The sequence below is a fragment of the Cnephaeus nilssonii genome (genome assembly GCF_951640355.1).
Source record: "Cnephaeus nilssonii genome assembly, chromosome: 19".
Lineage (NCBI taxonomy): Eukaryota > Metazoa > Chordata > Mammalia > Chiroptera > Vespertilionidae > Cnephaeus > Cnephaeus nilssonii.
In genome coordinates, this window is record NC_137090.1 from 23,812,465 (window position 1) to 23,868,513 (window position 56,049).

Consider the following 56,049-nt stretch of genomic DNA (forward strand, 5'->3'; position numbering starts at 1 on the left):
AAATTTTATAAACAACTAAAACAACGTTCATCTGCATCTAAGGTTCAAAGCTGCTTTCAGAATGCAAATCTTCAGTGTTAACTCTCTAAATAACTTATACATTAATGTGGATTTCTCATATCTTTAGACCTTTCTTAAAGGTGTATTTCAATTTTTAATTATGTAGTACCACAAGTCCTCAAATTCAACATCATCTACACTTATAAAAGAGAAAAATGCTAATTGACCGTACCTTCGCTATGCCCACAGCCAATCAGAGCGAGCATGCAAATTAACCCAACAAAGATGGCGGTTAATTTGCATATGCTGAGGGAGGGAGGAGTGAAGACTGAAGACAACATAGAAGGAAGAGGGAGGGAAATCAGAAAGCAAGGCGGCTGCCAGAGGGAAAGCGCAGGTGGGGCGGGCAGTGGCGGCGGCGGTGAGCGGGGCGGGGCGGGCAGCCGCGGCCGCCATGGTGGCCACTTGCAGGAATCTTCCTGCAATGGGTCCCTAGATTTTTTATAATGTCCACAGGAAGTTAACTCTTGTCTTATTAACCTATGTGGTAAAATTGGTTTTGTTTTACATCATTTCCCTTAAAAGTTGCAGAACATAGTGTCTATGAATGTATTTATAAAATTCCAATAATACAAATAAAGTCAAACCATTATTCTTTATTGAGTTATTGGTGCATCTTCCTCTATCACTAGTTTTAATCTCTTCAAGTGCGAGAAGGAACCATATCTTATTTTATCATCCCCAGAACCAAACACGGTTCTTGGCATATGATAGGAAGTTGATGGTCTGTTGATTGAGTGAATGAATGAAATGAGCAAATATGAAAATGAAATTACTTTTTCCAACTGAAGCTGCCTGCTAACAAGGAACACTGAAGACAAATTTTTACACGCTGACTGCTGCAGGGAAGGCTAGCCTGTACAGTGAATCCGTGAAGCAGTTCTGGACAACAAGGAAGATTCAGAAGCTCTCTGGCCCCTGGGGAGTAGAGACAGGTGTCACCTTGGATAACCTGGCCACACTTGTTGCTCGCAACCATTATCCTTCATGCTACTGGAAAAAAAAAAAACAAAAAACAAAAACACTCTCGCTGATGGCTTAGGCCTTTCCTTGATTGTAAAACATTATTTTCTGAATTTATAAAAGACATGAATCGTGTGTACTTGCCAAAATATAAAGGTACACATAATCACTAACTATTAAGGCCCTGAATTAAATAAATCTAATACGAATGCCCTCTTTTCTCAACTATATATTAACTTGTGGAACATTTCCTTCATTACTCTGGCAGTGATGGCCTTTATGCTGTGAACATCTCAAAACCTAAAATGTATAAAATGGTCTTAATGTTCAATTGAGAGGGGACGAAACATATTACTCACATTGTATGCCAAGTAATTGTTTCCTAATCTTTCCAGTATCTATAATATCTGAGTGGCTGTGTGATATGGTTGCAGGTTAGAACGAGGTAGATCAGAGTCTGCAAATTAATGTCTGCCGATCATCTTTTCAATGACAGGATTGAAGAAGGTGTTGAGCAGGGTACACAAGTGAAGGTGGTCTACCTGAGTCACATCTGAGGAGAGTTCTCAGATTCAGTAGAGGTTAAGTCAGTGATGAAGGAATATGGGTAAGAATAGGTAGCAAGGTCAGCAAAAAGCCAGATCATGAAGTCAATCAGAGAGGCTTATGGAGACGTAATTATAAAGTGAAACCTTTATAATTAAATGTCACCCGGAAATCTAAGCCTCCCTCACTCATTCAGAGGCATTAAAATGGTCCATGAGAGGTTGGGTGAGTGGGAAGAGATCAACCAAAGAACTTGCATGCATACATGCATAACCCATGGACAGAGACAATAGGGTGGTGAAGTCCTGGGATGGGGGAAGGGGGCTGCTAGAAGAGGTCCATGTAGGGAAAGGAGGATATATGTAATGCTTTCAACAATAAAGATTTTAAAAAATAATCATGGTTAATAACAGTAACAATAAAAAATGGTCCATGAAAAAAGAATGAAGTTTAAATCGAGGCACATACCTGGTAGTTAACTATTCTTCTGGGGCTCTGAGAAAGTAACACGCGACAGCATTTTAGATGGCATAAGGTTTCTACAATGCATTAAAGAATGTTTAAACATTTTTCTGAGAACTGAAGGGGGTTCTGAATAGGCAGTTTGAGAGTGATGATGATGATAAAGCATCCTTTAGGTTATAACTCATGAAAGATATTCTCAAGCACACATATATATATTTTTAATATATCTTGATTTTTCACAGAGAGGAAGGGATAGAGATAGAGAGTTAGAAATATCATTGAGAGAGAAACATCCATCAGTTGCCTCCTCTACACCCCATTCTGGGGATGTGCCCGCAACAAAGGTACATGCCCTTGACCAGAATCAAAACTGGGACCCCTGAGTCCTCAGGCTGATTGATGCTCTATACACTGAGCAAAACAGGTTAGGGCAAGCACAGATATTTTAAAACCACATAATAGTAAATGCAAGCAAGATTGTTCCTGAGAACATTTCTTAAATTAACATGCACTTTAACATCATTAAATTTGGGTTTGACCTCGAGCTTCCACAGGTATTGTCATGAAGCTTAAATAAGTCCCATCACCCTCCTGAGTTTAAATTTCTTTATCTAAAACACAAATGATAAAAATTAAAAAATGGGAACCAGCAGATGGGTGTAGTGGCCCATCGGTATGCATTCTGTGAGCCAGAGTGCCTGCAAATGCCAGCCTGTTCTTCCTGACTCAGTGCTTCATCTGGTGGAGCTGGGAGTGGTACACCTGCGCCCAGCTTCCCTGCAGATTCCGGGAAAAGCTGCTCTGGTTTCAGGCCTTTTGGGCTCCGTGGGCATCCCTGGCTGACAGGGTAACCCTCGATGATGGCACAGGAGTGGGCGCCCTGCAGCCTTGGGAAGGCCAGGCTGGGAGAACCTGAGGACGCTGAGGGCGGTCCCCTGACCTTTAAGTGAAATGTCACCCGGAAAACAAAACCGCCCATCCCTTCTATTCCCCAAGGCAACTGCGGAGGGGGTTCATTTCCCGAACGAGTTTCTCTGAAATCCTAACATTTGAGAAGCAGGAGGAGCACCCTGTGCTGGCTGAGGGGAGTTCTCTCCAAAAGCAGTTGGGCTGGCTGAGTGCCCAGGTCCCCTGTGAGCACAGGCCCCGCTCACAGGAGACAGGGCGGCTGAGGTGCTGAGGCTGGACTCCGGGCCTCCCCGCCTCCAGGAAGCCGTGTCTCCATCGCTCCCTCCACCCTGGCCAGGCCCGGCCCTGCGTCAGGGCTCAGCTCCCACCCCCGCAGGGTTTGTTACTGTCGGTGGGATGCGCCAAGGGCACCAGCTCCTCCATCCTACCGTCAACGTTAACGGCTCCCGCTAAAGGCACCAGCTCCTCCATTCTACCGTTAACGGTTACTGCGCGGACCTGGAGACGCGTGCGGCACTGCGCCTGCGCACTGCTGGCGCGAGGGGCGGGGCCAGCTCGGCACCTGAGCTCTCCTTGGCCCCGCCCACTCCGGGATTCTTAGCCTCCAGATTCATTTCTGCAGCCCGCAGTCCCAAAGGGGACTACGGAGTTGTAGGTAGTTAGCACTAACTACTGAATTTTTAGAAAGTTTTAGATTTCCTGACTCTGAGAAAGGACCACTAAAGATGTAATCCTTTGGCCGGCAGTGCTGTCAGGCTTTGTCCATGCGGGGTCATCCTGGCTCGCGTCCCCTCCTCAGTGCCCCCTCCAACCGCCGACTCCCCCCTACACTCACTCCCAACCCCCAATGCAGAGCAGAGCCCTTACAGAAATCGGGTAATACACAGGGACAAGGTAACCCTGGATTATAAGTTCGGTGAAGACAGGGCAAACAGAGTGAGGTGAGGCGGGCGGGTGGTGACTGCAGTGGCTGGAGGGCTGTCCTGGGTGTGCGGTAGGGAAGGGTCTCCAAGAAGATGCCATCTGAGAAGGCACCAGCCATGGAAAGCACGACAGGCCTAGTGCCCAGCAAGTGCCAAGGTGCTGGGGTGGGACAGCGCCCGGGGCAGTAGAGGGGCAGAAGGCGCTTCTTTAGCTGGAGAACTGAAATGTTCAGTGGGGTGAGGTGGAGAGGGGAGCGGACCAGGTAGAAGAGGAAGCCAGCAGCCAGATCAGGAAAGGCTCATAGACACTTGGGTAAATTCTACAGTGAGATGCATTGAAAGGTGTTAAGAAGGTGACCTGATGCATTGTGATTGATGTTATAGCAAGAGCACTGGGTAAAGGTGGAATATCTATCAGCCTTGACTTATGTGGGAGGTAAAACTGTCAGAAGCAATTGTGGGAAGCCTTGGTTTCTGTTCCAAACCTCTCTCCCTCCGGCGCTGGGGATGTTTGGAGCAAAGGAAGCAAAGGAGTTTCTAACTCAGAAAACCAGCAGCCGCAGGGCTCCAGGGCAAAGCCAGGCATTCCCGGGTTGCCTGGGCCTTAAGTCACTGGCAGTGCAGCAGGCAGCGCACAGGGATGTGTCCAGGCCAATGGTGTGCCAAGGCGTGGGCAGCAGGCAGGCAAGGACAACGCTGCACTGGACCCTCCCTGCAGGCCCCTTGGGGTCCCCAGCTGTTACCCTATAGGGGTGTGGTGTGGGGGAGACACACACACCCTTTTTTCCTTCTAGACTCCATCCTCACCCCCAAGTAAAATGATCCTTTGGAGGCTCAAGGGCTGCCTAGGGGCTTTGAAAGGATGTTGGAGAAAAAAATACAACTCATTCCTATTGATTTGTATTTTATTTTTTGGATTTTTAATTTATTGTTTTTTCAAATAAGCAGCATATTCATATGCTTTAAAAAGTAAAGATACAAGCATCTCGAAGAGATATTTGTACCCCCATATTCATGGCAACATTCTTCACAATAGCAAAAAGGTGGAAGCAAAGGTAATAAGAGAGGACAGAATAAACACAATATGGAATATCATTCAGTGCCCCCACTTGCTTCAATATGAACTTTGAGGACACTATCCTATGTGAAAAAAGTCAGACAAAAAGGCAAATACCGTATGATCCCATTTGTATAAGGTGTCAGAGTGGTCACATTCACAGGACTAGAAAGTAGAGTGGTGGTTGCCAGGGGCTGGAGAGCAGGAATGGGTAGAGACTCAGTTTTGCAAGATGAAAATGTTCTGGAGATGGATGGTGGTGATCATTGCACAACACTGTGAATGTACTTAATGTCACAGATGTGTACACTAAAAAATTGTTAAGATGGGCCCAGACAGTGTGGCTCAGTGGTTGAACGTCAATCTATGAATCAGGAGGTCACAGTTCAATGCCCAGTCAGGGCACATGCCTGGGTTGTGGGCTCAATCCCCAGTAAGGGATGTGCAGGAGGCAGCTGATCACTGATTCTCTCTTCATTGATGTTTCTACTCACCCTCTCCATTGCTCTCTGAAATCAATGAAAATATATTTTTTAAAAGTGTTGAGATGGTCAGTTTTATCATTTGGGCATTTTACCACAATTTTTAAAAAAAGAAAAATGCAAAAAGTACAGAAGTCACTCTTCCACTTCTATCCAACAGCCATCCAATTTCTTCACCCAAAACACCTAACGTCACCAGTCTTTGTGTATCTTTCCAGAGTCTATGTATATACAAGCAAATCCATATAAACCTGTAGACAGGTTCATATGGGGAGGAACTGAGGCCTAATTCACTGTGATACAGGGCTTCAGTGAGACAGACCTGAGGCCCTTTGAGCTCGTATATTAACCAATGATGCCCTTATAATGGTTGGGGACTTGACTCCAGGCTCCAGGTCTTCCTCTGTACAATATCAGCCACGCTAAGAACCTATAGATTTTTGTGGGCACAAAATTCATAGAACTCAGCATTTAAAGAGGACAAATGTATCAATAATAGTGTTTGGGGGGAAACTTCCAATCAGAATGACAGAGCCCTGGTCAGAGCGGCTCTGTGGCTTGTATGTTCTCCCGTACAACCAAAGGTTGTCAGATTGATTCCTGGTCAGGGCACATGGCTGGGTTACAGGCTCGATCCTCGGTAGGCAATTGATGTTTTGCTCTCAGATCGATGTTGGCACCATTCTGCATCTCATATTACTAAGCAACCAGCATTTATCTGTGGTCATTTAGGTCAATTATTAAATCTTGTTCACTCAGAATTTCTTTTACTCAGGCATTTTCTACTAAGTCTCACTGACTTAATGTAATTTAGTAATGAGTCTCCTCTCTTTGCAGGAGTGGAGGAAGCATTATCACTTGGCATCATGCAGCCAAGGATCTGTGTTGGACACAGAAGGAAGTAGATAGGTTTGGTGCTGGGCTGAGCTGCAGGGAGCCGAGGAGCGCACACATGACCCTCAGTGGGGGCCACAGAGCCTGAGGCAGGACAAGTGAATGGAGAAGTGGCCCCACCAGTACATTTCCTGAAATACAGTCCTGAGGAGGGAAGTCTTGGGCAGTTACTGCTCACACATTTTTCTTTACCCTATATCTCCAGCAACTCCCTGGTAGTTATCCAACAGTTTAGAGGGGTTTCTGTTGTTGCTTTTAAAAAGACTCAATTCTTTATTATTTTTCTTGATTTCAGAGAGAGGAAGGGAAAGAGAGAGAAAGACTGTTCAGATGCTCCCCTGTTAGAGCAAACCCCCCAAGTCAGGAGTTCTGGTAGAATACAAAACATACTTGGGATCCAGGCAGCAGGGCAAACATATTTACTTCTACATAGAAGGGTGCACACACATGGTCTGAAAGCATGTGCACACCAAGCAGGCAGTCTGGACCTGTCCTTTGCTCTTGATTGGAGCTCAGGCGCATTAGCCTTTCGCAATTGGCTAATTCAAAGGGAGGAGTTGGCCTTTGCTGTTTCAAGATGGCAGCCCCCAGGTGTCCAACACAGCGGCCAACATGGCGGCTACCAAGTCACGTGGTCCAAAATGGCAGCTGTCTAAACTGTTCTTTGACAGAAAAGATTACTTGCTTATTCTCACATCCCCTACTACCCAGACATGTGCCCTGACCAGTAATCCAACCATGGACCTCCTGGTACATGAGATGACATCTAACCAACTGAGACACAGCAGCCGGACTGGGAGATTTTTAATTAAAAAAATACCAAAAAACCTACTGTGAATTTTACACTAGCTTTTAAGGGTGAAGAACCTGCTACTCCAGGACAGGGCACACATTTGTGCATGATCTTAAAAGCTTGGGAGCACAAGTAGGCTCAGGAAGCCAAACATTCTGACAACCCCAAGACCTGTTGAGAGGGGTGGAAGTGAATGATCTTCTATGGATAGGAGGTCAAATATGTTATAAATAACTGGTGATCCAGGGGGACAGAGCACCAGCATAACCTATACCCCTGGAAGAGGGTGTGTCTTCCAGTTCTCAGGGACTGAGTGAGTGTATTGGGGAAACAAGGGAGAGAAGACCTCTTCACCCTGGTTGAACCACACTGCTGCTTGAGGAAGTATTGGCTTCCCCAGGGGTTCCAGCTTCAGCCCTGCTTTTCTTGCCAAGGCCCTTGTTATTTGCATATAAATACTTGGCTATTTAGACTTTAATTCCTTACCTCATGGCTAGAATTGGTTATAAATTGACACATTTGAAATATATGTTTAATTAAACATGCTTTAATAAGGCTGAGGATGTGGTTCAATCAGTGGAGGTTTTATCCCTCACTCTCCTCTGCTGCCTCTTCACCAGCATATTCTGATGCGTCCATCTTGTCTCCGCTGGCTTCTTCAGCCTGTTCCCTGGGGTAAGAAGAAGGCCAAGGCTATTAATCTTGAAAAACAACAACACACTATGCATTATTTCCTCATTTTAGATAAGAATTCTTAATTGTTCCCAATCATTTACATTTTTAGGAAAGCTTCATTCTCATCTGTATCCTGAGTCTTTACATCACTTTTCCTCTGACATATGGACAGGAGAGGTGCAAACAGATTCTTCAGGAAAAGCAACAGCCTTCTCCAGAAACCACCCTCCTACAAAACAGAGAGGGAATTCTGAACTCTGCGTTTCCCCTGCTTTGTCCCATCAAAGCACTTTATCCTCCCCAAATTTACCTCCAGCTGGTATTCTGCTGATTTGTTCTGCTGGACACTTGCAAAAGAGCCCCTTGGAAAAAAATGCATGCTGACAATTAGTGATTCCATGTCTCTTACACGTATAGCTCTTATTGGGACTTAATGGTTACCTGGGTCCATACTCCTGAGCAAAATTACCCTAGACCTGGGACTTTGCAAACAATTCCTTGCATATTGTGCTTCCAGAAGTCCTCTGTGTGTGTTTAAAATGCCCCTGCAATGCCTCTGGGAGACCTATGTATGTGGCTTGTGTTAGGGTCACTGAGAGAGGAACGCATGAGGCCAAAGTGGTAAGGGGTTATAGGGTTAGGGTTATTACAGCTGGAAAGCCAGATGGGCTGAGCCCTTTCAAAATGGCACCAGCTCCCAGGGACAGGGAGTCAGAGATTTTAAAGGACTCTAGGTGGGCTTTTTCTGGGCAGAGAATTCTCTGGTCAGGTCCTGAAGGGAAAGATATGGGTCTTAGCAAGTGGAATGTGGTCTAAGCAAAAGGGAATATTGGCTGTGAAGTGGTGCAAGGATCAGTTCCCAAAAGGGTTTATCCAATTATTTGATCAGATCTAATATTCCATTCTTTTTGTTTTATGGAATAGGGACGAAGGTCATATCTTTCATAGCTACTTCCTGCTGAAGGGGGGATATCAAGATCATAAGGGGATGAACTTTGATTATAGTAATCTGGAACACTGTATATATTCCTCATGATTGGAGCAAGGGGTTGCAGCAGCATGATTTCTCCAAGAAACTGGTTGGTGAAGGCTCGGAAGCTGTCTTTTGAGTGACTTGGGATGTAAAAGCTGGTCGTGAGGATACCTTTCTCTGTCTCCCAGTCAACTGGACTGGGACCTGCACCCTAATCTATCTCACCTCTGAAATAGACATTGCCTCTACTAATCAGTCCTTCAAGGTTCCTCTTACTGCTTACACTCGGATCAAGAGAGGTATTGTCCTCCATCCCTTCCTTGCCAGCCTAGGAATAGCTACAGGCCTAGGCACTGGTATAGGGGGACTGGCAACGTCCCTTTGCTACTATCAGAGCCTATCCAAAGACCTTGCAGATAGCTTAGAGGAAATTGCCCAAAGTATTGACTCAGTACAGAATGAGATAAATTCTCTGGCAGCAAAATCAGAGAGGACCTGACCTTATAGCTGAGAAAGGGGGGCTATGCCTAGAACTAGAGAAAAAATGCTGTTTTTACACCAATCAGTCTGGCATTATAAGAAATGGGGCTAAAACACTAGTTGATAGGGCCTCAAAAGTCCGACAACAACTTTCAGAATCTTGGGGTTCCTGGCTACAGAATCTTAACTGGACCTCCTGGCTTTTACTTCTAGGCGGACCCCTCTTAATGTTCTTCTTGGCACTCATCTTAGGCCTGGGCATCCTAAGAGCCCTTCCCTCCTTCCTCCAAAATCATATTCAGGCAATCAGATCCGTAGGGGAAATGATGCTATTCCAGACCTACACTAGATATTATCTCCTCCCTCTATCACCGACTAAATAGGGGCATCTATACACCCCACCTGATAATGAAGCAGCTACAGAAGAATGAGATCAGCATCCCTCATCAACCCCATCTTGCAGGAACCCCAGCATATAGGAATTCCAGCTTACAGGGGGGAAAAAAAAAGAGGCTGGACTGTTAGACACATTCTTGCACTCCATTATGCCCTGCTTGGGGCTCTTGCCCCTCCCAGCCATTTTCCTGTTCACCAACCAGTTTCTCAATGTAGGTCTCATGATTAACAGCCTTTGGTTTCCAATAAACTGCCTTACCCAGTTCCCAGTGGACCACCTACACCTGATCCAACAGATTACTCTGACTGACCTTTACAAGAGACATGAATAGCCTGCATCCTCTACTCTGCCCTGTTAATGCCATTTTGGTCTCAGCCCTTCTGCTAGCAGATGTAACAATTCTATATATTAAAGGCTAATATGCAAATCGACTGATGGGTGGAAGGACTGGTTGGTATGATGTGCACTGACCACCTGGGGGCAGATGCTCCATGCAGGAGCTGCCCCCTTGTGGTCAGTGCACTCCCACAGGGGAAGCGCTGCTCAGCCAGAAGCCCTGAGCAGGCTCAGAGCTGGCGAGTGCAGCGGCAGTGGAGGGAGCCTCTTTCCACCCTGCGGCAGTGCTAAGGATGTCCAACTGCTGGGGAGTGGGCCTACGCCGTCAGTAGGACATCCCCTGAGGGCTCCCAGACTGCAAGAAGGTGCAGGCCAGGCTGAGGGAACCCCAGAGTACACGAATTTTGTGCACCAGGCCTCTAGTACATTTATAATTATCCTTTTTGGCCTCATGTGTTCCTCCTTCAGTGACCCTTGCTGGTTGGCATGGGATATAGGCATGATTTCAGCTCCACTCACCTTCTTGGCCCTTGCACAAGTGCCCTCATGCAGTGAAAAAATAAAAATAAAAAAGCACAACCACACTGGGCAGAAGCAGTTTACACTCTCCAGAAGCATTTTACATCTGTTTTAGACGTAGTCTCACATGCATCATGTGTTGGGGCAGGGTGAGGAGGTGTTTTTATTTTCCTAGTTGCTTTATCCTCTAAGTTAAATCCCACGAACTAAAGATCTGACCCCAACTAGGCAAAGTTATATAGCTTGCTGACTGCCACTGATGAGGGAGTGGTGAAATCAGTTTAAAGGTCATAACGGACACTGAAATACAAAGTTTTAGTTTTTTTAATACAAACAGAATAGGAAAAAATCAGAGTGCATAATAATTTTGTTTTAGAAACTACTTATGTCTGGCATGTGTGTACTGAGGTGACATAAAATGTAGTTCACAGCCCAAGCACAATATAATCAATGGAAAAGTCCCCAACAATGGGCAAGGTATTTTCCTTTTCCCCCTCTCCATTTCCTTTTTATTAAAGAAAAAGACAAACTACTGTAAAAGGTCTCTCCCAGTTAAAATTCTATGAGTTTAGATAAAGGGAATAGAGAGAGTAAGGGGACTGAAAACTAGTACAGTAAGTCCTCGATTTGGGGGACCTATATTTGGACTTTGGATTTAACAGACAAAATTTCTGGTCCATATGTCATATGTGAAAAATAATAACCTGTTAATTTAAAAATGCTTCTAAGCAAAGTTTGCTTATAATTAAATTAGGGTATTTTTTGTTATTAATTCACTATTATTTTAAACAACTTTTAGCAATTAGGTCATATGTTAGAAAAAACACTATTTCAATATTTATGTAAGTAAATATTATATATCTACAACTATAGTCTACATATTTAAATCCAAGAGTCACTCCTTATAAAAAAATGATTGGGAAATGATTAGGAAGTAATTACACTGCACGACTTTCTGCAGCAGTTCTAACGTGTGCGGGCACGGTTGGTTCTGAGGTGTGCTAAGCCCCAGCCATGTGCATTTGTTGACTCTCGGTGACTAGTGAACGCATGCATTTACTAGGCCTGTTCAGTATAAATTTAACATTACAGAAATACATACAGAAAATTTTTCTGTGAAATTAAACTTTTCATATATAATTTTAATTACACAAATGGGACTACATAAGTAAAAATGGGTAATCTAAAACGTCATTCTGAAATTTGTTTAAAACAACAGTGAATTAATAACAAAATGTCATTTTAACATATGCATTTGGAAAACCTACTTTACTATTTAATTCACTTTTGGCTTTAAAGGACACACCCTTGCTCAAATTAGTCTGTTAAATTGAGGTGTTCCTGCTAATTTGCAGGAAGGACTCATATATTCTACCTTTCATCAGCCTTAAAGGAGACTAGTGCCCTTACCCTAAGACCATGTGGCCTTCCCTACTCTTTCCCCAGAGCCTTCATCACCAGCAGAAACACAACCAAGACCTCTCCCTCTACACCATCTCCTTAAAGGAGTAGTGACAGCAGACACATCTGTGCCAGTCCCATTCTATTTCAGCTTTGGCTAAGGAACCATTTTTGCAAAATCTAGTCAAAGCATCAGGATACATATTCTTTCCAAATTTGATGATTTCCTCACTGTAAAATGAGGAGATTGAAATAGATGAGTTACAAATTCTCCTGTAGGTTTTTTTTTTTAAATAATGAATTTACTCCCAGACCGTAAGTTTTTGTTTTTTTCAGTTCCTGTGAGATATATTTTTCTTCTGTGCAACCTCCTCTACTATTTTCTGAAAAATCTCCTCTTTTCCAATCAGGATCATCTCACTGACAGGGAGAGCTCATGTATGGGTTGATCCGCCCATGAGCTCTGGAAGTTCTGCAATGCATCTTGTGAGGTTTGTTCACCTGGATGTACTCAATGACCAGAGAATCTACGTCTAAACCCTTAAGCTTGGTGTTGATTTCTGCATTTTTAAGCACGTGCAGCAAAATTCAGCACTCATTTTGGGCCACTGACAGTGCGCCCAGCCCTACTCTTTGGCCTGGGCGTACCTACCAAGTCCACTATTGTAACGATAGGATGGCACACATAACTTGTGTAAAGTGACATCCTTCACCTGGTTGGTGGTTTTTTGAATATGCATACCCTTGATGGCTTAGGCAGTTTCACAAGTGTGCTTAAAGTGAAAAAAAAAGAAAAAAAGGTTTAAACCTCTGGACTTCCATGATTTTGTTGGTTTTTCTGACTCAAGTGAATAATGAACCATTTTCAGAGGTCACCTCTGGCTCCTTATAGAAAGAGGAAGTTCCTCTAGTTCTAAAATTCTACTTTAAAAATCACCAGACTCATATTTACCTGGAGCTTACATTTGTAGACTCCTTACTGCGACATATCTGTTTGGGAGAAAACAACATCATGATTATTCATCACAATGACCGCTGTCTCTAAAGCAGCGGTTCTTAACCTGTGGGTCGCGACCCCTTTGGGGGCGAATGACCCTTTCACAGGGGTCGCCTAAGACCATCGGAAAACACAGATATTTACATTACCATTCATAACAGTCGCAACATTACAGTTATGAAGTAGCAAAGAAAATAATTTTATGGTTGGGGTCACCACTACATTAGGAACTGTATTACAGGGTCGTGGCATTAGGAAGGTTGAGAACCACAGCTCTAAAGCTTTGATTCCTTCCCTTTTAAGTGAGATAACTTTTTTGAGGACAGGAACTCAGTTGAATAGTCCTTGGACTCTTTCATAGTCCCTAATTTAGGACCTTGCAATGTACTTTATTGGCTGTTTTAGATAACATTCAGCAGATAATTCCCAATAAAAACTCTTAGAAATAGAAAATGGAAGTATCTACCAGAAACCTACACAGCAGCTTTGTTTTAGGTCAAGAACAAGAGTAGGATGCCCGTTATTACTGTTACTATTCATCATTGTCGAGGAGGTCCTAATCAATTTAATTAGAAAAATGAAGTACTGGAAAGAAAGAGACAAAACATATTTGCATATGAGATGATGCAAAACCTAAAAAGCCCAAGAGCCATAGATTAAACTTTTAAAAAATATATTTTTATTGATTTCAGATAGGAAGGGAGAGGGAGAGTGATAGAAACATCCATGATGAAAATCATGGATCTGCTGCCTCTTGCACACCCCCTACTGGGGATCAAGCTCACAACCTGGCATGTGCCCTTGACTGGAATTGAACCCGGGACCCTTCATTCTGCAGGCCCTATTCGCTCAGCCAAACTGGTTAGGGATAGATTAAACTTTTATTGGCAGTAATACAATTCAGTAAGATGGCTAAATCCAAAATCAAGAGATCAACATGCAGCTATAGCTGGTTTACTTAGTGGATAGAGTGTTGGCCTGCAGACTGAAGGGTCCCAGGTTCAATGCCTGGGTTACAGACTCCATACCCAGTGGGGAGCGTTCAGGAGGAAGCCGATCAATGATTCTCATTATTGATGCTTCTATCTCTCTCTCTCCCTCTCCCTTCCTTTCTAAAATCAATAAAAATATATTTTAAAAAAGAGATCAACATGCAAACCTCAATATATTTCCTACATACCACAAATTACAAATTAAAAAATGGAATAGCCCATTTACAATAAATATATAAAGTATTTAGAATAAACTTAACAAAATGTGTTAAGACCCATGTAATAAAAACATTAAAACTCTTCTAAAGGCCAGTAAGAGAATACACATGAGGTATCCTGTCCCTAGAATTTTGTAAAGATGTCAATTCTTCTCAAATTAAACCTACAGATGCAAGGCAATCCTATTCAAATTCCAAGATAGTTTTTTTTTAATTGATTTTAGTGAGAGGAAAAAGAGGTAAAGAAACATCAATGTAAGAAAGAAACATCTGTGTGAGTGAGAAACATCAATGGGTTGCCTACAAACCACATCTGACCAGGAATCAAACCCAAAATATGGGTATGTGCCCTGACCAGGAAGTGAACACACTACCCTTTGGTGCATAGAACAACGTGCCCACCAACTGAGTCACATCAGGCAGGGCCCCAAATAGTTTTTAAACAAAAACAGGATTAGTAGGGTAGTGTCCAGATCGACAGCTTATTAAATCACTCTTTTAATGTCAGCAATCTGCCTGTAGGGAAAGTACACCACTATGTAATTGAACAAAAGGGACACAGACAAGCTCTAGGAACAGGTGACTCTAACAGGGCATGCTTTAGAGAAGCCTGATGCAGGATTTAGGCTACAGTGTTTTAACTGAACCTACTTACACCAAGCCTTACACACTGGAGAAGAAAGCTGCTAAGTAAACCAGAATTGACAAGATCACACTTTTATCGTTTTGCCATGTCCTGTCTGCTAGGGTGACATAGCTCCATGAGGGTGGTGATTCTACATCTCTTCTCATTCAGCCAACAAGGAAAGAAATCCATGCTAGAAAGAGAGTAATGAGTGCATTACTCGGCATCATTCATTTTGAGTTGAAGAGATTTTGCTATGAAGTCAAATCTGGCCTATCAAACATAAGTTTCAAAATAGTCTAGTAACTTATCTTGATTTCAATTCCAGAGAGATCTCTGGGAATGGGATTCATTTTTAAATCCATAGAATATAAATGTGTAATAAAAGAACAAATCATATCTCAGAGCTTGTGAATAAAGAGGAGCATCTAGTAGTAGTAGGTGGGACAGTGGCTTTGATTTTCAGGTTGTGGGTTCTGAACCTTCTCTAAAGACAGAATATATATTGGCAATCTGAATTAACTGTTGTCTTACCGCAATGAGGCAGAAGACTACAAAGAAAAAAGCTACTACTGCAATCACAGGCGATGCTATGATGACTGTGTTGTAGTTCTTAAATCCTGGCACTTCTTTTGTGAACTGAAAAAATAAAAAAGAACATTTTTAAAAAAATGAAACACCAAAGAGGTGGATGGGATAAAAAATAACAATTATCTAGCCTATTCTAGAGAATAGCTAACTATTCATAACTATAACTCTAAAATCCCACTCTTCCAGATGAATAGCTAGCATATAGGTTCTTCACGAACATACCAAATCTCATGTGTTATGTAATCTGAGAATCAGCATTGACTTGTACAATTTACTTATTTTGGGTGTTAGGTCCTCTTCTCCTCTACCCTAGAGCGTGGCATAATTCCTAAATGAGCAAAATGGGAGATCGCTATTTTAGCCAAAGTTACATGGTCAAGATGAAATTCAGACGAAGTGCCCCTGGTCTTCCTACCTGAGTACTTTTATGGCATGTCCTAAACTGACTAAAAGCCCAGGTCCCGTGTTACAGGAGCTGTCCTCACCTCATATGACTCCTCCTCTTCCTGTTCCCCCAGGGCTTCCATCCTGTCATTTTTCCATTGTTCGGTATCCCACTCTCCCTTGGAAACCTTTACTTCCTGCTGCTCATCAAGCAATTTCATCAGTAGGCCTGTTCCAGAAAATAGTTTCCTCAATTTATTTTTGAAACTTGAATTATATAATTCAGCTTTAAGAGAAGGGTTCCCTCTGTTGTTTATCAAATGACTCTGGGGCATATCTGCACTGTGTACATTTGAAAAGGGGAGTTTAGTGAATGCTAATAACATTGATTCTGTATCTTCTAGATATTCCTCCAAGAAGATATTTCCTCCAATAAGGTTGCCAGGCCAGTGTGGCTCAGTGGTGAGCACTAACCTATGAAACAGGAGGTCGATTCTTGGTCAGGGCACATGCCTGGGTTGCAGGTTCCATTCCAAGTGAGGGGACTGGAGGAGGCAGCTGATTAATTATTCTCTCTCATCGTTGATGTTTTTATCTCTCTCCCTCTCCCTCTCGAAGTCAATAAAAATTTATTTTCAAAAACGAAATAAGGCAATATGTAATTCAGTACACTAATAATATTTTTTTATCATTAAAGACTAGCTGCTCACTCATGAAGGCTGACAAAGTATCGCTATTTTTCTTTGAGGATGCCCTCTCTGGCTCAATTGTCAGCTCATTGCTGGTGTTCTGCCGGCCTTGTAATACTTTCATGAGCGGTCCTTGTATTAGGAGTTCTTCATCTGACAAAAAAGAAGAAATCACATTTAATATTGAAAAACTCATAGGACAGCTATTTGTCAGTCCATAGCCATACATCCCCGTCAAATAAATAGGGAATCAGCAAATATTTGAGTGCCATTTAGAGAGGAGAAAAATATATCCCAACTTAGACCTATAATTTTCAACACAACAAAAGGAGAAAATGTATCTTTTTAAAAAGTGGTTATTTACTTAGAACATTCCATAGCATGACATATGGTGACTATATTTAGGATTATTCCATTGGTCCCCAAGGCCAATTGCCGGTTACTGGAGAAAAGCCAAGGCTCGAAGACCCACTCAGTTAGACTCTCTGCGGTTCTACTGTGACTCCTCACATTCACACACCCCATCCTGTGCTGCCTCAGATGCAGAGGGAGCCTGAGGCTTCCTCTCTCCACTCTTCAGGGTGCTTGTGTTCTTACTACATCACAGATGACCATGATGAACACCCACTGCTAACAGGTCCTCATCTGGACACACCCTTCTCCACTAACCCACTGGTTCCTTACTTGGGCCCTGCTTCCACATAAGCCAGCCCCATAACGGAAGGCTTTATACAGAAAAACAACATGTCTACCCTCGCTCTGTGCTTAAGATTTAGGCAGGCATCTGGGATGTACGTTAAGAGACTTGCAAGGTTGTGTACCACTGTGGAATGTTCAATAAACTATGGAATAATACTTGGGGTTCTAAAATACACAAGGGAAAAAATAACTTTTGTCAGATGCCTACTTTGCTATCCTTTCTTGTCATTTCTTATATTTTCAGCTTTACTTGGGGAACCATCCAAAGCTTCTGCTTGTGTGAAGCTCAAGTGTGCCATTGTCAGGTGGTACACAAGAATTTTCAGAAGAATTAAAAGTATTGCTGGTGGTGATAAGGGTCAGAGAAGGAGGGAATGTCTTGGGAAAGAGCATGGACTTGCGGAGAGCCCAAAACTAGGAGCTGGAGACCTGGAGACCTGGAGAACTGGGCCCTAGGTGACAGCTCTTAGCCCTTTCTTTCTTGATTTTACTCACCTGGAAAAGGAGATTAAAATGCCTCTTGTGCCCACTGTTGGGCAGAAGGGAGTAATATAATTAGTCAAAACATTGTTTTGAAAAGTAAGCAACACTGACTTCATGCAAGTAGCACAGCAGTATTATTTATGGTGTGCTCCAGATCACTGACAGAAATCCATATTCAAGTTATCTGGGCATGAAAGTACACTTCGGAAGTTATCAAATAGCTGCCAGTAAACCCAATGTGTAGAAAAATACTTAAAAGCACACGAGTGTCTGGTGGACAGAAAACCTTGTGCTTCAGAGCCAGTTCAGAATTTGACAGTCTAAGAATAAAGAGCCTCCCGTGCCTTAGAAGGGCTGGGTAGCAGCTTCTGGTGATGGATCCAAAACCTCTGTTTCCAAATAAAACATAAAACAGCACCATTTGTACTCTTTTCATAAACTTGCAAAAACAAAAATGTATCTATATCTGTCCTACAAGGGAAATGGTAATTAAAACCTAATGCATACAGTTTACCAACTGTGACACACTAATGAACAAGTTCTCATTTGGAAGTAACGCACCCAGCAGAGAGCACAGCACACACTATGTCGCCATTACTGTTAATACCCTTCCCCTTCATCTGACTTTTAGCAAGGAGTAGTGCTTAAAATGTTAGAGTTGAACTCTGAGTAAATGAATAAAAATAACGCAGTTACTTTATTTGCTTACAAACTTATCATTATTGATTACAAATAAGAACAAAATAAAAATTAAAAAGTTTATTATGAGCAGTTTAAACTCACCACAATGTGTTTTTGCCAGACACATATTGTCACAATGCAGTTTGATTGACTTGGCGACAGCCTCAATAATATTTTTAAATTTGCAGAGGCAGCAGGCCAAATGGTTAGGTAAGATCCTATAAGTGGAAACAAAAAGAATTGAATTAGTGGCAAAGGAATTACCTGAGTAGGTAGAAGAGGTAGGCCAAGGCTACCACAGGGCTGGGCAAAGAGAATTGTTGGGGCATCTCTCCTGAAGAGTTTTGTAGTCATCAGTTGGCCATTTGCTGCTCATGAATATTGTAAATAAATAGAAAAGAGGAAAGAAGTGCCCAACAGAAGGGTAAGAATGGCAGTAGGTATGGGATGCCTAGAATAAAGGTGATAGGGATTAGAACTGGGTGACACTGATCTGTAGTTTAATTCAGATGTATCTCTTTCTCCCAACCACAACAAATAATGTTAATAAAATATAAAGTAATTATTTTAAAGAAGAGCCCATGAGTTCACAATGATACTCAAAAAGAAAAGGGATAAACTATTTATAGAATAATGCCAGCTAAAAAATGAAAAAAGAATAGTCTTTTCAACGAACGGTGCTGGGACAATTGGATATCTCCATGTAAAAAAAAGGAATTTCAACCCAAACCATATACAGAAATGGACTTAAGTTGGTTGAAAGATCTAAATGTAAAACCTAGAACTATAAAATTTCTACAAAAAATATATGAGTGTATATAAACACAATATATATTTATAAATAGAAATTATCATATGTCAATTATACCTCGAAAAGTTGTTAGAAGTAAATGATGTGGACAACTGGGAAAACTGGAATGTCAACTCTTTTTTTATGTAATATTATAGTGAAGGAATTTAATTTCTTCAGTGCATTAATAGTATTGTAGTTCTACAGAGCAACAATTTTGAATATCCTAGAGAAAGTCATCTAACTGACAAGGGAAGGATTGACTGTGGCAGATGCTGTGGGAGAACTGAGGAAGATGAGGTTAGACAATCACCAACAGATACGACAATGTGCGGATGACAGTCATTTGTAGGCTGGCCTGTCAAAGGCAGTTGGAGCACACTGGTAATAGCAGAACCCTTTCCTATACTAATTTCATGTAATATCCTCAATTATCCTTAGCGTAACAGCAAGTTTCTATTAGCCTGCCATATTGGGAGGGGGAGCACAATTTAAGATGCAATAAGTTCTGTAATAAACTGTCACAATGAGGGTTCGCAGAAATATTTTTTAAAACAAAAAACAAAACAAAAAACCCCTGACCCTTACTTTATACCACATATAAAAATTACTCAAAATGGATCATAGACCTAAACATAACTAGACAACATATGGAAGAAAACAGGAGAAAATCTATGTGATTTTGGATTAGACAATGGGTTCTTACACAAGAAATCTTACCTAATAATAGACAAACATGTAAATTGGCTGTACCTCTGCTACACCATCAGCCAATCAGGAGTGATATGCAAATTAAATCAACAAAGATGGCAGTTAATTTGCATACACATGTGCCAAGTGACAGGGGTGGGACCCTTGCAATGTCACAATGGCGACAATGCAGGCGTTCTGCCCCACCCCCAGTGTCTCAGGGCCTCTGGGCAGTGTGGGAAGGCGGGCCTGAGAGGCGGCTCCATGGCCTGAGCAGAAAGGGGCTGGGCCAGAGTGGAAAGGCAGTGCCGGCAGCCAGGGATAGGAAAGCCCATTCTAGCACAAATCTTCATGCATCGGGCTTCTAGTTCTTAGATAAGAACAGAAAAGTACAAACCAAATAAGAAAAAAATTGCTGAATTAGAGTTTGATGAATTAGAGTTCATCAAAATTAAAAACTTTTCATCTTCAGAGATACTTTTAATAGAACAAACACAGTCACAACCTGGGAGAAGATGTTTACTAAACACATATCTTACAGAAAGGACTTACATTATAAAACTCTTAAAACTCAATAAGATAAATATCCAATTAAAAAGTGGATCTGGCCCTAATAGGTTTGGCTCAGTGGATAGAGCTTTGGCCTGCGGACTCAAGGTTCGATTCCGGTCAAGGGCATGTACCTTGGTTTCGGGCACATACCCAGTAGGGAGTGTGCAGGAGGCAGCTGATTGATGTTTCTCTCTCATCGATGTTTCTAACTCTCTATCCCTCTCTCTTCCTCTCTGTAAAAAATCAATAAAATATATTAAAAAGTATAAAATGAGCATTTTCCATTAAAAAAAATGGATTTGAACAGACACTTCATTGAAAAAGATATTTTCACATAGACATTCCACACCATCAGTTATTAGAGAAATGTAAATTAAAACCACACTGCAATCTAAATACATTCCTACTAGAAAGGCTAATTAAAAAACATACAAATATAAAGGTCAGGTGAAAATGTGAAGCAATTGCAGCTCTCATCTACTGTTGGTGGGAAGGCAAGATGGTACAACCATTTTAGAACACAGTTTAGCTAGAACCATTGACCAGCTACCTCCTGCAAGCCCACAGCCCACACATGTGCCCTGACTGGGAATTGAACCATGACCCCCTGATTCATAGGTTGACTCTCAACCGTTGAGTTACTCACGGCTGAGTCATGTGGGTGTTTTTAGCAGCTTTATTCTTAATAACCAAAACTATAGAAACAACTCAAATGTCCATTAACTTATGACTGCATAAACAAACTGGTATATACACACAATTGGAATACTATGCAGCAATAAAACCTAAAGAACTACTAATAGATGCAGCAACATGTATAAATGTATTTTAAAAAGGGGGGGTTATGCTACATGAAAGAAGCCAAATACAAAAGGCTACACTCTACATTATTCCATTTATAAGACATCTTGGAAAAGGCAAGGCTATGAGGACAGAAATCAGATTGGTGCTCACCAGGGGCTGGTGGTGGAGGAACTGACTGCAAAGAAACATGAGGAGTGAGGAGCCTTTATGGGATGACAAAAGGGTTCTGTATCTCTAATGTGATGGTGGTACATTGATCAAAACTCACTAACTGTACACTTTAAAAGTATTCTTTTTTTTCGTTTTTGTTTTTGTTAATCCTCACCCGAGGAAGGGAGGGAAGGTGGGGATAGGGGAGAGGGAGAGAGAGAAACATTGATATGAGAAAACCACATTGATTGGTTGCCTTCTGCAGGCACCCAACCAGGGCCAGGGATCAAACCTGCAACCCAGATACATGCTCTGGACTGGAAATTAAACCTGAGACCCTTCAGTGTGGGGCCAGTGCTCTAACTATTAAGAAACACTGGCCAGGGTTAAAAGAGTGAATTTTACTTAATAAAATTTATACCTCAATAAACCTGACTTACAAAAATAATAAAGCAAACCTAAAATAATAACTAAGTGAAAATAAATATAAGAAAAACCAACTTACAGTTTTTCTAGTGTAAGGGTCATCTTGAGGATGTTATCAACTGTTGTAAGTGACACTTGGGTTGCTCCCATGTCTCTGAAGGAGAAGGACCAAACATGCATGATATGAACTAAAGACAAAAATTCTCTATCTAAAAAGACATTTAACAACATTGGGTTACTTCAATTCTGGCTTCTCTGTCAAGCCAACTCAAGAATTTATTTGCCATAGGTGATATTTTCCGAGAGCTCTTCTTGAAGAAATTTAAATTTATTTGCATCATCAAATCAATTACTTTGGTGAACAGTACAATCTGTGTTTGTTATTTTTACCATTATCCTATTTGTCTTTCTCAATTGCAACCACCACTTGATTATTCTTTTTAATAAATATATTATATATATTAAATATATATATACATATATATACATGTATATATATGTATGTGTATATATATATATATATATATATATATATATATATATATATATATTATAACTTATTCCTTTTCCTCCTGAGATCCATGTTACTTCTACATGCATCTACATGTTTCATGTCTGAATGTGTTCTTCAACCCTGCTCCCCTTCCTCCCTTCCTCTCCTGGCTGTTTTGCCCTTGTACAGTCTTTCTTAATAAATTTTCTGTGCCACTAGTCACTTTCAATAACCCAGTTAAAATTTAAATTATGACTTTTTAATCAAAATGCAAAATATTTAATCTTTGATGAAAGTAATAAAGAGCAAAAATCATCTCATGAGCCATGAAATTGTTGCAATACTTACAGATATTTCAATGCTGGCAAATTAAAAAGATATGGATCTTGAACAGTTGTCAGAGGATTACGATTGAGAATTCTGCAAAATACAATAGAATTAAAGCTGTCCGCTAGTTATTTTCAATAACTGCCATGAAAGCTTATATTCATTTTGTTGGTACAAAACTTGAAGGTTAAAAAAATAATTTTCTGTCTTTACCTTTGGATCACCCTTAAGAATCCCTAAAGCATTCTTTTTTGGGGAACTACCCAGGTCTCTAAATGATAAAATGGAGAAGAGCATGTAAAATAAATGGGGGAAAAGTGGATAGCAAATAAAAAAGTATGCCAAAGAACTTTTTAGATTGAAAACGCTATTAATGCCCGACCAGTGAGACTCTGGTTGAGCGCTGACCTATGAACCATGAGGTAACAGTTCAATTCCCAGGTCAGGGCACAATCCCAGGGTTGTGGGTTTGATTCCCCAGTATGGGGAGTGCAAGAGGCAGCCAATCAATGATTCTCTCTCATCATTAATGTTTCCATCTCTCCCTCTCCCTTCCTCTCTGAAATCAATAAAAATACATTTAAAAAGAGAAAAAAAGAAAACCCTGTTAGTGACTCTGCTGATAGGAAGCTCCTGCTCAACAGGAAATACTATTTCTAGTGTCCTCCATAATTCAAGATGCTTTTCTTTCATCTCCAGAAATTTTTAAAAATCCATTTTAAACCACCAGTTAAAGAGAAAAATAGGTCTAACTCCTTGGTTTTGGAGCCAAAAAAAAAAAAAAAAAAAGGATAAATCTATGAGGAACTGGTGAAAGCATGCTCCTATCACATACTCCCATGTGTATTTTTGTATTACAGGCTTTGTTATATTGTATGTAGATCACTTGTTTACTTGCCAATTTCTTGGACTGTTAGTGCCTGACATTTACTAGGCATTTAATAGATGTTTGTTTAATAAATAAGTAACATTTTGGTTATATATCAACAAAATGAACAAATTTGTTAATTGACACACATTTTTATTCCCAAAGCTGAAATAAATGTTCTTCTCAATTCTATAAACATACAAGTAAAACAAGACAAACAAAAAACAAAAAGAAAATCTGTCTTTAGGTTAACTACTCAAAAGTCAATAGAATATTTTTGCAAACTATTATAAAGATTATTATCACAGCTAAGATCTATTAGGCTGCTGAGCATCTGTTATGAACATTTCATATTTAATCCTCACAATAACTTTATTGATATATATTATTACCCCGTTTTACAAATGAGGAAGCTGAGGCACAGAGAGGTTATATAAGTTGTCCTAGATTGTCAAGCTAGTGAAAAGCAGAGCTGGAATTTTAACTCAGTTCTGACCTTAAAACCCATGTTTAAGCTCTATTAAGAAAAGGGATTAAAAATAGCTGTTACTTTAACCTTAATTCTGAGACCACTAGACATAGAAATACCTTTTCAAATTTCATGTACCCATCTGGGACAGCCTCTATGAGAATTACATTTTTTCTTTTTATTCCTGTTTGCGAATGATTGCCCATGATTAAATATTTAACTAGCTTATAGTCATTGAGACTTCAGAAATTCAAAACCATGTTGTAAGCAAATCAGTGAGAATGGTGGAGTAAGGACACGTAGAAATTCATTCCTAAAAAACAACTGGCAAAAAATGGTCCAATCAACTTTTTCAAACTCTGTAAATTTAACCATCAGGCTTGGAGGAATCCAGGGAACATTTAGTCAAGAGAAATTATTGATTTCTGTAAGAACGGTGATCTGTGTTGCTTTAACTCATCCTAGAGCTTTGTTCTCCATCTTTGGGGTAACTGTGAAAAACAGCCCACAGCCCCAGTCCCACCGAAAGCAGAATGGAATGAAATCATATTCCCAAAGATCTGTCGTTTACCTGTCTGGTGGTTCCCTGGAAGACCACACTTTAAAGGCTTGTTTCTGACCCGAGAGCTGCCTAGCCTCTAAAGCCTCTGTCCTCAGAGGGTACTTTGTGAAAACCATTTCATGTGTATGTTTTAACATGGCAGCTGCTGAGGCTAAAAGTTGATATAAAAAATAGGCTAACAAAAAAAGTTAAAAGGAAAAGCTGAGAAATGAGATGTCCATAGAGACTTTGAAGTACTCCAACATATGCCCGGGAAACTGGAAGACCATGAAACATATTCCCCGGAATCTAAAAATAAAAAACTATTACCACTAGCCTGGCTGGTGTGGTTCAGTGGTTGAGCATCAACCAATTCCTGGTCAAGGCACATGCCCAGGTTGCAGGCTTGATCTCCAGTGTGGGACATGCAGGAGGCAGCAGATCAATAATTCTCTCTCATCACTGATGTTTTTCTCTCTTTCTCCCTCTCCCTTCTTCTCTGAAATCAATAAAAATATATTTTAAGTAAACAAACAGGACTATTACCACTAATACGTTCAGCAAGGTTGCAGGATACAAGACCAATATGAAAAGAATTAGCTATAATTCTATACACATTGAGCAATGAGTAATCCAAAACTGAAATTAAGAAAATAATCCTATATAATAAAAGCCTAATATTCAAAGTGTCCAGTCAACTGGTTGGCCATTCAACCAATCAAAGCATAATATGCTAATGATATGCCAAGACCACTCAACCATTCACTATGACATGCATTGACCACCAGCGGGCAGATGCTCCGACTGGTAGGTTAGCTTGCTGCTGGGGTCCAGCCGATTGGGACTGAGATGGGCCTGACATGCCCTGGAGCCCTCCGGTGGTCCCTCTCCAGCTGGCCAACCTCCCGCGTCTCTCCCCATCCCCCATTGTGCACCAGTGGAGTCCCTCGGTCTGGCCCGTGCCCTCTTGCAATCTGGGACCCCTCAGGGGGTCAGAGCCGGTTTTGGCCCAATTCTGCAGTCCAGGCCTAGGGACCCCACCAGTGCAAGAATTCGTGTACAGAACGGGCCTCTAGTTCCATCTATAATGCATGAAAAAGAATGGAATACTTAGTAAAAAAATCAACCAAACTTCATGACTCATACTGAAAACTAAAACAGCATTGCTTAAAGAAATTAAGATGTAAGTAAATGGAAAGATATGCTGTGTTCATGGATCAGAAGATGATACTGTTAAAATGGCTCTACTCTCCAAATTAATCTATTGTTTCAATGCAACACCTATCAAAATCCCAACTGACTTTTCAAAAATTTACAAGCTAATTCTAAAATCATGTGGCAATTCAAAGGACAGAGAAAGCCAAAACAATCTTGATAAAGAACAACGTGGGAAGACTCATAGGCCCTGGGTTCAAAACCCAATTCAAAGCTACAACAATCACAGTGTGGTACTGGCATAAGGCTAGACATATAAATCAATGGACCAAATTGACAGTCCAGAAAGAAACCCTCACATGTATTGTCTATTTATTTTTAACAAGGATGCCAAAACAATTCAATGTGCAAAGAATCATCTTTTCAAATGGGGCTGAGACAACTGTATATCCACATGCAAAATAATGAAGTTGGATTCTGCCTATACTTCACACCATATACAAAAATTAACTCAAAATGAATCCAATACCTAAATGTAAGAGTTAAAACTATACAACTCTTAGAAGAAAGCAAGGAGTAAATCTCTATGGCTTTTATATTAGCCCAATAGTTTCTTAGATATGATACTAAAAGCACAAACAACTAAAGGAAAAATAGATTATAACTTTATAAAAATGGAAGACTTCTTGGCCTCAAAAGACACTATCAAGAAAATGAGAAGAGAACTCATAGAATGGGAGAAAATATTTTCAATATATATTTGATAAATTCCTACATCCAGAATATATAAAGATCTCTTACAACTCAATAAAAAGTAAATAACCAAATTTTAAAATGGGCAAAAGATTTAAAGACATTTCTCCAAAAGAGATATAATGGCCCATAAGCACATGGAAAGATGCTCAATGTCTTAAGTCATTAGGGAAGTATAAATCAAAGCCACTATGAGATACTACTTTACATTCACTAAGATGGCTATAACCAAGCAAAGAGACAGTAATGAATGCTGGCAATGACATGGAGGAATTGGAATCCTTAGACATTGTTGGTGAGAATGCGAAATAGTGAAGCCACTATGGGAGACAGTTGGGCAGTTCCTCAAAAAAACTAAACATAGAGTTGCTATATGAGCCAGGAATTTCACTCCTGTGTATGCACCCAAGAGAATTAAAAACATATATCCAGCCCTTGCTGATTTCTCAGTGGTTAGAGCATCGACCTGAGGACTGAAGGGTTCCAGGTTTGATTCTGATTAAGGGCACACGCCCGGGGTGTGGGCTGGATCCCCAGTTGGGGGCATGCAGGAGGTAGCTAATCAATGATTCACTCTCATCAGTGATGTTTCTCTCCTTCTCCCTTTCCCTTCCTCTCTGAAATCAATAAAAACCATATATATATATATATATATATATATATATATATATATATATATATATATATGTATATATCCATACAAACACTTGTACGTGAATTTCCATAGTAGCATTAGTCATAATAACTAAATAAAAAGAATAGAAAATTAGTTGCAAAACTCATAAGTGGTTCTGCCTCTTATTAACAGTGTGAAACTAGGCAAGTTATTCAATGTCTTTAAGCTTCAATGGGGATAATATCTACTTCACAAGAATTGTTGGGAAAATGAGAATGAGATATAGTGTGAGCTAACTTGTAATGAGCATTTACCATGTACACACACTATTCTAAGAGCTTTAGGCACACTATCTTATTTGTATAGTCATTAAAGTACTAAGTATAGTGCCTGAAACATAATAAGCACCTAATAAAGGTAGGTGTCAAAGAAACATTATGGGCAGAGGAAGAATTAGTATGCTTTTGAGAGAAAGAAGACACTTTACTATGCAGATGGGAAGAATAAGATGCAGTTGGAAGAAGTCTCATTGTAGCTGTTGGGTATGACAATCTCAAAACTTTTGAACCATTACAAATAAAACCACCACCCTAAATCATCCCAATGGATAGTAATTTTTATCTTCAGTGCTTATGCCTTCTGGAATCTAAAAAGGAGCTGCCAGGATTTCTGTACCTACCAAAACCTGATGACAATACATGTAGTGTCTTGCATGCTCACAACTATCTAAAGGAAACGAATCAATGCTAGTTGAACAGGGGAGCATTCGGGTGTCTATGTGACCACAGCTCAATTCGCCTTCATAGTGTGGACTAATATACCTCACTGATATTCTCAACAGTGTGGGAAATATTTCAATAGGTATAAGGCTTGGATTTTACTTTTTCTCTTACTGATTATGTTCGTAGCACAATATTGATGAAACACAGACACGCATCATGTGAATGTGCTCCATCTTGGTAAGCTATAGCCTTTCTACATGGTAGAGTCCTTCGCTTTCTAAAATCATGGAGCTTGTATTTTTAGAATAAATGAAGTGAACTAAAAGAAGTTTTTAAAATGAGCCACCAGTCCTAGCTGGTTTGGCTCAGTGGATAGAGCGTCAACCTGCGGACTGAAGGGTCCCAGGTTCAATTCCGGTCAAGGGCACATGCCTGAGCTGCGGGCTTGATTCCATTGTGGCGCATGCAGGAGGCAGCCGATCAATGATTCTCTCTCATCATTGATGTTTCTATCTCTCTCTCTTTCCCTTCCTCTCTGAAATCAATAAAAATGTGTGTGTTTTTAAATAAAATAAGCCATCAATTTGGACCTGTGTAGGTGAATGAAGGAGAATCACTTTAACGTCAGAAAAAAATAGTATAACATTTTTAGTATAGTATAACACTGCTGGTTTTCCATAATATATTTCATTCCTGATTCTATCCAAAAGAAATAGCCTTATGACTACCATTCAAAAAGTGTTACTGTATTAATACACTCTTGGCATGTCTCTGAGGTGGATTTCAGATCCAAAATGGATTCTTTACCACACTGTTAACTTGTTCATTCAGTGTTTGTCAATAACATAGACTTCACTCAATAAACTTACTGAATTATAATTACCTGAAACCCAGGGGTGAATCAAGGTTTTGTGGAGCCTGAACCTCATCTGTTTTTGGAAATCCTAATAAAAATATGCAAAATTGTGAATATGGAAATTGCTAAGCCCCTCCCACTTGCTGGAACGTGGAAGGGACTTATGCAGGTGAAGGACTCTGAAGCTTAAGCTTCATCCAATTCATGATAAATCCACCTCACACTTACTACAAACTTATTTAATGCAGGGGAAAATATTGTTCCAACTTATAAAAACACCGGCAATATATTATATAGATGATAAAATGACTTGGGAAGAGATGCAATTTAATTTGTATCTCATGATGGCAAACGTTTCCTGAAGCAAGTTAGTTTTGCCCATAAGATTTGGCCCAAAACAAAGGAGCCCAGCGCCCAACACTCACTTATGGTTTTCTGACAACCTTTTGAAAGTACTCTGAGTTAGTTTTAGAAATACAGCTCTATTCAAATCACTTGATAGGGGTATTAACTTATTTCTAACACCAGCTAGCTCTGATCCTTTCATTAACTTTTCTGTCATTTAAGATGAACCCAGAAACTCAAGATAAACAAATTGGAGCCTACTCTGTTACAAATCTTCTTTTGACACATCCCCCAGTCCCCATTTTGTCTCCCTCCTATCTTGTTACCTGTTGCAGAGATGCTGGCATGGCTCTCATATGTTTTCCCATCAACATTCACCTTACTCCTTCCAGTATAAAGTTTCTTGGGGATAAAGTCCCTGTCCAGTTCTTCTTGGTACCCCAGCATTTAGTACATGCTGACACTGTTTTGGAATGAATGATTTTTTTTCAACTGTGATTCCACAAATTTTTGTTATTTCCCCCTGTACTACCTTCATAACTATAGTGAAACTCAGATTCTTATAGGAGACTCTCAGTATTACACAATGCTTAGTAAAGGTGGTGAGTTTACGACATTGTATTGATGCTACCAAAACCTCTTGGTGTAGGGACCTAATGAGCATGCTCTGTAATGCGTTGACCAAAGGAAAACTGGCTGTCAGTGTTCTTTCCCCAAGTGAGGCATCATCAAATTAACGAGGGAAGAGGGGAGGCCGTTACAGATGGACATCTGCAGGAACTGTCAATCCAACTCCAGGCACACCCTGAACACCCGCATCTAACCTGAAATGAATTGTGTGAAACTGGACTTCTGTACCACAAGACAGTAAGACAGTCTTTTCCAAAGACAAGATTGGAAGACAATATTCATCCTGAGTCTAAAATCCTTTTCTGGCCACTGAACATACTCACTATGATTTGCTTGTGCCACAGAGAAGAATTTTCTAGCTGAAAGGGAATAAAACCCATACTTCATACTGAGGAGTAGTCAGGAAAGAAATTGGAATGAGGCTACAGCTATGTATTTTCTTGGTTCCAGCATCACTTGGAATACTTTTGCACACCACAACTTAACATAATCAGCATATTTTCCCATACTTCAAAGATTCACTTCAGGGTATATAGATTCTGAAAAATGATGTTCTAATTGGGAAAAGCTGTGCCCTGTGGCAGCTTTTTAGGAATTCTTTCTGCTTTACCACTTAAAAGAGACTCAGGAGGAAGCATCCATATCTTTTGCTCCCTGGAGAACTCTGAGTGAAACTTAATTCTTCCAGTTCTATGTTGCATACACATGAGCAGTTAGGAACTTTGCACATGAGCAGAAATCAAAGTCAAATTCAGAAGTGGAATTTCAAGGACCATTCATATATCGGAGCAGAAGCAATACTGGGATTCCCATGACAGTGATACTGCGAATGTTATCTGCTTAGTGCCTTGTATTGCACATGCCAAAGGTTAGTTCTGGAGAAAGCAGAGCATGCCATATATGAGTTAGACAAGTCTCTTGACCTCTTTGTACCTTAGTTTTCTCATTTGAAAGGGAAAAAGAAGGGCTCTTAAGCCAAACTTTTCAAAAGAGTTCAAACTGAGCTCATACCCAGCCAACCAATCCGTGTATGATGTTTTTACACATAGCTTTTTACATGAGTTCATCTTCTATTTCACTTACAACTTGTGTAAAAACTGCATTCCATGCGAGGCCTGAAATGTTCCAAAGTTCACTTTTGTGATTGAATTGCAACCAACATTTCTACAAAAGAAAGACACAAGCAAAATAAGAGAGAAAAAAAAAATTCTTTCAGATCATTTATCTTTTAGCAGAGATTCTAATTTATATATGATAAAACCACAATAATACCTCTGTACACTAAATAAATCTCACTGTGAGAGATATTTGCTTATGGTTTATGCTTTCATGTTTATACATGTTGTGTATTAGATACAGAACAGTAAGCGCTCAAAAAATACTTTCATTAATTGATCTTTCTCTAGAGTAGGGATACACAACTTCAACACTATTGACATTTTGGGCTTGATGATTTTTTATTACGGGGGGCTGTCCTGTGCCTTGTAGTATGTAAAACAACAACTCTAGCCTCTACCTACTAGATGCCAGGAGCAAATCTACAGTTCTGACAACATAAACTCTCTTTGGATACTACCAAGTGTCACCTGGGGCAAAATCACCCTGGTTGAGAACCATAGAATGGTTCATTCAGAATGTGAGAGATTCTCACACTAATCTATGCTAGAGACAAATAGGATTTGCTACATAACTTTAGTAGCTTTCTACTAATAAAATTTTAATCTTATTTCAAAATAAATAACAAAAAGGTTTACAATTATGTTTTATCAATTTTCTAAACACAATGAAGTTATATTTATAACTTACATGTATTGTAAAAAAGGTAGTGACTCGAAGGCATTCCTTTCAATAAATTCTATTTTATTGCAGGATAAATCTCTAGAAAAAGAAAATAATGCCTCAATTAGCTATTAGATATCTAACGAGTAGCAATAAGTGGTAAGAGGTTAGAATAATATTGAATATGCAGCTTTAGTCTAAACTCTAAACCTTAAGAATTGTAATTTGAACCATCCAGAGCCCCTTATGCTACCCTCACCACTCCTAAGACTCTCACCTTCATGATCTTCATAAATACAACATACAACTATGGATCTTGATAGATTTTGGAGGAAATCTTTCCTGAGATCAGAAGACTTGATTAGAAGACCCTTTGTGGTCTCATCAAATTTAGATTATGAGCTCTAAGTTTATATATCTTCATGTATATTTATAAATTTCTAACATTAAAAGAAATAGTCTCACATATACACACCTTCCTGGATAACTTCTGTTTTTCTAGGCAAATTCAATACCAGAAGAAATAAAAGATGCCTTTTCACATACCTTAAAAGGAAGTGGCTGTTCTACATAATACAGAACTTTGAACTAATACAGAACTTTGAGCTAATGATACTTTCTATTATACTAATAGAAATTCATTTCTTACTATACATTGCTTTAGTACCCATGATCTAATTTCTTTAGTTGTACAGTGGTGGGACAACAGAAAACATGGTTCTGGATTTTAATTTGAAAACACCATCTCTCCTCTATAATTGACTGTCTTATTTCCATTGATTCCACTTGAGTCCCTCACTTTTCTCCTGGAGTGTCAGCTTGCAGACCAAAAGGTCCTAGGTTCAATGCTGGTCAAGGGCATGTACCTTGGTTGCAGGCTCCTTTCTGGCCCGGGCCCTGGTCAGGGCTCATGCAGGAGGCAACCAATTGATGTGTTTCTATTACATTGATGACTCTCTCTGTCTTTCCCTCTCTCTCCCACTCTCCCTAAAAATCAATGGAAAAATATCCTTGGGTGAGGATTACCAAAAACAAAACAAACAAAACCAGAAATGTACTTTCATTATTTCATAGCTCCCACTTGTGTGCCACTGCAGCACATTGTCTTCCACTAGTACTTGTGCTCTATGGTTTGAGTTTATATGCTTATCTTCCCTATGAGATCATGAATTACCAGAAGGGTAGGAACCCTGACGTACCTATCTTTGTGCCTTAGTTCTAGGTACAGTGCTTGGTATGTTCTTTTTTAGCTTGCTTACTGATTGGCATTTTTTAGTGGATGGCAATACTTACGCTAGCATGAAATAGTTAGCTTACAAAGTATTTCACAGTAGAAGTAATGAATGACCTAACCTATTGAGCAGTTATATACTTAATTTTATTTCCTCCAAACTGTATGTAAGGTATAAAAATCATACTTATGTCCTCTAAGAAACACACAAACATTCTTAAGTAGGCGTGCTATGATCCATGTCCCCTAAACTAAATATAAGCAGATGGTATATGAACAATTATATAACAAGGTACATATGTGTGTGCATAATTACTCAGATCTCATTGCCACTTTTACTCAATAACTGAAGAGTTTTTCCTATCTATATCTTGTCTATATCATTATAAAATGAAAATACATAAGAAATATTAAATGTAAGAAATGGGCTGGAGCCCAACACAGACTTAGAGAATTATAGAATTTTATTGCTGGGAGAAATTGTAGAGATGATCTCATTTGAACCCTTTATCTATTTTACATATATTAATACTAAAAAACTCATAAATAAATATAATTAACTTACAAATACTGGAGGGAAAACAGGCCTTCAAACGAATCCTTACGTAATTCCCTCAAATTATTTCCACTGAGATTTCTGTAAAATGAAAACATTTCTGAATCAAAATGCAAAATAACTACAACTATGTACTGCACAGAAAAATATATAAGGAAACATGGGTAATGGTGCCATCGAAATACCCTAATTTTTATTTAATTGAAGGAAGATAATCTGTTCTTTATTCAAACCTTTTTTCTCACGTCTTCTTTGTGTAAACAATAGGCCATTCTAGAATTGATTCACTTTCCTTCCTCAGCTTTCTGTCTGTCCAAAGAACTTATCAATACTTGAAATTATATCTATGTATTTGTTATATTTATATATATTTTTTCATATTATACATTTGGAAACCCCTTAAGAACTGGCATAATTTGTCTATTTTGTTCTTGGGCCTGTAATCCTGGCACATAGCAGATGTTCCATAAATACTTTTGCCATGATTTCAGAAAATGACAGACATCATTTTCAGTATACTACTTTTATTTAAAGCAAATCATCCATTTACCATCACTCTTGAGGGTAAGGACAGCTTTATAGATAGGAAAAGAAATGTCTTTCTTCTCCCCTACATTTGACTCTTAATCTTTGGAGACAAGAGCCCTGTGAAAATTTTATAAAAGCTATGGACCCTTTCCCTAGAAAAGTGCACTTTCTTGAATACATGGAAAAGTGTGCATGTAATTTCCAGTTGTTGATTATCCCTTTAGGGCAGAGGTCCATGAATAGGATTGAATGGATTGAAATCAGGGGGCCAAACCTGAATGGGAAATAAAATTACATCTCTATTTTCATAAGCTTCTACCTAAAATTAGCATGTTGCCTTGCATTGTGAATGTAGGCAACAAATCATAGTAGAATAGCAGTAGAGTAGTTCATTGGGTCTCCAATAAAATCACAGATGTTTTCATATAATGTATTTGTTGCACATAACTCAAAATATCATTTATTAATTCTCATCACTACCTTGAAGTTATAACAGTTATTAGACCAACCACTATAGCTTTTTATTTAATATGTTAAGAGAAGGAGATTTGCCCTGGTTGGTTTTGCTCAGTCATTAGAGCATTGGCCCACAGACCAACGGGCATGTATCTCAGTTGCAGGTTCAATCCTTGGGCCCAATGTCAGCAGGCGGCAGTTAATCAATGTGTCTCTCTCATGTGGATTTTTTTTTTCTTTCTCTCTCTCTCCCCCTCCTTCCTCCTTTCTACCCTCTCCAAAAAAATCAATTGAAAAATATCTTTGGTTGAGGATTAAATTTAAAAATAAAATAAAAAGAGAAGTAGATTTATTAATAATCTTTTAAAAATATTTGGAAATCTACATTTCAATAATAGGTTTACTTTATTTTCCTATATATTTTAACTTACGAATCATTTAAAAACATAGTCCTTAAGAACATAGACTTCTGCAGATCACCAGAGATATATGGGGGAAAAAAAGGTTAAGAAATCGTGCACTGGCCCTAGCTGTTTTGGTTCAGTGGATAGTGTCGGACTGCAGACTGAAGGGTTCCAGGTTTGATTCTGGTCAGGGCACATGACTGGATTGCACGCTCAGCCCCAGTGTAGGACATGCAGGAGGTAACCGATCAGTGATTCTCTCTTATCATTGATGTTTCTATCTCCCTCTCCATCTCTGAATCAATAAAAAATATATTTTAAAAAATGAAATCATGCACTTGGGGACCATTGACCCTAAGTTAGGAACCTCTCCCTTATAAAGAATAAATCTCAAGCTGGCTTAGAAGTCTTCAAACCTTATGTGAGTTATGTTATTGTGTATCAACTCCAAAACACAAGTTTTTTCAAAATTAATGTTTAAAGTTCAATTTATTTAAAAAATATGTAATGTAGATTCTTATGGCTCAAAATTCCAAAGGTATATGGTACACAATCCAAAGTGTTTTCCTAGATCATCTTTCAGACTACCCCACTCCCTCTACTTCTTAAAGGAAACTAGTGTCATTTTTTTCTTGTGCCAAATGACTTGCATTTTAATTACCAGATACTATCATGGAAAAAATAAACTATATATAGTTTCAAAAAATTCATATTAAAAACAACTGCCTGTTTTTTTTTTTCCCCCTTACCAATAAGATATCAGACTAAGGGAGGAATCTTTAGGGTATTCAAAAACCCTGTTTTTAGATTATTATGACTAGTATGTCTTTTGTTATTATTTGAGACACCATTTATGACATCTATTAAATTTGAACTAATAATATGACACACAAACTATCTTGGAAATGTCATTTAATTACTTGGAATGTAAGTATTTCTTCCCAAATCACTTATGTGCCTAAATGGACTTTTCTACACATCAATAAATAAAGATAAGCAAAAGAAAAGTGGGCAAAAAAGAATAAGACAAATTCAGAAAAGAAATAGAAATGTTCAATAAATATATAAATCTATTTAAATTCACAAGTAATAAAAAAATTCAAATGTAGTCAGGACCGTTTTATTCACCCATTATTAAATCTGCCAAAAAATAGAGACTATCCAGTGGTAGGAGGGTAGAGGGAAACATGCTGTTGTGGCCCACTGATTGGAGTGTAAGTTGGCACAACTTCTTTGAGGCAATTAAATTGTGATATCAATATAATCTTCACCCGAACAAGTCCATTTCTAAATATCTATTCTACATAAATACCTGCCCATGTTCCAAAAAATGCATGTACAAGAATGTTTGTTGCAGCAATACATGTAACAAGAAAACTGGACATAGTCTAGACATCCATCAATAGAGGGATTATTAAACTATGGAATGTTATGCAGGAGTTTACATGAATTGGGTAACCCTCTATGTACCAAGAAGGAAATATGTCTAAGATATATTGTGAGGTGAAAGAATCAAGTTGTCGGATGTTGCCATTTATGTATAAAAAAATGTGAAAATCACACAACATACCTATTTTGCTATCTGTAAATATGTATGTAGGCCAATGCATGAGAAAAGGTCTGTGATGAAATATATAGTAAACATAAGAGTAGCAGTTATGTTAGGGTGGTGGATGAGGGCACAAGCAGGATTTTCACTATACCTGCTATTTCATTTTTATATATTGAGAAAACTAGAGGCCTAGTGCACAAAATTCATGCATGGGGGGGGGGTCCCTCAGCCCAGTCTGCACTCTCTCCAATCCAGGACCCTTGGGGGATGTCTGACTGCCTCTCGCAATCCGGGACTGCTGGCACCTAACCACTTGCCTGCCTGCCTGTCTGATCACCTCTAACCCCTCTGCCTTCCTCACCTCTAACCCCTCTGCCTGCCTGCCTGATTGCCCCTAACCACCTCTGCTTGCCTGCCAGATTGCCCCCAACTGCTCCCCTACTGGCCTCATTGCCCATAATGGCTGCCCTGCTGGCCTGATCTTCCCTAACCACCTCTGCCTCGCCCTGCAACCAGGACCCAGGATTCATTCCTCCAGGTGATTGCAGGCACCCGGGACCCAGACTTCCCTCCCTCTGGCCGGCCACAGGCACCCAGGATCCAGGCTGGCTTCACCCAGGCCTGCTGCAACCAGAGGCACTGGCACCCAGGACCACAGTGCAAGTAGCTTGTCCCTCTCCCGGGCCGCAGGCACAGGCACAGCCGCTGGTGCCTGGGACCACGGAGCGGGCGGCTTGTCCCTCTCCCAGGATGCAAGCACAGCCGCTGGTGCCTGGGACTGCAGGGACCATGGAGCATGCAGATAGTCCCTCTCCCGGGCCGCAGCCCCAGCTGCTGGCACCTGGGACTGCAGGGCATGTGGCTTGTCCCTCTCCCAGGCCGGACTACAGGCGCAGGCGCAGCCGATGGTGCCTGGGACCACGGGGCATGCGGCTTGTCACTCTTTGGGGCCAGGTCGCAGGTGCAGGTGCAGTCACTGGTGCCTGGGACTTCGGGGTGTGTAGCTTGTCCCTCTCCCGGGCCGCAGCCCCAGCCGTTGGCGCCCAGGACCATGGGGTGGGCGGCTTTCCTCTCTCCTGGGCCACAGCCCGGCTGGTTCCCATTTTTCTCTGCCCAGTGTTGAGTTGCTGAGCCGTTAGGGTGTGACGGTGTGATGACCATTTGCATATTAGCTCTTTATTATATAGGATAATCGTGTATTACTTGTTATAATGGAAAATAAGTTTAAATTGACTCTGATATTAAAGAGAGCCTACCAAATTTCATTTTTAAAGTAAACAGAATTGCAATCTACAGATGTTGATTTGGGAGATACCTTTCCTCAGAACTACTGACCTCAAAATTCTGGACCAAGAAGGATCTTACAATACAGTTAGTTTTTAAAATTCATTTTTGGAGAGAATATACTCACAGTTTCTCAACCAAATGGTATGACTTCCACGTGTCTTTACCAATGTAGGAAATGGCATTCCCCTGCAAGTTTCTGTGAAGAAATACAGTTAATATGTTTAAATAGCTAAGAAACGAATGAACAGAATAAGTAAAACAATCATGGCAAACTTATGGGGAATATTCAAATGAAGAAAACACCAGCTTTCTAATTTCCACAGCTCTCAGCTTCCCAGTTTGCACAATTAATAAAGACATAATGTGGGGCCACTGGCACCCTGAGGCATCTCCTCAGAACCTGAACTGTTTTTCTTGGATAGGTAATACCAGTTAATGACTTTGAATACATTTTCTTTTCCAAAACCACTTGTGTCTAAAATAACTCCTACAAATCAATGAGAGAATAATAATTCAACAGGAAAATGGCAGATATTTATCATTTTAAAAAAACAAATGTAAAGAAACCTTATGCCAGGTCACAGGAAAGCATTGCTCAGTGCCCTCTTTGGAAATCTCTCCAGGTGTTAGAAGGGTAAGGGCGGTAGGAAATAAGAGAACTAGTATGGACATAGACATATATGATAGGGAAAAGCTCAAATCACTGAGTAAGGAGTAAAGTATTACCCCTTTAGAGGGAAAATGTAAAAAGAAAAGACACAGAGAGAGATTGGAAGAATAGACACACACCAAAATAGTAACAGGAGTGGTAGAAAGGGTTGGGTGGGGTTTTCACATTATATCCTTTATACTTCTGTGACACTTAAAAACAAAACAGTGAGAATGTGTCCATGAATTACAAGTGTTTAAAAGAAGCTGTTAAATTCCTGAGATTCGGTTTCAAACACTAACTCTGTGGATGACTTTGAATCTTTAGCTTTGTCCTCTTCCCTCAGCAATAACTTACCTATTCAGTGGACACCTTTTTCAGGAAGGTCAGAAAAAGTCAGATAGCTGTCTGCCCCTCTGCCCAGTGGACATTTCCACTCAAGCAGAAGCCTTCCTGTTGCTTTATGCTCACCAATGAAAGATGCCCAAACTGAGCTCACCTCCTCAAACGGGCTCTCTTTCCCAACTGCTGTATGTCCACCTGTCATACCACCGTCATTCTCCTCATCATCCAGGACAGAAATTTTCCAGGGTCATATTTGATCTTTCTCTTTCCTGTACATCCCATCCCTCACTCTAGTCAGTTACTAAACCTTGTCAGTTCTTCCTTTATAGCGTTTCCTGGATTTTCTTTCTACTCCTGTCACAACCATTCTGATTCAGCGCCTTCTCACTTGACTCCTAGAGTATTCTATTTGGTCTCCCTGAGTCAAGACTTCCTCTCTAGATCACTCTAACTATGAAACCTAAAATAATCCTTTTTGGGGTTTTCTTTAGAGAGAGTAAGGAGGAGGGATAGAGAGATAGGAACACCGGTGAGAGAGAAACATCATTGATCGGCTGACTCCTGCATGTCCCCCACCAGGGATCAAGCTGGGCCCTGACTGGGAATCAAACCAGTGACCTATTGGTTCCTGAGTTAATGCTCAATCATTGAGCAACACAGGCTGGACAATCCTCTTATTTTACTCATCTGTCTCTCTCACTTGAAAACTTTCAGTAGGTCTCCTTATCTCAGTGTAGCTTCCAAACCTCTAGAGCTGATAGTCAAGATTTTTCATAATCATAGTTTTCACTGCTTCCTAAACCAATTCTTTATAACCAGACTGGTCTATTAAGTCCTATTCATTCCTGCAGCCATGCCTCTGCCTAAATTGTTCTCAATAATTTTTCTCTATTTACCAAACTATAGCCACCCTTTAAGTCCCAGCTAAAGTTCTCGGTTATCCATGCAGCTTTCCCTGACTTCCACACCCCAGTCACTGCAGATTCTACTGAATTACAGCACCTCTGGCCTGTCTCTCTTTTAGTGCTTAAAATCACCTCCTTTTTTTATGCATATTGTCTTTCTTCCCACCTACCACTGTCATGTTCCACAGACAATGTCATACTTCTGTGGCTCCCCGGTACTTACACCTGGGTTGGGCACAAAATGGGTGATTTATATTGAAAGCCACGGGGCAAAGATGAGTTCTGGATATGGCTAAGTGGTCAAATAATAATAGCTAACACATACATATGTTAGGCACTTATACAAGTACTTTACATATATTAACTCATTTAAAACTCACAACAATACTAAAGATGGTAACTATCCTAATCTTCATTTTAAAGTTGTGGAAATTGAGTCCCAAGACTAATAAATGGCATATCTGGTTCTAGAATCTCCTCTTAACCACTTTGTTGTTTCACCACCAATAAGATTGGAAGATGACCATGTTTCTGTAAAGAGGATGAAGCAAAAGTGGGAGGACAGCAGAGGTTAAGGAATGAAATGATGGGGCTAAAAGTATGGATCAGGAAAAATAACATGGACAATTACAAGTAAAAGACTGGTGAAGTGGGGAACAATAATATTAAGGAGAATAAAGATAAGGAATAGTTGTTAAACAAAGATAAAAACAGAAAGTCCGTCAAAGTGGTTTGGGGGGAGATGAGGAAGGCCCAGGAAGAACTCAAGGAAAAGGCTGCCACGTCAGCCAAGATTCAGAGAATAAGTGAGAAAAGGCAATGCTTACAAGATGGTGAAGGTGCCATTGTAGGTGCCGGGCTCTGGCACAGGCACTTCGTTAAGCTTCTGATCTGTGCCAAAACCAATACACGATAGTGTCCCAATATTGCAGGTACAGAACTCACATATGTTCATGGTGGCACTCTGTCCAGTCATTGGAGGAACTATCTCATATGAGTCTGGTTGCTGAGTTTTGGCAAAATCCATGTCAAAAGATAGACCTGTGACCTCAGACAAGGTTGGCTGCAGAGTCTGAACAGGCTCTGGATATGGAAGTGCCATTTTAGGGTGTTTTGGAGGAGCAATAGTCTGCTGCTGGGCTACAGCATCAGTTACCAAAGTTGGTTCTGGGGTGATGGTGAGTTCCAGGTGCATAGGTGGAAAGTCTGGTTGCTGAGCCTGAACAGGCTGTGGACGTGGAAGTGTCACCTCAGAGTACTTTAGAGGAGCTGCAGTCTGCTGCAGCACATCAGCCTGCGAAACAGGATGACCTGGGGTCTCCTGCTGGTATGGAGGTTTGATACTTTCAGTTGGCCTAGGAGGATAAAAAGAGACCTCCTTGGCAGTTGCAGGAGCTTCATTCTTCTTAGGGGGCTTTGGCTTGATCAAAATCCCCATATCCACATCACCAACACTGAGAGACAACACTTGATGCTGAACTTTACCCCAATCTGGAAGTGAGGATGTTGCCTCTTGATGGACTGAAGGTTGAGCTTCACCATCTATAGAGGGTTTTGGCAGTTGACCTTGATTCTTCAGGTAGACTGAAGAAGTCTGTATATCAGCAAGAGGCACAGGAGGTAGAGCTGAGCTCTTTGAAGATTGATCATATTCAGGGTAGGATGGAAGCTTATCTTGAATTCCACGGTGGTCGAACAAAAATTTCAATGGCTCAGAGGACACTGTAGACTGAGTTGAGACTTCTTGTTGGAGTGGAAGCTGAGTTGAAGTCTCCTGAGGGTTTGGAGAAGGTTCCATTTTCTCAGGAGACTCTGATAGTACAGCTGAGGCATCATGGTTTAGCGGAGGAAGTTCCATATTTGTAGGATTTTGCTGATCCCAAGACCAGGGCTCCGTGGGCCCCAGGGGGATGGAGGTCAGCAGGATAGAGTCCATAGCCAACTCCGGAATCGGAGCTGCCTGGACCTGCAGCCACAACAGCTGCCACAGGAACAGAAACCGTGGGGCCCACATGCGCAGCCCGGACATGACAGGCAGAGGTCCGGGGCACAAGGAGCCACCAAGGCGAATGGGGCAAGGAGAGTGACCCAGAATACTGGGGCACAATAAGCGATCCAAAATACTGGGGCACAATGAGCGATCCAGTACACTGGAGCACAACGAGCAATCCAAATTGCTGGGGCACATACAAGCAACCCAGACAAGTGGGATGCAAGTACCATGCGCTGAGCAGGAGCCCAACAATTGGCAGCCATGTCACAATTGGCAGCCCTGTCATGGATGTGCCCTTTAGCAACCAAGCACCCCTCCCCACCTCAGGTTCTTACCTTTATTATTCTTGGCCCAAAGTGACTATAGAAGAGTGAGCCTTTTCCCCAGAATCACCAGGGATCACGTGGTTCCTTTCACCTGGTTCCTTTTAACTACCCTCTGGGCATCCCCTCCCCCCTCACAGTATGGCAGGATTTGGACTGCACACTTGGGTGGCCCCAGAGCCCAGGGATGGATGACGCTGTTAAAGAAGGTGGGGAGTTGGGGGTATTGAAGAGCGTTCCAAGAAAACCACAGGTCCTGGCATCTCAGGAAATTCAGAAAGCTAGTCCAGTCTGGCAATCTGAGCTCCTCTTCAAAGCTGAAATCTGACAGAGTTCCTCCCAATGGCCATACTGCTTTCAGGAAGAGTAGCTGACCTACAAATACAGCAGTTAGAGTGGTGTGGAATGGGACACACTTTACAGTTCAAAAATGTTGCCGTTTCCTCGAAATTCTCAGTATCCATGTCTGATTCTTTGTTTTGTTTTGTATTCTTACCCTAGGTTATGTTTATTTATTTGAGAGAGAGAAGAAGGGAGAGAGAGAAAGAGAGAGAAACCTTGATGTGAGATAGAAGGAAACATCAATTGGCTGCCTTCCTTATATGCCCCGACCAGGGATCGACCTGCAATGTCATACCCTAACCAGGAATTGAATCAGGCCACATCCCCTTGGTGCACTTGGTGCTCAGGACAGTGCTCCAACCAAATGAGACACCCAGCCAGGGCTCCATGCCTGGTTTTTAATTCACCACTCTATTACACAGGGGCTACCATTGTGTAGTGATGATTCCAAAATTACTGTAGGTGGGGTGTTGGAGGGTAAGCAATTCGTTCTGGGAAGGAGTGTCTGAAACCAAGTGAATACCTTTACAGTGGTATGGGAAAATGTCCCCCTCCCACCTTGGCTCAACACAGCCATTAATCTAGAAAAGGAACAATGCCACTTTTCTGAGGTCTACCCTGTGTGCACATCAGGAGAAGATACTTAGGTTGTTAAAGCCAGCATGTTAAATAATTATTTTTATAATTTCTAAAAATATATTTCTTTTATTGATTTCACAGAGGAAGGGATAGGGATAGAGAGACAGAAACATCAATGATGAGAGAGAATCATTGATTGGCTACCTCCTACATGCCCCCCACAGGAGATGGAGCCTGCAATCCGGGCATCGTTGGCCGAAATCAAACCCGGGACCCTTCAGTCTGCAGGCCGACGCTCTATCCACTAAGCCAAACCAACTAGGGTTTAAATAATTTTTTAAAATACTGTAACTGGCATCCAATTTGCTCCCTTCACAGCTCTTTTTATAATCTATTTTATTTTACTTCTTGTTTATTGTCTGGCACAACCTCCAGTATGTAAACTCCAAGAGAAAAGGGGCTGCATCTTATTCCCAGTGTCTAACACATAGTAATGGTTTCACTTTTTATTATTATTATTAGTAGTAGTAGTAATGGTTTTTAAATGGAACTCATCCCAAGATTAGCCTCAGATGGGGGTGGATCTCTTGTTATAATCAGGCTTCTGAAAATTTTAGCATCAATACTAAATCCCATCTTCATGTATTTCACAGGAAGTCAGATTTCTTAAAGCCCAGGACAATACTTGAGCTTTTGCTTTCTATAGTCTTCAGAGGTTCCAAATTTCAACTAAGTATTCTCAAAAGTCACACACAGGCTAAATTCAAGAATTATTCTATTTCAGCACTAGCTGGGTGGTTCAGTTGGATGAGCATTGTCCTGTACATCAAAAGATTGTAGGTTTGATTCCCGGTCAGGGCACATACCTAAGTTTCAGGTTCAATCCCCAGATGGGGTGCATACAGGAGGCCATTAACTGATGCTTCTCTCTCTCTTTCTATCTGTCTCTCCCCCTCCCTCCCTCCTTCAAATCAATAAACATATTCTCAGGTGAGGATAAAAAAAAGAGTACAAAGGGCTTGTGCCAATATGTTTAGCTAAATCAATGGCCTCCAAGTTTTATACACTGAAGCCATTTCTAAGCAATAGGGGATAGAGAATAACAAATGCCTCTTGAACACACACAAAAAAAGGGCTCATCTTCTCTAGAGAGTCTTTCCTCACCTCTCCAACCGTATTCTGCACCTCCCTCTGTGCTCCTACAGCTCCTGAGCTACCTCCATCATACCACCTGTAACATATCTATTTGATCTCCTCCCCCACTGGAGAGTGAGCTCCTTGATGCAGAAAACATAGTATGCTTATCTCTGTGTACATGGAAGGTGTTTAATAAATACTTGTTTGATAAGTGTCCAGAGGCAGTCCAAACTATCAGTTTTAATGGTGGAGCGGGGGATGCGGGGGATGATAGGTAACATACTCAGGATGTGAACTCCATTTAGCTAAGTGAAGTAAGAATGAACTGGGCATTCTCACACTCTACTCAAAATGTGATTCCCAAGCCCTAATGAGGTGATAATTCCCTTCCTTCCCAGCCCTCAACCCCCATACCCAGTGGATTTATTGCAAGGGATACTATTCTAAGACTTAACTCTTTCCAGTTTAGGAATGTGAGTTGTGACAGCAGGAGTCAACCCTGGTTCTAGGAAGCTCCAAATGCATTCAGTGGGTCACCTACCCTCTTGCTGCAGGGAAAGCTTTCACTTTCCCTTACTCATGGTAATATAGAGGTTTCCCCTTCTAGACCTTTGACTGGCACTGTGCTCATAACTCCATTCTGGGCACTTTCACATCTTTTGTCATTTTTTCCTCCCAGACTCTGGGAGCTGCAGGCAGGACTGGCAACTCCAGCAGGAATATGGCCTTGCAAAGGCGCTGCCTAGTACTTTTTATTCCCCCCAGCATATCCTTATCCATGGTTTTATCTGATCCCAATCTCTTTTGTATAGGATAGGAAGCAAAACCTAGAGAATTTAACGGCCTTGATCAAGGTCACACAGGATGTGTGTTAAGACCTAAGGTCTTCCAACTTCTGGTCCAAAGAGGACCAAATTTCCTTAAAAGGTATGACCTTCTGAAATGGAACATACAGAGAAACTCTGACGGTACCAGACTCTCAAACAGACTACAAAGATGCTGAGGAGCAGGAAACAGAGGTGGCCAATCTTGACATTCTGTGTTCTCCTAGAAAGACATTGCTGAGATGCATGAGTGTTGAGGAGAACATTGGGTGTTGGGGCCGAGAACACTAGCCAGAAGAAGGTGGAATGCCTAGATCTAGAGAATTCCTTGCAAGCAACTCCTGAGACTGGAATTCCAAGGTGAGCTGGAACACATGATCATTTTGCCAAGATAATAAACCAAAAAGAGGTAAATCCTTTGGATTTTGCCAATATAGTAGCCAAGTCACTTGGGGGAAGTGGGATTGTAGATTGAAGAAACAAGTACACAGTTATCCAAAGTGCAGGGTTCAGGATGAAGTCTGGAGGGCAGTGAACTGGTTGAAGTAGTTCATCAGAGCAGCCACACTCCACCCCTCAGTCAGCCAGCCCCACACTTCTTAGAGTAGAAAAGGCCTTCGACCCCATCACAGCCTGTTCTTTGGCAGTCAAGGGTGGGGGGCAATGACTTCAGGGCAAGTTAAATTCCTGACAGAAGTTTAAAATGTCTCTAGTATTTGACGGGTTCAAGCAAACCTTCAGGATTCTTCATGAAGCATCTTACTTCCTTCAAAAAGTGCTTTTATACCTCTTTCCAGGCTAGACCATCCAGCAAGAGAGGAAAATAAATCAGTAAACCGTTACTGAGTACCTGCTATATGACAGGCACTATGTCAGGCAAGGGAACACATGCTTTGAAAAGTGGTGGTTAAGTATTAAGACAGTCTTCCCCAAAATGTGATATCTGATTTTTATAAACATTTTTATTAGCTTGTTTTGTTTTCAAAAGAAAATATACATGGACACTGAACAAGAACAACAAAAATAATAAGAAAACAAAAATTTCCCAGCATTCTGGACATAAAAGTAGTTTTGTATTTTGCTATTGTTATTTAATAGTCTTTCTTGAACTAGCATATCTTATTATCATTACTTTATATCCTTCCCTGTCATTAAAGACTCATGTTATTTAAAATTAGCATGCATGATATTTTATTTTACGGATACACCAAAATGTTATACCATCTATCTACCTAATAAAAGAGTAACATGCTAATTGACCATATCCTTGCAATGCCCACCAGCCAATCAGGAGTGTGTATGCAAATTAACCCAACAAAGATGGCGGGTTAATTTGCATACACAGGTGCCCGGCCTCCTGATGTCCGGGGCTGACTGAGTGATAAAGTGGGTCGCTAAGACCACAGCCCTGGCAGGGTCTTCAGGGGAGAGTTGGGTATGGAGCTGCATGGCTTCCGTGAGGCGGCTTAAGAAAATGGCTTGGTTTTCGTCTTTGCCGTGGGTGATTTCCCTTTGTTTGTCATAGTTAACTACCCTCTGAGCCGCCCTTTCCATGCCTTCTATAAGGCATTGAAGTATGTAGTCTCGGTGTCTCCTTCCCCCCTCCCCATCCTGATATCCCCAGTGGGGGTCAACTACCAGCACAGTTTCTACTCCTGTCACAGCGGTGGTGTCGGCTACGTGTGCTCGGTCTGTGTAGTCTCTTGCTGCTGCTTGGACTTGGTCACATTCATCTGCGGTCATGGTAGAAGTTAGAATTATGTGGATGTCATGCCAGGTGAGGTCATAAGCCTGAGGAAGGTATCTGAACTCCTTGATAAAATGGGTAAGGTTAGCAGAGAAGGAGCCTAGCTTTTTCTCTATAGAAGAGAGATCGGCTAGTAAAAGGGGACATGGACCCGGACGATTCCCTCAGGTCCTGCGACCTCTCGGAGGGGAGCTAGAGTCTGGAGGGTCTAAGGGGGAGTCCAGGTAGCAGTGAGGGTGGGGTGGTTTGATCTGGTCCGACCTGCTATAGGGGAAGAAACCAGCGGAGGTTTAGAGTCCGTGGTATGAGGAGAAGCGGGAGCGTACGAGAGGGAGGAGGACTCGACGCACACAGGAGTGGGGGATGGCGCTGCAGGAGTGGGGGACGGCGCTGGGACGTGTTGCGGGACCTGGGGTGTTGCGAGCGATTCCGGCGGGATGGTTAGTGCCGAGTCCTCTGGCTCCACCGGGGGCGAGTTGCCCACGGGTTGCTGATCTGGAACCTGTGGAGTGGAAGCTTTCGGGTCTGTTTTAGCGAGGAGAATTTGGGTGGGAGAGCAGGTCATACAGAGCTGGGGGCGAGAGCGGAGGTACCAGAAAGCCTGAACATAAGGGATTTCAGGCCATTTACCTGTTCGTTGGCAAAAATTGGTTAGGTCAGTTAAGATTCTGAAATCGAAAGTGTCGTCTGGGGGCCAGACGGAGCCATTGTCCAGAGCGTAGCAAGGCCATATTTTGGTGGACAATTGGATGAGGCATCGCTTTCTCTGTTCCGTCTGATCATACCCTAATTCGTGCCAATTGGAGAGAACGCACCCTAAGGGTGTTTTGAAGCCCGGCTTGGAGGAATTGCTGCCCATACTGATTCAGGTCCCGGTCAGAGAGGTCTCTCAAGCAGGTGTCCCCGGTTGGAAGAGAACTCCAAATACAGACAGAGGCAAGGGACAGGCCGTCCCGGGGGCGTCCCCACCGGAGAGGCAAGTCCGTGGAAGATATCCCTGGGATACCTTACAGGAGGGCTCCCTGGCGCGGCCACGACTACAGACAGGGGTGCCCTAGGAATGCTGAATAGAACGGGTGGAAGCTTACCTCACTGCCGGGCGAAGACCGGTTTGAAGGCCGGCTGGTCCGGTCAGGGAGGTCCTGGCCAAAAGGCATGGTAGACCTCACAGGTTTTCGGCACCAAGATGTAAGGTTTGATCCGAGATGTAAGATTTAATCTGACGGAAGCCAATAAGATGACCAAGACAAGCTGGGTACAAGTGAAAGATCACGTTTATTGAAAGCTCTCGGGTGAGGTCCCGCTGTCCCAGAGCACAGGCCAGGGGAGTCACACCTGCCTATACTTGGCAGAGTTTCTTTATACTGCTGTTGGACCAATTAGGTTCATCCAAGGTAGCTTATCTGAGGTAGCTTGTGGCGGGTGATTTATGAAAGGGAAGTCTGCATAGATGCAGCCTGGCCATCCTGAGAAGTCTCGGGTGGTCATTTATTGCCCAAAAGGATGCTAGCACAGCTGTGGCTTGGTTGCTCTGGTATGTCCCGGGGACCGCTATTGTTCAACTCAGTGGGTGGGATTGGGAAAGTCCCTATCTTCCCAGCCCCAGACCTTACAGTGAAACCACAAATAAGGGGGGGATACTGTAGATGAAAGAGGTGAAGTGGACGGATGAGTCAACAGTGACTCCCAGGTTACTGGCTTGGAAGCTGGGTAGGAGGGAATGCCTTGTAGTCAGTGGGTAATACAGAAGGAGCACAGGGACAAGGGGAAGGATCTAATCCAATGCCCACCTGTATGCTTTGATCTACCGTACACATACAGAGGAGCATGACAAGAACTCCAGATAGAAAAGCAGAGAGAAGGAGTTGCATGGAGGATGCTAGAAAGGGGTTCCCAGGACATTATTTCTACCTGCTTGAAAGGTGGAGCCAAGCCTGCTGCAACCTGACTCCGGGACAAACCTGAAAAAAAGGAGGATGAGGCTGGACCATACAGGGGAAGCATCCATGAACCATCCATGGAGCCTCTGCTCTTGAAGGGAGAGAGCTGAGATTGACACCTGGGGAAATGAAACTACAGAAACAGAAATGAAACCAACCCAGCAGGGCCAAGGCTTGGGAAACAATGAGGAGGGAACAGAGCAGGACTAGGCAATGATGTTACAGAACATGAATTGTTCAGCCGGAATTCCCTGTACTCATGGCTGGGGCACTCTGCTGGACTGACGTGGGGCCTCAAAGAGGCTGGAATGAGTCAGAAAGCTAGGGCACAAATCAAGCCCCTCCATGCTGAGGATCCACCGTGTTGACTGCTGGCTACTTTTCTGCCACCACTGCCTAAGAGACCTTGGGTCATCCCCAAAGATGAAGACCTTGACTCATGGCCTTCCTGATCTTTTTATTCATGTTAGTATTTCAACTCCATAGCGGGACTTGGGCATAACACATACTGTTAGTCAAATCAGTGATTTATTCATTCATTCACCAAATATTTACTAAGTTCCACTATGTATCAGGTGTGGTTACCACTGGAGAAACATTGGTAAATAATGCACTCAGTGAAATATAAAAATGACCAATTCTATCTGTATGATCCTAGGCACATCAATTTCACCTGGGAACATCAACTTACCACCTAGGAAATGTCTAAGATGCTTTACAACCATTTCAAGTATCCTAAGGCTCCCTCACATTATTCATTCAACAGAATAATGCAGAATAAGCACATACTTTGTATATAAGTATGTTATTTTCCAATTCAAGTAGAAACACATAAGACAAAGGGCTATTTCCTGGATTTAAGATTGATATGGGAAATCTTACATATATAATTACTAATACAGAATTTCATATTCAATAAATCACCTTTATTAAAAGAATAAAAGTATAAGAAATAGAGACTATGTCAGAAAATTCATCAGGTTATCATCATCATGTGCTAGGATTTGGTTAAAATCCACAAAGACATGGTATGAATTTGGTTTAAAGTCAACAGGACATGGTCCAAATTTTTAAAAGAGAAAATGGCATAAATAACATATATAACTCAATGTGGTAAGTGCTGTAATCATGGAGATAGGTAATAAGGTCCATTATCAAAAAGGGGTTGATTCTTCAGTTTCCATTTTCTTCTTCTTGCCCTGCACAACTCATAAAAACCTGCTCTCAGAAATTTCATCATGAGTATGAAGGGAGTTCCCAGAAGAAGTAAGTGAGGGAATGTAATTAAGGGTATCAATTGAGGACTAGTGCTGGGGCTGACCAGCAGACCCTGAGTGACGTATGAATAATTATTCTGACACACAATTGCTATGAAAGAGAGGGCTAAGGGACTGCCTGGCTATAGGAACAAGACAGTCCTGTTCACCTGTCTCCTTAGGCTTTTATTGTAACAACAGCTTGAAATAAAATAACTATTGGATATTTTCAGCAGAGTAAACTTTCTTGAAAAGACACATGTGTTTGCATTGTCCTTTAAGCAAGGACAGCTGCATACTAAGCATAAAGATTCCAGTAAATACACAGGTGCTTGCATGTACACAGAATTGCTTCCCCACAAGGATATATCAGGGCCCAGATCCTAAACCCTGCTGAAGGAAAAGACCTTCCCACCACCTCCACCGGTCCCTCCCAGAATATTTAAAACCAGTGCAAACTGAGTCAAACTAAAGCTTCAACAAGCCCAGATCCAGCTCAAATACAAATCAAATTGAATCAGCCTTATACATTAGCAGCCTGAAAGAAGAGGCATGCCTATTCTGGGTGTATTATTTGCTTCAGCCTCTATTGTTCTTCTATACAAAATGCCCAATTCACAATTTGTAAGAAACCCTTTGTTGGCACTTTAAAAAGGAAGTATACATGCAAGTCAGCATGGGTGCAGCTAGGGTGAGTCAGGCTGTATGGTCCTCTTCCCTCTCTGGCAGCACGAACATCTAGGAAGGGTGGAGTGGAAAGAGCTATAGACAAAATATCTGATCTTCAGCACTACACTAAAGTACCCTGGGATCAAACAGGAAAGAGTAAAATTCAGGAAAGTGATGTACAATCTATGGTGAATCAACATCATTATTGTATGGGCCAGTGTGCAAAAATAAAAACAAACTTTGAGCCTTAATCTTCCCCATGTTCCCCTCCCCGACTCCAGTCCTTCTTCTTTGAATTGGGAAAGTAGAGTCAGTCAAGCAAGACTGAAGCTCCAGGAGGAGGATAGATGTTGCCTACCAAAGACCAAAGCTTGAAAGACAGATGACTCAGTGTTCTCAGTAGCTTTGAAAGACCCAAGCAATGGTACAAGTCAGCTTCTTCCATCCTCTTGCCCATGTGTGTCTCCTGCATCCTCACATCCGATGTACTGTTAGCCAAGGAGACAAAGGCCACTGACCGCCACTCTCCCCCTCCTGTACACACACAGTAGCCCACAGTCTGTAGAGAGGAGAAAGACAGTCACCAGAGGCATCCAACTAAGTATCAATTTCTCTCCCTAAGTATGCTCTCAATTTGTTGAGAGAAAGAAGGCAGTTCAGGCCCTCTCCTAGGGGAGGGAGAGTGAAGTCTAAGGGGGAAGGAATCCATGGTCTTTTCTTGCCTGTTTTCCCTTAAACCAACTGGTAAGTGTTCTTATTAAATCCACCCACCTACTCTCAAGGATGTAGCTACCCAGGTCCACTGGAATATGAGCCATATTAGCTTGTTTTGTCACTTCCTGCAGAACCCATGTGAATGAGATGGCTGTGAAATGCGATGCAGTGTTAAGTCACCAGAACCGAAGGACCTGGACAACTGACCTCATCTCTATCACTCTACCCTCACTTCTTTCTCTCTAGGAGCCCACTCTTCTGTCTGTTCCTTAAATATACCAAGCCCATGCCCACCTCAAGTCTTTGCCCTTGCTGTTTCCTCTATCCAGATACATTTCCCCCTAATCTGGGTGAGTCTGGTTCCTTCTCAACAAGCAGGTTCTAGATGAAATGATACCCCCTCCCAATGGGCTCCCCTATCCAGCTTATTATGCAACTTCCACCCAACCTTCAGGCATTCTCTATCATATTGTACTAGAGGCTCGTTGCACGAAGATTCATGCAATAGGCCTTCCTTCCCCTGGCTGCTGGCACCAGATTTCCTCCGACACCCAGGACCCAGGCCTTCGCTCTAGCCCCCGCCTTCTGTCTTCACTCTGGCTGGAGCACCGCTCTTGTAGCTCCCTCTGCCCCCCAACCTCCCCCTCATAGCAGGCGTCCCACCCCGCCCTGGCTGCTCTGCACCTGCATGAGTGCTGCCCAGAGGCCTGAAGCGGCTGGGGGGCAGGGCCACCACCATTTTTGTTGGGTTAATTTACACACTCACTCCTGATTGGCTGATGGGCATCACGAAGTGGCAGTCAATTTGCATGTTTCTCTTTTATTAGTGTATATATGGTTTATTTTCTTCCTAGCTTTTAACTCCATCTTCTACTACCTTGTTTGTCTGTCTGCCCCACTATATTTTCAACATCTGAAGAGCAGGGATCTTGCCTTTCTTGTCTGTCTCTGTAACCCCAGGGCCCAGAAAGTGCATGTCATAGAGTATAAGATCAATAAACTTCCTTGAATATGGGCACAAGGAAGATTTCACTCACTTAGATCATTTACATTACATATTCCTTTCAATAATCAGGTATGACTTTAAAAGCTTAATTATATTATTCAAATGTTCCCATAACATCATAAGTGGTGGATTTTAGGACTAAAAACAATCTATGCTAGCTCAAAAGTTCCTGCTCTTTGGGGTTTAAATTTTTCTTTTTAATAAAAACACATTTCTTTACAAAGAAACTTACTTGAAACCCCACAATATAAAACTAAAAAAACCACAGTTGCTGAAACCAAACCCACAATGAAATACCACCTCATGCCCATTACTATAGCTACTACCAAAAAAACAAAAACAGAACAAGTGTTGGCAAGGATGTGGAGAAATTGGAACTCTTGTGCACTGTTCATGGAAATATAAAATGTTATACAGCTGCTGCGTAAAGCAGTATGAAAATTAAAAATAGATTTACCATATGATCCAGCAATTCCACTTTTGAAAACAGGATCTCAAAGAAATATTTGTACATTCCTCTTCATAGCAGCCTTACTGACAATAGCTAAAATGTGGAAGCCACCGAAGTGTCCATCAACAGATGAATGGATAAGTAAAAAAAGACATACACATACAATGAAATATTATTCAATCTTAAAAAGTAAAGGAATTATGACATATGCTACAAAATGGATAACCCTGAGGACATTATGCTAAGTGAAATAAGTCAGTCACCAAAAGATAAATACTGTATAATTCCACTTATATATGAGGTACCTAGAATAGTCAATTTCATGGAGACAGAAAGTAAAATGGTATTTCTAATGGCTGGGAGGAGTGAGGAATGGGGAGTTATGTTTAATGGGTACAGTGTTTTAGTTTGTAAGATGAAAAAAGTTCGGTGATGGATGCAGGTGATGATTATACAATATATGAATGTACTTAATATCAATGAACTGTACACTTAAAAAATAATTTAAATATCAATGAACTGTACACTTAAAAAATACCATTTACAGTGGTTGCCTGGCCAGTGTTGCTCAGTGGTTGAATGTTGATTCATGAACCAGGAGGTCACCAGGTAGATTCCCATTCACGGAACATGCCCAGGCTTGGGCTCAATCCCCAGTGTGGGGTGTACAGGAGGGAGCTGATCAATGATTCTCTCTCATCATTGAGGTTTCTATCTCTCTCTCCCTCTCCCTTCCTCTCTGATATCAATAAAAAAATTTTTTTTAATAAAAACACTGATAAATGAGGTAACAAATTTAAAAGTGAAATGAATACTTAATATTGCATAACCAGAGGGCAGGAGAGGTAAAGAAGCATTTCCACTTGAGGCATGAACTGTGTTTCTCACAAGGGTGGATGTTTATAGTTACAGGTCATATGGGCCAGCCCTGGTTACCACATCCCAAGAGACATAGGTGCTTTCGTGTTCCCTGATAAATTGGTTTTGTATGTGTTTGTGATATGAAGAGTCCTCCAGAGCATGAGGTCTAGGTCAGAGTCCCCTCCTGCCTGGGTCTCAAAGTAATAGCAATCCCGGTGCTTTGAAAGTTGGGATGTGTTAAGCAAATGATACCTCTTGTCAATCACCAGGAGCAGCAGTCCCAGAATGTCAACCTTATGCATGGTGTGTAGGTGTAAAGAGTTGCCATGAAACACTCACTTATAGGCCCTGGCCAGTGAGGCTCAGTTGGTAAGTATTATCCCATGCACCGAAAAGTAACTGGTTCCAGCCCCAAAGCCACTCTTATGTGGCTGGGAAAGTGTGGAAAGATTGCATGCACCAGATAGCCCTTCGCAACAGGTCGTGCAACTGGTTTAAGAGAGAACCAAAACATTACTTCTACTTTGTTGAGGACAACAAACAGAGCTCAAAGGACTTTCTTTAGTCACCATGCATCTCTCAGATGAAGTCAGGCACCTGAGATGGTTTCGCTTGGAAACGCAAGGAAGTTTGCAGGGAAGAGTCACAATGTCAGGGCTCTTTCCTCAGAAGGGACCTATAAATGGAACAGCTATTCTAAGATTTCATGACCTGCCCGGGATACAGACACATGACAAATGGACTGATAAGAAAGGAGGGAGAGGAAAGGTTGAAGTAACAGCAGAAAATTTCCATATAGACTAATTGCAGGACTGAGAAAGAAGGGGGATGACCCCATGAAGGAATATTTTAGTTCAGATATACTGACCCTTGCCCTCCTCTTCCCCTGAAATAGTAGAGTAGCTCAGCTTATACTAGACAAACATGTTATGAAAGCACACATCACAGTATGTGGTAAGAGTAGCATTTATAGACAGAGATGACAGGATATTTGGTATTTCTGTAAGGGAAGAAACTATGGGATGTTCTAGGCACTATTATGAAATAATTATAGTAAGCACTTCATACAGTAAACACTTCACCTGAGAGATGATGCCCACAGGGCCTCAAGTTTATGCCGAGCTAAGTAACAAATAAAGCTGATTCTTAAATGTCACCAATGAGGGTGGTTGGGGGGAGGTATAAAGACTCAGGAAGTACACAAAAAACACTTACAAAATGTTTTCTACATTGGGGAAGTCAATAAATGGAAGTAAGTGTATTGTGAAATCAGACATTTGTTCCTTCATTTTTTCTTTCAATGAACAAGCAAGTATTCAGTGCTGTGTCAGACACCTCTGTACACCACTTCCATTCTATCAGCCCCATCTCTTACTCTGGCCATCACCTCAGCAAGTTCTGCACATACTTTGTCCAGCTCCATGTAGATATCATCTGATGGCACTTTACTTTGGCCATCATGCATACCCCTCTTTTCCTGTATCAGAGATTATCTGATGCTGAGATATTGAATGCCTACAGGAATCACTCAATACTCGGGCATGTACAACCTGGAAGTACTGAATAAGCACTCATGACTAAAGTGGAGGACATTACAGCAAAGGAGAAAATCTGTGACTTCTCCTGTCAGCCAGCCTTGCCCCTCAGCCACAACAGTGCTATATGCAATGAGCCTGTGCACAGAGACACTTCGGTGACAAGGAGGAGGCTACATATGGTCCCAACAGCATGGGATTTCTCTCATCAAGGCCAACTGAACTATTGCCACTACTGAATGTCTAACCTTCCAACAGCAGAGATGTCAACTCTCAAAATGGCACCTACCATCAAGGAGAGACATGTTGAGTAACTTGAACCCTTGGAAGAGAGAACAATCCAACCTCAGTGCCTTTGCCAGCTGGTAAGATTTATAGATAGTATGGTGTTTGCACAACACTACCTCAGGCAAAATGTTCCATTTCATAGCAAATGATATGAGTCAGTGGGCATATGGGATCCACTGGTATTACTATGTACTTAATCACCCAGAAGCAGCCAGACCAAGAAAATGATGTAGTATTAATAATTTAGCTAAAAGGACAACAAACTTCAGAATTGAGACGCTCCACAACGCAGTATATGCACTAAACTAAAAGCCGATAGATGATGCCATGTCCCCAGTAACTAGGACGTATAGGAACCAAGGAATAAATGTAGGATTGGCCCCTCTCTCCATGATTCCCCTTGATCTATTTGTGGTTCCCATCCCTGCAACACTAGGCTTTGCTGGATTAAGTTGGATTAGGCTCTGCTAGGTTCTTGGGAATGATGGGGACAATGATGATGCACTAGTATAGGGTTCCACTTAACCTGAAAGAACTAATAAAACCATCTGAAGGAGGCTTTCTAATGGATTTGACAAAACAAATGCACAAACATATTGGAGGGGAAGCAAGAGATGGACTATATCATTCATATCTTTTGACCCTACCCCTTACCTCAGCCACATGCTCAGTCATCACTTTTTTAGATTTACATAAGCTTCATGGAGGTGTCTTGCTTCAGCCTGTACTTCAAAACTCTAACTTCCTGCCTGGGGCTTCTCTGATCTTGTGATGTGGAACACCTGCAAGAACACAACACTCATGCATGAGCAAAGCAGAAGTGTGAGGAAATTATACCTGTGATCCACCACTGGCCAATGAAGGGTTGTTCCCATCATCTATTGATGTGTAACCAACCACCCAAAACATAATGGTATAAAATAACAACTATTTTATTCTACTCACAAATTCTATGAGTCAGAAATCCATAGAGGGCACAGTAGGGATGGCCTGTCTCTGCTCCATGATGTCTGGGGTCTCACCTGGGAAAACACAGGTGACAAGGAGTGACTCCAAATGGATGGGGAATCACAGTGCTGTCCAATATAAATATAATGCAGTCATATATGTAATTTTGAATTTCCTCATAGCCACATTAAAAAAATTAAAAATGGATAAAATTAATTTTAATAATATATTTTCTCTAACACAATATATCCAAAATATTATCATTTCTGCATGTATTAAATATAAAAAAAGAGACATGTTAACAGTTTTTTTGGGGGTTGGGGAA

At 41.3% G+C, this 56,049-nt stretch overlaps 1 long non-coding RNA gene across 1 annotated transcript; it reads right to left on the minus strand.

Annotated features, from left to right (window-relative positions):
• Positions 1–18,336: 18,336 nt before the first annotated feature.
• Positions 18,337–30,577, minus strand: LOC307114394. Its single transcript, XR_013815007.1, has 4 exons — positions 30,503–30,577; positions 22,486–22,557; positions 21,724–21,798; positions 18,337–18,450 (listed from the first exon to the last, which is right to left on the minus strand). It is a non-coding gene; the product is annotated as an uncharacterized lncRNA (long non-coding RNA).
• Positions 30,578–56,049: the final 25,472 nt, after the last annotated feature.